This window comes from Mirounga leonina, unplaced genomic scaffold (genome assembly GCF_011800145.1).
Source record: "Mirounga leonina isolate KUSES-001 unplaced genomic scaffold, KU_Mleo_1.0 Mir_82, whole genome shotgun sequence".
NCBI classification, from domain to species: domain Eukaryota; kingdom Metazoa; phylum Chordata; class Mammalia; order Carnivora; family Phocidae; genus Mirounga; species Mirounga leonina.
This window is the reverse complement of record NW_023270825.1, coordinates 31,294,690-31,366,778: the sequence shown is the minus strand read 5'-3', so window position 1 is coordinate 31,366,778 and position 72,089 is coordinate 31,294,690. Positions and strand designations below refer to the sequence as shown.

Genomic DNA, 72,089 nt, shown 5'->3' with positions numbered 1-72,089 from the left:
TTATTGCCGTTTTTATCCATTTTCTATTTTGTTGATTTCTGCTTTTATCTTGATTATTTCCTTCTATTTCCCCTGGGCTTAATTTGCTCTTGTTTTCTAATTCCTCAAGGTGAAAATGTAGATTAACGCTTTCAGATGTTCTGTTCTAATATATATGTTTAAAGCTATAACTTTCCCTGTAAGCGCTGCTTTACCTGTATCCCACAAATATCAAAATGTTTTCATTATCATCCATTTAAAAATGTCTTCTAATGTCTCTTGATTTTTTGACTTGTGGATTATTTACAAGTATGTATACTGATTTCCAAATATTTTTAGTTTTCTTAGAATCTTATTATTGGGCCACCTGGGTGGCTCTGTCAGTTGAGCTTCAGCTCTTGGTTTCAGCTTAGGTCATGGTCTCAGGGTCGTGGGATCGAGCCCTGCATCAGATTCCCGACTCAGCATGGAATCTGCTTGTTCCACTCCCTCTGCTCCTACCCTAGCTCATGTATGTGCGCTCTCTCTCTCAAGTAAATAAATAAATAAATACGTTTAAAAAAAAAAATCTTGTTATTTATAATTTAATTCCAGTGCCAGAGAAATTTTCTTTAAAATTTTCAATGTTTTAAAATTTATCAATACTTGTTCTATGGCTTAACATATGGTCTATCCTGGTGAGTATACCATTTACACTTGAAAAGAATGGTATTTTGTAGTTGTTGGGCATAGAGTTCTATTAATGTCAATTAGCACAAAGTAGTTGATTGTGTTGTTCGGGTCTTAAATATCTCTGATGATTTTCTACCTAGTTGGACTATCAATTGCCTAGAAAGGGATGTTAAAATCTCCAACTATGAATGTGGAATTGTCTGTTTCCCTCTTAATTCTGTCAATTTTTGCTTTATATATTTGAAAGCTCTGTTATTAGGGATATACATATTTATGATTGTGATGTCTTCCAAATATTGACCCTTCTATTACTATAAAATGCCCCTTTTTGTGTCCTCTGGTACTTTTCATCTTGAAATCTGTTTTATCTAATATTAATACAACTACTCCACTTTCTTATGCTTACTGTCTGCATGTCTTCTCTCTACTTACTTTCAGACTCTCTGTATCTTTACATTGTATTTTATTTACAGTGTATGTTTTATAGGTAGTAAATGGTGGATTTTGCTTTTTTTATTAAGTGATTCTGCCAATCTCTGCCTGTCAGTTGAAGTGTTTAATCAATCAACATTTAATGCAATTATTAATATGGTTGGATTTAGGTCTTCTATTTTATTATTTGTTTTCTATTTGTCCCCTCTGATTTTTGTTCTTCCATTTTTCTGTTCCTGCCTTTTTAAGTATTTAAATATTTTTAAAATTTAATTTTAATTCATCTACTATCTTTTTAGCTATACTTCTTATATTCTTAGCAGTTGCTCTAGGTATTTCAATGTACATCCTTCACTTTTCACAACCTACTTAGAATTAATATTTTACCACTTTATGTAGAATGTAGAAACTTTACAAGTCTTCCGTTCCTTTATACTATAACTGTCTTAGATATTGCAACTACAAATATTGTAAACCTCACAAGGCAATTTTTACTTTAAACAGTCACGTGTGTTGTTGTTGTTTTTAATTATGAGAGAAAAAAAAAAAACCTCTTGTGTATTTACCCAGATATTTGCATTTCTAATGTTCCTCACTCCTTCCTGAAGATCTGATTTTCTAGCAGGTACCATTTCTTCTTAGCTCAAATAACTTCTTTCGGTATTTCTTGTAGTATACTCTTGCTGGGGATGAATTCTTACAGATTCGTGGGTTTTGTTTTGTTTTGTTTTATTTTGTTTTAAAGTAAGCTCTATGCCCAACATGGGGCTTGAACTCATGACCCTGAGATCAAGAGCAGCACATTCTACTGACTGAGCCAGCCAGGTGCCCCCTTTTGGTTCTTTTTTTTTTTTTTTAATCTAAGTTTTTCTTTTGCTGTCATTCTTAAGGATGTTCTCACTGGTAGAGAATTCTGGATTGTCAGTGTCTTTTAGCACTTTAAAAATGGTCATCCATGGTGCACCTGCCTTGACCAGTTGGTAGAGCATGCAACAATTGATCTGGGGGTTGTAAGTGCAAGCCCCAAGTTGGGTGCAGAGATTACTTAAAAATAAAATCTTTAAAAATGGTGTTCCACTGCTTTCTGTCCTCCATTTTTTTCTGATGAAAGTTAGTAAGTTTTTTTTATTCATTCTCCTGTATGTAATGAGTCATTTTTCTCTTGCTGCTGTTGAGACATGCTGTTTGTCTGGTTTTTAGCAGTCTGAATATGCTATGCCTAGGGATGGTTTTCTTTCAATCTGTGTAACTTGGGATCTGCTGCGATCTTTGAGCCTGTAAATGTATGTCTATCAACAAACTTGGGAATTTTTTGATCATTTGATCATTGTGTCTTCAAATTTTTTTCTGTCTCTTTTTCTCTTTCTCCTCTTCTTTTGGGACTCAGTTTGATATACATTAGATCTTTTGCTATTATCTGGGATTCTGAGGTTTTGTTCATTTCCTTTCCAATAATTTTTCATTTCTGTTTTTCATATTGGATCATTTCTATGCATCTATCTTGAAGCTAAGCTGACTCTTTCTTTTGTCATTTCTATTCTGTTATAATCTTATCCAGTGAATTTTTTATTTCATATATATATGTATATATTTGCTTTCATTCTTAAGGATGTTAAGAATGAAAGCATTCTCTTTTTTTTTTTAAGATTTTATTTATTTATTTGACAGAGAGAGACACAATGAGAGAGGGAACACAAGCAAGGGGAGTGGGAGAGGGAGAAGCAGGCTTCCCGCTGAGCAGGGAGCCCGATGCTGCGGGGCTCGATCCCAGGACCCTGGGATCATGACCTGAGCCTAAGGCAGACGCTTAATGACTGAGCCACCCAGTCACCCCAAGAATGAAAGCATTCTTAACATGCTTTCACACACACATGTACACATATATAATACATATACATATATGTCAGTTCTGGAATTTCATTTGGTTCTTTTCTATCATTTCAGTTTCTCTGAGATTTCCTGTTTACACATTATGAGCATTTTTCCTTTACATTATCAAATAGTTTAATATCAGCTTTAAAATCTTTGCTAATTGCAGCAACTGTATCATATTAGTGCCCATGTCTGTTGCTTGTCATTTCTCTTGAGAAGATGTGATACATAGCCTTGTTTCCTCATATGTCAAGTAGTTTTGAATTGTTTGTTGTGGAGAGTAGATTCTGTTATTTTCCTTAAAGAGGATTTATTGTGTTGTTCTCTGTTTGTTTCAGCATGCCATTAATTTGGGTGGACTCACACTCCAAACGCTGTCTCTGAGCTGTAGCACAAATCTCAGTTCAGTTGTTTTTCCTTTGGTTGGGCTCCTTACAGACTTCACTGAGCATATGTGGTTCGGGGGTTCGCTAGAACCTGAACAGTGTTTAAACACAAATTAAGGGGCTCTCTCTCTCTCTGCTTCTATCCTTTGTTGGATTCCCCTCTCATTGTCTGGCAGCTGTGGATCCCCCCAGCTCTCTCCTCCAGTTGTTCAGGCCACAAAGACTGTGGATTTTCTATCAGTATTTTCACATTCCAGGTAGCACTGGCTGAAGCCTAACCCTCAGGTTAAAAGAAAATTCACCCCATGCTGTTTCTTACAAGAGTTGACTCCCTGTCAGAATCTATCTGCTTTTGTTCACTCTCCAGTGCCTTCAGGGAATTGTTTTTTAGTGTCTTTTGTCCAGAGTTTATGTCTGATCCAACACAGGGGCTTACTAGGACATATCATAAGTGGATAACTCCAATAACATTTTATTAAGCTATCCATTTAACTTAGGACACAGGATCAATCACCCACTGACTAAGATTCTTGTGTATCAAAACTTTCTGAATACCACTTCATTTCTGCTACTCATTAAATTGTGCCCACATGGTTGTTTTTTTTTTTAAGATTTTATTTATTTATTTATTTATTTATTTATTTATTTATTTATTTGAGAGAGAGAGCATAAGCAGGTGGAGGGGTAGAGGGAGAGGGAGAAGCACACTTCCCATTGAGCTGGGAGTCTGACACGGGGCTTGATCCCAGGACCCTGAGATCATGAAGGCAGACACTTATCTGACTAAGTCACCCAGGCGCCCCTCACATTTTTTTTTTTTTACTTTTTAAATAAGCTTTTTATTTTTATTTTATTTAAAGATTTATTTATTTGTTTGAGAGAGAGAGAATGGGGGGAGGGGGAAGGCAGAAGGAGAGAGTCTTTAAGCAGACTCCATGCTAAGTTTGGAGCCTGACTTGGGGCTGGCTGGATCTCATGACCCTGAGATCATGTCCTGAGCTGAAACCAAGAACCAAGAGTTGGGTGCTTAACCAACTGTGCCACCCAGGCACCCCAATAAGCTTTTTGTTTTAGAGCAGATTTAGATTTGCAGACAACTTGTAAAGATAGAATAGAGTTCCAATATATCCCACACCCAATTACCCCTATTCTAACATCTTACCTTTGTATGGTACATTTATCATAATTAATGAACTAATATCATTACATTATTATTAACTAAAGTCTGTACTTTATTCAGATTACCTTAACTTTTACCTAATATCATTTCTGTGTTCCAGATCTCATCAGGGATCTTTACATTTAGTTGACATGTCTTCTTAGTTCCTCTTGGCTGGGACTTTTCCTTGTTTTTGATGACCTTAACAGTTTTGAAGAGTACTAATTAAGTATTTTGTAGAATGTTACTCAATTGGGATTTGTCTGATATTTATCTCATTAAACTGGGGTTATGTGTTTTGGGGAGGAAAGCCACAGAGGTAAAGTGCCATTTTCATCAAATTTTATTGGGGGGTTTTGCTATGGTCTGAACTGTGTCCTCCCTCAGCCCCACAAATTTGTATGTTGAGCCCTAAGCCCCAATTTGACTGTATTTAGAGATAGGGTCTTTAGAAGGTAATTAAGATTAAATGAAGCATTAATGTTGGGGCCCTAATCCAATAGGATTAGTGTCCTTATAAGAAGAGACACCAGAGACACCAGATCTCTCTCTCCCTCTCTCTCCCCCCCTCTCTTTCCAACACATGAGAACACAGTGAGAAAGCAGCCAACTATAAGCCAGGCAAAGAGCTCTCAACAGAAACAGAATTGTCCTGTCCCTTGGTCTTGGATTCCTCAGCCTCCAGAACTATGAGAAATAAAGTTCTTAAAGCCATCCAGTCCATGGCATTTTGTTATGGCAGTCCTAGTTTATGTAGGCAGGTATATGGTGTCAACATGACTTATAGCCTTGATAACCTGGCTGGGGTAATTTTGTCAGGTTTCTACGCTGTAAAGTCACTCTTTTCCCCCAGCCTCTTTTCATACTATACTCTTTGTTGTTGTTGTTTTAAAGATTTTATTTTTAAGTAATCTCTATACCCAACATGGGCCTTGAACTCACAACACCGAGATCAAGAGTCACATGCTCCACCAACTGAGCCAGCCAGGCACCTCCACACTATACTCTTTGGAAGGAAGTCCACATCTTGTCTCTTGACCCACATTGTCTTTGACCTCTGCTACTCCAGGATCCCCTCTCTCCATTGAAATCAGGGAACCCATCTCAACTGTAACTTCTTCCTTCATCAAATCTGTCCACAGGAAACAGCCACCACATAGGTTACGGGGATACTGGTGTCCATCCACTAACATATTTCTCAATGCCTTAGTGGATGGAGTGTCCTCTGGGATTTCTTAGGTGAAGTAGTGAGGGAGTGGCCATCCATACATGAAAGATCTATTCCAACATTTCTGTCTCCTTAAGACCTTGGGTTCCTTCTTCTAAGTTATACCAGAAAGTTCTTGCATCTCAACTTCATTGAATGTAGGCCACTACTTAAAGTTTCATTCAACCAACTTTTTTTTTTTAAGATTTTATTTATTTATTTGAGAGAGAGCGAGCACATGAGAGGGGGAAGGGTCAGAGGGTGAAGCAGACTCCCTGCCGAGCAGGGAACCTGATGCAGGACTCCATCCAGGGACTCCAGGACCATGACCTGAGCCAAAGGCAGTCGCTTAGCCAACTGAACCACCCAGGTGTCCTCATTCAACCAACTGTTAGAGCCATTTCCAGCTGCACAAGCTAGCACATTAAATCTAGAATCATGGTAAAAGTGCTCATCAATTGAATTGAATTAGTTAATAATTCAACCAAATCTGGTGTTAGATTCTGTCTTCCTTGTTTATTGCCTTCCTGGAAAAAAAAAAAAATCCATTCTTTTACATATTCTCCAAGTCTGAAAATATAAATGAGCAAAATATTGCAATAATAAGCACAAGTCATTTCTTCCCAGTCAGACTTGGAACATGTTGAGATCTGACCGTAGTTATAGATCTAGTGCAGTGGTCCTCTACTGGGGATGATTTTTTTTTCTCCCAGGGTACATGTAGAAATGTCTGAAAACACTTTTGGTTGTCACAACTTAGGCTTGGGGAGGTGTCACTGGAGCTAGTGGGTAATTCGTCAGGGATGCTGCTAAATATCTTACAATGCACAAGACATCTGCTCACAATAGCTATCCATAGCCCGGCATGTTGAGAAACTCTGATCTACAGGTACCAAAGAGTGGTTGGAGTGGAATTTGAGGAAAACAGACATCCCTCAGGTAATGTTGTTACAGGGCTTTTAAGCAAGGGATGGAAGGCTGTCTCCACTGATTTTGGAGGTTCAAAGAGGTTTGGGCACTCTAGAATCTCAACTTTGAGTTAACCCAAATGTCACCATTCCAGTTTCAGTGTCATACCCATCAATGCCCTATCTTTCACCAGAGAGTTCTGGCAAGGCTATGAAATCAACTTATATTGTAATTCTGAAATCTGCACAATTAAATTTTATGTTTGATTTTCAGCAAGATTCGTTTGCAGGTATAAAATATAAGGGATTCTTTAGGGCTGCCATAGAAACTTCCATTCTCTGTCATTGAACTGAATGTTTAGTGACTTGAACTTTCCATTTCTTAAGTAAGTTTTTTGATGGGTGCAAATGAAGCCACTCCCAACATAGAATTGTTACAGTTACCATTACCATCTGATAGTCATATGTGGCTCTAAAGCATTTGCTTTAGTGGATACTTCAACACAAACGACTAGAGGTGATAAGTTGATCACTTATGATGCTACTACATCACATTTCCCATTGACAACTTGCTTGACATTGAATTTGAGTTTAAGGGTATAAACCAGTCAACCCCAAATCCTGTATCTCAAAGTCTATTTCCTAGAACCACTCTTGTACCATTTTCTGTTTTAGTCAGTATTCAGTAAAGAAACAAACTATAGCAGTTATCTTCACTAAGAATTTATATAAAGAGTTATTGGAGGGGCACCTGGGTGGCTTAGTCGATTAAGTGTCCGACTCTTGATTTTGGCTCAGGTCATGATCTCAGGGTTATGAGATGGAGCCTCACATCTAGCTCTGCAATGGGTGTGGAGCCTGCTAGGCATTCTCTCTCTCCCTCTGCCCTTCCCCCCAACCTTGTGCATGCTCACGCGCTCTCTTGCTCTCTCTCTCAAAAATAAATAAATAAATAGGACAAAGCCCAGACCTTAAAAAAAAAAAAAGGTGTTGGAGATATCACAGGCATTGGAGAATTGAAAAGAGAAAGTAGAACAAGGAAGTAGTAATTGCAAGAAGTAGATGGGGAAATAAAGTGTCAGGGTTGGGATTATTGGGATTAAACACTTGAAGGAGGGGCCCTGGAGGGCTGGAAGCTCAGTAGCTTAGCCATGGGCCCCTGCAGTGTTGGGACCCAGACCTCCCAGGAGGGTTGCTCCCTAGCTGGTACTGGTATCTCTGAAGAGTGTGATGAGGCTAGTTCTGGGAACATGGAAAGGAGTCCAGAGCTGGAACCAACTGCTGCTGCTGGCACGAAGAACTGTTGCCTGGGTGACTCGGATAGAAACGGGAAGCAAACAGGAAGGAGCAGTCCCTTCTCCCTTCCTCCTGCCTCTGATCTCCCACTATAGGCAGAACCTGACAGAGAGCCAGGCTGGCAAAGGAAGAATGTGAAATGCAGAGACCCAGCCTCAGCACCATAAAACAGAGCATAGATGGGTGACTTTGAAGCTGAGGAACAGTTTCTTCATAACCAGCACAGTTAGACAAGCGTTGCTCAAATAACACACCAAAGGATGAGGGAGAAGCAGGAGTCTAGGACATTTCACAGATTTCTAGCGTTAGTAACTGAATGACTAGTGGAGAAAGAGGTAGAATAAATGTGGAGTGGGCAGTCAGAAGGGAGCTAGTTTGTAGCATGTGGAAAGATCTGCTGGGGTTGATAAATTTAGTTTGAGAAGCCTGGAGTCTAATATAGTACAATTCAAAATGTAGTCTTTGGACTAGCTGGTCTGCAATTAAAAAAAAATTGCAGTAAAATAAATATAAAATCTATCATTTTAATCACTTTTATAATTGTGATAAAAGATATATATAACTTAAAATTTACCATTTTAAGCATGTTTAAGTGTATAGTTCTGTGGCATTAAGTATATTTACATTGTTTTGTGACTATCACCACCATCCATCTCCAGATTTTTTCCATCATCCCAAACTGAAACTCTGTGCCCAATAAACAGTAACTTCACATGCCTCTCTCCCCCCAGCCCCTGGTCATCACTATTCCACTCCAGTCTCTATGAGTTTGACTCTTCTAGCAACCTCATATAAGTGGAATCATGCATTACTTGTCCTTTTGTGTCTGGCTTATGTCAGTCAGCATAAATACCTTCAAGGTTCACTCCTGTTGGAACCTGTATTATAATTTCATTCCTTTTTAAAGCTGAATAACATTTCATTTTGTGCAATTTGGTTTTTTAAATGCATTTTTGTTTTTATTCATTTTTCTTTTATTTATTAACTTTTTTTTTAAAGATTATATTTATTTATTTATTTGAGAGAGAGAGAATGAGAGACAGAGAGCACGAGAGGGAAGAGGGTCAGAGGGCGAAGCAGACTCCCTGCCAAGCAGGGAGCCCGATGCGGGACTCCATCCAGGGACTCCAGGATCATGACCTGAGCCGAAGGCAGTCGCTTAACCAACTGAGCCACCCAGGCGCCCCTATTTATTAACTTTTTAAAAGTAGGCTCCATGCTCAGCATGGAGCGTAATGCAGGGTTTGAACTCACGACCCTGGGATCAAGACCTGAACTGAGACCAAGAGTCAGAGGCTTAACTGACTGAGCCAACGAGGTTCCCCAATGCATTATTATTATTTTTTTTTTTTTTTAAGTAAACTACTCCCAGTGTGGGGCTGGACCTCATAACGCCAAGATCAAGAGTTACATGCTCTATCAACTGAGCCAGCCATGTGCCCCACAATTGTTTTTTATTAGTCCTCAGTAAGGTAAAAGTTTGGGCCAGGATGTAAAGTATCTATGTCAGCAAGCACATTTTTGTTGGTAGAAGTTTTCAGTGAAGGAAGCAGTATGCTGATTTACATTTTGGAGCAAGGTCCTTTTCTCATCAGGGCCCAGCACTCTGAGAGCACTGGGAGTAAGCATTTGGAGACACAGCTTTGGACTGGAGATTTGGGAATAATTCACATGTAAAAGAAAAAAAAATCCAAACCAGAACCAGGATGCACTTCTTTGTTCATCTTAGTGATGTAATTTATAGCCACCTTCTAGGAAGAAATTAGAACTTCTAATAAAATGTCTACACAAAATTCTAATAAAACTGAAGGGATTAAAACTTCCGAGAAGGCAGTTATCCACCCCCTCACCATTCAGTTCAGATTGTAGTGAATTTCACCACACATTCTTTTCTTTTTTTGTACCTAATTTAAAATACCTTTCTTTTTTCTTTTTTTTTTTTTTTAAGTAATCTCTACACCCAACATGGGGCTTGAACTTGCAACCCTGAGATCAAGAGTTGCATGCTCCACCGACTTAGTGAAACCAGGCGCCCCTAAACTGATTTTCTAACCAATCTCTTTTCCTCCCAAATATCCCTACCAAAAGTAAATCTTTGAATTGGACTTCTTAAAGGATAATAGTTAAAAAAAAAAAAAGGAAAATTATGACTCAGATGCAGATATGAAATAAATACATGTCAAAGATTTAACTCATGAATTAATGAGGGAACTGGAAAAGATGTTAGAATCAGTTTAAAGGAAAACCCAAAGACCAAATAAATATCTAAGCCCATCAAAAATGTTGAAATATGGGGCACCTGGGTGGCGCAATCTGTTAAGTGTTGGGACTCTTGGTTTCTGCTCAGGTTATGATCTCAGTGTCGTGAAGCCCTGCATGGGGCTCTGTACTCAGCGGGGAGTCTGCCTGAGACTCTCTCTCTCACTCTCCCTCTGCCCCGCCCCACCCTCTGTAAAATAAATAAATAAATCTTTAAAAAAATGTTGAAATAAATTTTCTCAATAGACACAAAGCTGGTTTATTGAGGGGTGTGTGGGGGCAGGGATGTCAATAGAAGCTACACCTAAGAGCATTTATTTGCACATCTAAAGACAATAATTGTTTGCATTACTATCAGTTTTCTACAAATTAACCTGTATCTCTTCAGCGTTGTAAAAGTGCTCAAAGACTATAAAAGGCACGAACCCTATAGAATCTGATAAGTGGGAAGGGTATGCTTAGAACAAAGCACTTTTCCATTTCCTGATAATCTTTTGGTCCATTTAGAAATATCCTACTATAGGCCTTCTCCCTTGCTGCAAGATAGTAAAGAAATTTTGATGTATACTCATAACAAAATTACCTGAAATTTTTTCAAAAATCTATTTATTTATTTTAAAGAATGAGAGCATGGAGGGGAGGGGCAGAAGGAGAGAGAGAATCTCAAGCAGATACCCCACTGAGCCCAGAGATAATGACCTGAGCCTAAATCAAGAATGGGATGCTTAACTGACTGAGCCACCCAGGCGCCCCTGAAAATTTTTCTTAAACACTTGGCTTCTAACACTGGTTGCTGATGTGGGAAAGTAAGGTGGAAATCTTAAAGTAAATAATTTTCACTGAATTCTTATATTTTTCGTATGGCTCCCCTATTTTTAACTAGACAAGGTATCTTCTACTTTGTTCTCTCTAGGGAATCAGTCCTAAACCTGCTGCAGAGGCTGGAGGAATAGTCACTTGGCAGCTAGGGAGGAAGTCTGGTGGTTTAACTGCTTTTGAAATAGACTTTTTACCAACTCTTCTTCTTTTAGTCCCAACTTTACTGCTGCTTCTTGAGGTACCCGGTGCTGCCAATCCTTGAGCCTTTTGGTGGTTCTCAAGGGCAACCAGGCTTGCTTCTGGCCTGTCTCTTGATACATGAGGAGTCTACAAGTCAGTTCCCACTATCCTTCTGTTTTCCAGCTTCCAAAATGTTAGTGATTTATCTCCTGTTCTCTAAGAGACTGACTATACAAACAGACACTAGCCAAACCATATATGACAATGGAACTCTGACCTATAACTTCTACTGCAACCAGCCTGGTAAGCCAAACCACAGCCTCTGAGGCAAACCGCCCAGAATGGTTAGAACTTGTTGATGAGTCAGCTTTTTTATATTTTGCCCCCACTTCCAACACAGGACCAACCGGAGAAAGCCAAACCAATCACATAAGAAGCCTGGTTTCTAGTGAGCCCATCTCCAGCTTCCCCACAATGATGACCGCCAATCAGAGCATATCTGAAGCTGTCCCTGTTTTCACCACAAAACTTTCCCACTCATCTCTCTGCCTTTGAGTCTTTGCCCAACACGAGAGATGGTGACTGACTTCCTGCTATGTTTGCTCTCATTTTGGTGGTCTTCTTTTTCTAATATCTTTTTTGCCTTGAGATTTTGTGTTTTTTCCTATTTTTAAAGAGAGATTTCAGTAGGAAATGGAGTTACATGTGACTCAATCCATCATCTTTAACTGGAGTTCTGTTCTTATGCTTCTTGCTCTGGTGACTTAGATGACAGCAATCCACGCTTTACCTTCCAGCTCTAGAAGGCTGGCAAATAACCTTTGCTTTTCCTCTTGCAATGATACAAAATTCAACACCTATTCATATTCCTCCAAAGAATTTACTGGAACAAAAACATTGGAGAATGGTACACACTTTGAGATAGAAGATGAGGTTACATATTATACGTACACAAATTCCCCAAACACTTTAAACCTCCCCCCTTCCTGCCCAAAGTCTCTCCTCCGAGATATCTTTCTCTTTCTCCCAGGAAGTTGGGAGCCTTGCTGACTCCTCCCTTTATCTCTGACTGGTCCCCTGAATCTTCTAATTTCTTACCCTTTTACCATACAAAGCAATTCAGCTCAACACCCATGCATACCACTCACTACATAACAAAAGGAATGCTGACTCACCAGCCTTTCAACCCCTACTGTTGGGTGAACTTGTGCCAGGGTAGGGAGAGTCTCACCCTCTTTCTGAGGGGCCTTCATGAATTTCTTCTTTTCCAAGAGGTAGTCTCAGTCCAGCTCTTTAGGAGAGAGAGAAAAGTTCCATATCTCTCTAAACCACAAAGAAAGGATATCTTTTCTCATTTGCTAACAAAGACTCTTTTGTCTTTCCAGATAGTTTATAAGCTTCTTGAATGCATAGAAACATAATTTTTATAATCTGTATGGTACCTAATAATATTACAAAAGCTTATAGAAGGGATCAGTGAGCAGAAAGGATGGATAGAATTATGATGGAAAGAAATAGGATTTTCAGAAAAAGCCTATTTAGTGGTTCCTCTAAGCTTTGACCTTTATCTTCAAGACACTAAACAAATCCAATAAAGTGTTTTCACTTTTCATTTGCTCGTTTGTTCATTTTTAATATTTTATTATTTTTTAAAATATTTATTTATGTTAGAGTGAGAGAGAGTGCACACATGGGGGGGGGGGAGTGGAAGGAGAGGGAAAGAAAATCTTAAGCAGATTCCCCGCTGAGCACAGAACCCAAGGTGGGGCTGGATCTCATGACCCTGAGCTGAAATCAAAAGTCAGACACTTAACTGACTGAGCCACCCAGGCGCCCCTTTAATATTTTATTTTTAAGTAATCTCTACATCCAACATGGGGCTCGAACTCACAACTCCAAAATCAACTGCTGAATGCTCCACTGACTGAGCCAGTCAGGTGCCCCGTGTATTTAACATGTTTTAGTTGACTTGTGTGGTATGCATTCATTATTAATACCTTTCATTTCGTGCATCAGTTAGGGATTGGGTTTCGCTGCTGATAACAAAGACTTCACTACAGTGGCTTAAAAAATTAGTTTATTTTCTAATATAGAGAAGTCCAGAGGTAGGTAGTTCGGGGTTGATATGGAAACCACAGAAGGTATCAAGGATCCAGGCTTCTATCTCTCTACTCCACCTTCCTAGACACCTGGCTTCCATCTTCAAGTACTGCTGTGGTGGAGAGCTGTTGGAGCTCTAGCCATCAAGTCCTAGTCTTAGCAAGAAATAAGTGGAAGGGTAACAACAAAAAGGCAAAAAAAAAAGGCTTGTGGCAGTGGTCTGCCCCCTTTTAAAGAACTACTGAGAGTCCAATGCAAAAACTTTTGTTTATACCTCTTTGGCTAGAACTTAATCACATGACCATACCTATTACCAATGGAGACAGGAAAAAAAAAAAACTTTGAATGCATTTTTAAATGTGCAATCTTAAATGTATTTTAAAAATGTCCCCTGACTTTTGTTACTAAGCAGAGGGGAGAATGGAGATATTGGGTAGGCCACTAGCACTTCCTGCCATAGTTCTTGAATTTTCTGTATATGACATCCCAGTGTTTGACATTAAGGTGTCCTCAAAATCAATGAATAAATGAATAAAGCATTTTTAGACAAATCAAGCAGTTCATGGTATAATATTTTAAAATGAATTGATTTTAATTCTAGAGCAGTTTTAGGTTTACAGGAAATTTGAACAGAAAGTAAAGAGAGTTCCCATATACTACTTCCTCCACCCCAACACACACACACACATACGATTTTCCCTACTATTAAATCTTGCACTGGTGTGGTACATTTGTTACAATTGATGAACCATTATTGATACATTATTACCAACTAAAGGGCATTGTTTATTTTAGGGTTTTCTCTTTGTGTTGCACAATTCTATGGGTTTTGTCACATGCATAATGTCATGCATCCACCATTACAGTATCATACAGAATATGTTCACTGCCCTAAAAAATCCTCTGTGCTCCATCTATGCACCTGTCCTTTCCTCCCCAGGAACCCTGGGCAAGCACTGATCTTTCTTTCTCCTTTCTTTCTTTCTTTCTTTCTTTCTTTCTTTCTTTCTTTCTTTCTTTCTTTCTTTCTTTCTTTCTTTCTTTCTTTCTTTCTTTCTTTTCTCTTTCTTTCTCTCTCAGAGAGAGAGAGTGTGCATACGAAGCGTGGGTGTAGGGGCAGAGGGAGAGGGAGAGAGAAAATCTCAAACAGGCTCCTCCACGCTCAGTGCTCAGCACAGAGCTTGATGCAGGGCTCGATCCCACAACCTGATCCTGACCTGAGCCAAAACCAAGAGTTAGAGACTTAACCGACTGAGCCACCCAGGTGCCCCACTGATCTTTTTACTGTTGCCTTTTCCTGAATATCATGTAGTTGGAAACATACAGTTTGTACCCTTCTCAGAATGGCTTCTTTCACTTAGCAATATGCATTTAAGATTTCTCTATGTCTTTTTATGGTTTGATAGCTCATTTCTTCCTATTGCTGAATAATATCCCATCATATGGATGTGCCACAGTTTGATTATACATTCACCTATTGAAGAACACTTTGGTTGCTTTCAATTTATGACTAAAGCTTCTATAACATTTGTGTGTAGGCTTTTTTAAAAATAGATTTTTATTTATTTGTGAGAGAGAGGGCGCACAAGCAGGGAGAGCAGTAGGTAGAGAGAGAAACAGGCTCCCTGCTGAGCAAGGAGCCCAATGCGGGACTGTATCCCAGGACCCTGAGATCATGATCTGAGCCGAAGGCAGCCTCTTAACTGACTGAGCCATCCAGGCATCCCTGAACATCTTTTCATATGCTTACTTGGATAGCCTATATCTTCTTCAGTGAGATGTCTCTCCACATCTTTTGCTCACTTCTTAATTGAGTGTTGAGTTTCAAAAGTTCCTTATATATTCTGCATAATAGTCCTTTATTAGATAAGTGCAGATATTTCCTCTCAATCTGGTGTGTCTTTTCATTCTCTTGTCTAGCCTTTTTTTTTTTTTTTGGCATAATGTTTTTCATCATATTTTTTAGTTTCTTAAATTTTTGCTTATTTTGTTATATCCCCCTTTTTTAGTCCTAATATTATTTATTTGTTGCTACTTCTCTTTTATCTATATCAATTTCACAGAAACTTGTTTTCTTTATTAGTCCTTTCAAAGACCTAACTTTAGTTTTTTGGTCATCTGTATTATATATTTTTCTATTTTATTAATCTTTATCTTCTTTATCTTTATCTTCTTCCTTCTACTGTTTTGGATTTTTGTTTCTTCTAATGTATTAGGATAATCACTTATATATTTAATTTTTAGTCTTATTTTCTACTGTAAATGCATATAAGGTTATTACTTTACCTGTGTCCTATAAACTTTCATATATAGTATTTTTATTACCTCTCAAATCTTATATTACCTCTCAAATCTTGTATTACTTCTCAAATCAAATATTATAACTTTGCATTGGGATTTCTTCTTTGACTTTTCTGTTATTAAGATGTTTTTTAAATCTCCAGAAGCACCTGAGTGGCTCAGTCAGTTAAGGGTCTGCCTTCAGCTCAGGTCATGATCTCAGGGTCCTGAGATTGAGGCCTGTGTCAGGCTCCCCACTGAGTGGGGAGTTTGCTTGTCCCTCTCCTTCTGCTCCTTCCCCCTGCTTGTGCTTTCTCTGTCTCTCTTTCAAATAAATAAATAAATAAAATATTTTTTTTAAAAAAATGTTTTTTAAATCTCTAAATATAGTTTTAAAAATAATCATTTTATTATTGACTTCTAACTTAATTGTAATATGACCAGAGAATGAGATCTGTGTGATAGCATTTTTTTTTGCAATTTGTAGAAAGTTGCTCAATGACCTAAATCAAAATTAATTTTCTTAAATCTTCCTTGTAAGTTTTTAAAGTATTTGTGTTCTCAAAATGCTGGGTGCAGAGTTCTATATCCATTCCTTAGAAAATCATGGGGTGCCTGGGTGGTTCAGTTGGTTAAGCATGACTCTTGATTTCAACTTAGGTCATGATCTCAGGGGTGTGAGATTGAGCCCTATATTGGGCTCTGTACTGAGTGTGGAGCCTGTTTAAGATTCTTTCTCTCCCTCTCCCTCGACCCCTTCCCCCTCGTGCACATGCTCTCGCTCTTAAAAAAAAAAAAAAGAAAATGTTAATTAATGGTGTTGGAGATATTCCTGTGATGGTTAGTGATTCTTGGATATCATTACCTATGTAGGTGTTATTGACTGAATGTTTTGTCTCTTCTCAAAATTCATATGTTGAAAACTAACCTCCAGTATATTGGTATCAGGAGGCGGGGGCTTTGGGAGGTGATTAGGTCATGTGAGTGGACCCTCATGAATGAGATTAATGCCTTATAAAAGAGGCCCATGAGAGCTCCTTATCCCTTGGCCACGTGAGGGCACAACAAAAAGACAGTGGTCTATAAAGTAGATAGCAGGCACTCACCAGACAGTAAATCTGCCAGCACCTTGATCATGGACTTTCCAGCCTCCAAAACTATGAGAAATCAATTTTTGTTGTTTATAAGCCACCTACTCAATGGTATTTTATTACAAGCACCTAAATAGACTAAGACAAAGAGTGAGGTACTAAAAAGCTGACTGGGAATCCTTTATGCACAGATGGGGCTTGTTGGATTGGATCTTTAATTTAGGGTGATTGCTTATGGACCCAGACAGTTTATTATGGTGTAGGGGAGAAAATATTTTTCCTCTACCCTTCTAGATTTTTGTGGCTGGTCTATTAATTAAATTGACATAAGACAGATGAACAGGAGAAAACAAATTTAATTATTTACATATGAGAGCCCTATAAGAATGAGACCCAAGGACAAGCCTGGCAATTGAGGCTTATATGCTATTCTAAGCTCAAGAATAGGATAGGGGCCTGGGGCTTCAATTGGGAGGAGGGGAATTCACAGGACAAGAGAGCAGATATTTGGTAATTAGATATTTGCCCTGCTATACATTAAAAGTTCTTAAAAGTTATCTCTGGTAATAGCTCTTTTTCTGTGCCAGACCCCCATTCTAAATTCTTTTAGGTAGTTAAGGGAGAGGTAAAACTTTTTCTTAAATATGCTGGGTCTTAATTGCCTTTAGCTCAGAATAATCCACATGCCAAAGTGGCATATGTTTGTACCATGTATTCTGTTCCTCCTCAATGGGGATCCCTCAAATGTCAATATTCTGTCATTCTAATCAAATTTCTATCTTATAAAATTACACCGAGATTTGTTTGTCTGCTGGTATCTCCATTCCTATTCTTTTTCTTCTTTGGGTTTATAAACTTTTCACTCCTTTACTTTCATTAAAAAAAAAGTTTCATTTAAGTATATATGCATTCAGGAAAGTGTCCACAAATATGCAACCTGCATACATATGTAAACCAGCACTCAGATTAATAGAACATTATCAGCACTTCATGAGCCTCCCCATGTTCTCTTCCAGAGTCATTACTCCACATTGACTTCTAACAGCATAGATATTTGGGTAGTTTCCAGTTTAGGGCTATTGCCAATTATAGGTATGGGCTTTTTTTATGTTTGTCCTTTCAGTGAACATATGTACACATTTCCGTTGGGCATATACCTTGGAGTGAAACTGTTGGGACAAAGGCTCTACATACATTCAGCTTTATTGATATTGCCAAACACTTTAACAAAGTGATTGTACCAATTTACATTCCCTCAGCAGCATATGAGAGTTCTGGTTGCTCCACAACCTTGTCAATACTTGGTGTTTTCTGTCTTTTTCATCTTAGCCTTTCTGGTTGGAATGGAATGGCATCTCATTGTGGTTCTAATTTGCATTTCCTCTTTACTCTTTTTTTTTTTAGGTGTTTCAGGATGGAGCGATTAAAATACAGGGGGTTAATCCTCTACATCTGCCATAAGTTTCTCCCTTATGGGTACTTACCTAATGGAACTTAGAACCTTTTTTCCTGTACAGGAGGCAATATAATACAGAGAATGAGGGCAACAAACTTCGCAAGAAGATATACTGAGGTTTGATTCCCAGCTCCAATGCTTACTTGCTACTACCTTGAGAAATTTATTTAACCTTTCTCCATTTTATGTAAAATGTCACTAATAATAGTACCGCTTCAGGAGGTTGTTTTGAGGATTAAATGAGATAAAATACGTAAAACAATTTCCTAGCACACTGTGTGTACATAGTGAACAAATGGCAGCTATTATTATACCTTATATTCTTTATGCTCATCTCATTTCTCCTTCTGTTACACTTTTTATGACAGGGAAACAATACATAGCACACATTAGCCTCTTCATATATTATAGTTGCTGATAAAGACTAGTTGAATGAATGATTTTAAATATAAACAAGGTATTGTGGTTATTGTTATAAAAGATGGCATAATTATTATAATGGCAATAGTATAAAATGCACTGCTAATCAGGAATACATTACTTAAACAGTGTCTCTCCTATTTACCTTTATCATTTAACAGTTAAGATAATTAGTGCTGTAGAGTAACATTACTTGAGCTAATTCGTAATAACAATTAGATGTTCCATATTACATTTGCGAGGGTTCCAGAGCTGCTTCTGTTAAAGCCCAAACCAAAACAAATAAAAAAATACCACCCCAGAAACAAAAACACCCCTTTTCTGAAGAGATGCTAAGCCTTTCCAATTTTAACAGATCCTTTGTTCAGCAGTGGAGAAACTGGGGAAGGAACAGCTGCCCCAGCAGCTTCCGTACAACATGGCGTCGCCCATTCGTATACCCCACCCGGGTTTCCGTCCTCCTAGCCGGTCGCAGGACCGGAAGTGGTTTCCGTCCTAGTGGATCCGGGTAGGTGCGCGCAGGTGGCCGAGGAGGGTTCCAGTTCCTCAGCGTGAAGTGCCGCAGGTGTTCGTTCGGGTTAGGTCCGGGGTCGCAGGTAAGGGAAAATAAGGGACCGCGGGACCTTTCACCCGCCTTGTGCGAGGGAAGGAAGGGGTTTTCAGTGCGGACTGAGGAGAGGCACAGATGTCACCGTGTGCGGGGGCGACATATGGCGGGGACCCCGCCGTCCCCGAGCGACTTGGCCCAGCCCTTCTTCCCCTCCTCCGCGGCGGTTTAGCGCCCACGTGTGCGATGAGGGCTCTCGCCCCGGCCGCGGCCCACCATGCTTCCCCCGGCCGCCCCCGCGGGCCCCTCCGTCTCTCTTGAGGAGCGCCTACCAAACCTTCATGGCTTCTAGACCCAGTCAGCTCAAAAGAAGGCACCGCCCCCAGCACCTGGCAACTCCTTGGGCGCTGCGTGCTGCCTCGGCCGCCGTTACGGTTCCCTCCCCTCCCCTCGTGGGGACCTGCCCCCGCCCCCCGTGGTACCACCCTTTCCCTCCCAGACCACATCCGCTGCTCTGGGCCTTGCAGGGAGCAGGTTTGTCTTTCCGCAACCCTAGTGAGGCCTACAAAATTGATACTTGCTCGTTAGCACAGAAGCAGACCCAGCCCTTTCTAAGCCTTTGATGCACGGATCGGACGCGAACTCTCTCAGATACCCACTCCTTGAAAACACTACATTATTTATACCGTTTTTAAGAAGATTAAAAAAAAATTCATTTTTAAGTGATCTCTGCACCCAGCGTGCGGCTCCACCTCACAACCCCAAGATCAAGAGTCGCACGCTGCACCGACTGAGCCAGCCAGGCGCCCCATACCGTATTTTTTTAGTTGTATTACATGGATAGAAGGACCTGCATGGGAATATTTTGTTAATTATCAGAATTAGGAAGTGTGGGAGAAAAGCGGCTTAATAGGGGAAAATAATGATTCGTTTTGGTCACGTTGAGCTCGTTCTAAAAATGTATTCTTTTATATTTAATTTTTAAAATTTATGTATTTATTTGAGAGAGAGAGGGAGAGCAGAAGCAGGGGGAACAACAGACGGGGAAGGAGAAGCTGACTCCCCGCTGAGGAGGGAGCCTGATGCGGGCTCAATCCCAGGACCCTGGAGTCATGACTTGAGCTGTAGGCAGCCGCTTAACTCACTGAGCCACCCAGGCGCCCCATCTTTTATATTTATTTTAGTTGTAGTTCATGCGTACAGCCTTTTATAAGAAATTTAAACAAAATGGATCCTCTTTGATCTCTCTCCATCTCCATCTTCTTTAATCTCTTAGACCTAAAGTCAGAACTGTTACCAGTTTGGGATGTGTTTTTCTATTTCTCTTTCTTTGCATTTATTGACAAGTATTCACATAAGTTACATGTATGTAAGATGTAAGATTTCGTGTTAAACTTTTACTAATACATATTATACAAATATGGTATATTGTACCTATTCAGCAACTTGACTTTTATACTTAAAAGTGGGTCTTGGAACATTTTCTTTGTCCATATGTATGTAGAGATTGACCTTATTCTTTCTACTTGCTCTGTAAATTCCATGGTATATTAAGTTTTCATAGTATTCGAGATTCCATAGATTGCTTACAGTTAGACACAGTGTGGCGGAAAACATCCTCCCACATGTGTCTGTGTGCCCATGTGGACATTTCAAACCTGCAGATTGAATTGCTGGGTGGGAGGGTGTGGACAGGTAATGGCAAACTGCCCACCAACAGTGTATAATAATATCTATTTCCCTAGCTCTTTTAAACATTTGATGCTATTCATCTTTTTCATTTTTGCCAATCTGATGGGTGAAAAATGATTCTGATTGGTGTTTTAATTTGTATTTCCCTAGTTACTAGTGAGATTGGGCATTGTGTCATGATTGTTGGCTGTTTGTATTTCCTCTTTTGAGAAATGTCTCCTTTTAATTGGACTGCTTTTAAATATATAGTAGTTTTTTTATGTATTCTGGATATTAATTTTTTGTCATTTTTGTTTTAAGTATTTATTCCCAACATAGTGCTTTTTTAAAGTTAATGCTTGTCTTTCAACTACATGGCGTCCTTGTCAAACCATAGTTTTAACTTTTACATTTAAATGTATCAGTTTTTTATTCTGTGTATTCTGTATTTTGTGGCCGTCATTCCCTACCAGAGTGGTTCTCCAGTGGGAGATATTTTGCCTTCCAGGGGCTATTTGGTAATGTGAGGACACATTTTTTGGTTGTCTAACTGGGGTTGTAGAATGATGGGCATCTACTGGGTGGAAACCAGGGATGCTGCTAAATATCCTAGAACGCATTGGAAAGCCCTCCACAACAAAGAATTTTTCTGGAGTAAAAAGTCAGTAGTGCTGATGTTGAAGAACACTGTTATACCCTAAGGCACAACACGGTTTTCTCTTATGACTATCCTTTCTCCTAAAAATTCTTACATGTTTGAGTTTTTCTTTAATTCCTCTGGATGTGTGTGTGTGAGTGAATGGTGTGTGCATAGTTACTGTTTTCCCAACAGTGTCACTCTGAATATTAAATGCATTCATGACGCATTAATCTGAATTGCCACATTTATCATTTACTACTTTCTCACACAGAGTCAGTTTCTGGACTGTTCTATTCTGTGACCTAATTTTCGGTTTTGCTGGACCAATACCACAATATCTGATGTTAAATATATGTTCTATTTTGATATTTAGTAGGATACTCACTTATGATTATTACTGTCATTACTTTATTGAAAATTGTATACTTTATCAGCTCACATACTCATTTAAAAAAACTATGGGGGCTAATCTTAGAATTTCTTTTCCAGATTTTTAGAATTAGCTTGTCAAATAGTTTTTTTAAGTGGCTTTATCTAGATGTAATTTACATAACTCATTGTTTAAAGTGTACAATTCAGTGGTTTTTTAGTGTATTCACAGTCGTGCAGCCATCACCACAATCTAATTTTAGAACATTTTCATCACCCCAAAAAGAAACCCATGCCAATTAGCAGTCATTCCCCATCCCATTCCCCAGTACCAGAGCCCTAGGCTAGCAATCTTTCTGCCTTTATAGATCTGAATATTTTATATAAATGGAATCATACAATTTGTGATATTTTGTGACAGGCTTCTTTCACTCAGCATAATGTTTTTAAGTTTCATCCATGTTGTAGAATGTATCAGTACTCCTCCTCTGTTTTTGTGGCTGAACAGAATTCCATCCTATGTTGTATTTGTTTCCTAGGGCTACAGTAACAAAGTAACACAAACTGGGTGGCTTAAAATAACAGAAATGTATTCTCTCACAGTTCTGGAGGCTATAAAGTCCAAAATCAAGGTGTCAGCAGGGCTTTGCTGTCTCTGATGGCTCTAGGGGAGAATCCTTTCTTGCCTCTTCTTAGCTTTTGGTGGTTGCTGGCAATCCTTGGCATTCCTTGGCTTGCAGCTGCCGAAACTCTAACCTCTGCCTCTGTCTTCACATGGCCTTCTTCCCTGAGGGTCTGTCTTTACGTGATAATTCTCTCTGTAGGAGCCTGTTTCTGTGTCTCTTCTCCCCTTCATGGAAGGACACCATTTCTATTGGATTAAAGGCCCACACTAGTTCAGTATGACCTCATTTTAACTTGATTATGTGTGCAAAGGCCTAAGTTTCAATAAGGTCACATTCGCAAGTACTGGGGGTTAGGACTTCAACATATCTTTTTTGAGGACACAGTTCAACCCATAACCTTATGGATATGGTACATTTTATGTATCCACTTGTCAGCTGAAGGACATATACATTGTTTCCACTTTTTGGCTATTTATGAATAATGCGGCTGTGAACTTTTGTTTGGACATATGTTTTCATTCCTCTTGGGTATATACTTAGCAGTGGAATTGCTGGGTCATATGGCAACCCTATGTTTAATCATTTGAGGAACTGCCAGTGTTTTTCAAAGCAGCCGCACCATTTTACATTCCCACCAGCAGTGTGTGAGAGTTCTAATTTCTCCATATTATTGCTAGCACTTATTATCTGTTTTTTTCATTAGAGCCATCCTAGTAGGTGTGAAGTGGTATCTCATTGTCATTTTGATTTGTATTTCCCTACTAGCTTTTCAGTGCTTATTGGCCATATGTATATCTTCTTTGAAGAAATGTCTATTCAGATCCTTGCCTGTTTTTAACCGGCTTGTCTTTTTTATATTGAATTGTAAGAGTTCTTTATATATTCTACATACATGCTCTTAGCAGATATATGCTTTGCAAATATTTTCTCCTATCCTGGGGTTGTCTTTTCCCTCTCTTGATGGTCAGTTCATTTTTTAAAAAGTTTTTTAAAATTAAGTTTGCATTACATTTATATGTTATTTTGACTATATTTGTAAAACAATCTCTTTATTAAAAAATAGAGTAATTATAGTACCTTTTGAAGAAGGTTGTTGAAAGGATTGAGTGAGTAATGTGTACATGATTGCATATAATGTGGCACATGCTGTGTGCTCTGTATTTGACAGCTGCGGTAATATCTCTCTGCTCTTCCAGGCTTCTGTGTCTTCAGTGAAGTTTTCTATTTTTCTTCATATCAGTCTTGCACATTTCTTGTTGAGTTTATACGTAGGTGTGTGTGTGTGTATGTGGTTGTTTCGTGTGTGGTTTTAAAAAAGTGTATGTTGCTATTATGAGTGGGTTTTTCTTCATATTTTTATAATGGTTTTGGAAAGCTATTGATTTTACATATTCATCAAACTTTCAAAATGATAAGTTGTAAAAGTTATGACTTATTTACTTACCCAGGTGATTCCAATGTGGTCATTCTGTTAGGAATCATGGTTCTTTTTTTCTTTTTCTTTTTTTAACGTAAGAGCTACACCCAAAGTTGGCATCTCATGATCCCAAGAGTCACATGCTCTAGTGACCAAGCCAGCCAGGTGACCTCCCCCGCCCCACCCACCTGCCTCATGATTCTTTTTCATTCTGCCTTCTTCTGCCCTGATTTGGATCTTCCTCCCTTCCAGGCTCTACTATGTGAGTCTTCCATCAGGTCTTCCTGTCTCTTGCCTTGCTCTCCTCCAGTCTAGCACCCACACAGCCGCCATGGTGTTTTTTGAAATCTGAGTCTGAGCCTGGCACTTCCTTCGTAAGTCTATTATTGGCTGTCCATTACCTATAAGGTTTTATCTTGTAAAGTACTTTAAGGCCCCTCACGACTCGCTCTGGATCTGCTCATTCCAGTACCATCTGTCTCTGTTTTCTTGTATGCACATTATGCTCTAGCACAGCACTGTCCTATGGAAATATAATGTGAGCCCCATAAATACAGTTTTCTAGTAGCCACATTAAGAATCTAAAGAGAGGGGCATGTGGGTGGCTCAGTTGGTTATCCAACTCTTGATTGAGCGTTAAGCGTCCAACTCTTGATTTCGGCTCAGGTCATGATCTCAGGGTTGTGAGATCAAGCCCCATGTTAGGCTCTGCACTCAGTGGGGAGTTTGCTTGAGGTTCTCTCTCTTCCTTTGCCTCTACTCCCTCTCCAAAATAAGTAAATAAATCTTTAATATAATTATATATATATATATGTCTGTATGTAAAGAAATAAGGTAAACTGAATTTTATTTATTTTTAAAGATTTTATTTATTTATTTGACAGAGACACAGTGAGAGAGGGAACACAAGCAGGGGGAGTGGGAGAGGGAGAAGCAGGCTCCCCGCTGAGCTGGGAGCCCGATGCGGGGCTCGATCCCAGGACCCTGGGATCATGACCTGAGCCGAAGGCAGGCGCTTAACGACTGAGCCACCCAGGGGCCCCGGTAAACTTAATTTTAATAACATTTTTTTTTTTTAACCCAGTATATCCAAATATTATTTCAACATAGATGGAAAAAAGCAATGTGGAATTCATATAAACAGAAAGTGTAATAGGAGTTACCAAGGATTGCACGGGATGGGATGGGAAGTTACTGTTTAACATGTCCAGAGTTTGTGTGTGATGAGGAAGTTCTGGAAATGAATAGTGGCGATGATGTACAATATTGTGAATGTAGTTAATGCCACCGAATCATACACTTAAAAATGGTTAAATGGTAAATTTTGCGTTTTGTATATTTTACTAAAATAAAAAAGGTCCTCCTTAAAAATCATTATGGAAATTATCAGTAAGATACTTTTACATTTTTTCATAGTAAGTCTGCAAAATTCTGTATTTTACACTTAGAGTACATGTTAAATTTGCTTGAACTTTTTCACCTCTACTGTGGTGCTTCCTGCCTTTTGTATCCTGTACGTGCTGTTCCCTCTTCCTGGTGTGCCCTTCTCCTCGGTGCCTGCACACCTGGACGGCTCACGCTCAGGTTTTAACCCCAGCGGCAGCGTCCCTTGCCCTCTCTCCCGAGCATTCCCGTTAGCGGTGCCTGCGCTCCTTCCTCTTTGTCAGCCCCGGGCCGTGCTGTGTTCTCCCCCAGTCCTGCAACCTGTTCACTACAGGTATTTCTCCTTTCCTGAATCCTACATTTTTGAGGGCAGATTGTGCCTTTTAACCCTTTTTACCCAGAGTCTGACACCACATCTGGCTTATTGAAAGTGCTACGTTCATGTTTGCTGGACGAACCCTTTGGCTGGAAAGACACCCACACAAAACCTCTCCATGTGAAAATGAATTAATATGTTTTTTAAATGTTGCCAAGCATTCCCTCATGTGGAGGTACCCTGCTTGCTCCTCCAGGTTCCCTGTGAGGCCTTTCTCTTACAGGGGCCACACGTGACAAAGAGTAAGTCAAGAACCTTACCATATGCTTGGGAACTCCGTATCTGAGGGAGCCCTTCTCACTGGAAGCAAATCAATAATATTTTATTTTTTAAGCCTTTTCTATTTTAATGTCACCTTATTTTAATGTTATGAAATATGGAGATAGTATGAAATGCAAAAATAAATGTAAAAAATGAATTAAAACACATGTGAGAAGATGTTATTTTCTTTGAAAACAAAAATTTGCTTATCTCTGCAAAATGATTTCTAAGTTGAGAGGGAATGCATAATCAAGATGCAGATTGGTCTCAAAGGATGAAACATTTGGCTGAAACAAGACGAAATTTAAAAGAAAGAAATGTAAAGCTTTGGATTTAAGTGCAAAATATAAATTATAATTATATAAAATGGGGGACTCGAGTTGGTATCAGTGAATTTCAGTTGACCACAAGCTTTATATGACCCACCATTGGGGTTCTTCTACTCAAAAACAGGTCATTTCATACAGCATTAATAAAGCCTAGGGTCCAGATACTAGGAAGTAGTAATACCAGTGTCGTCCACACCAATTGGACCCTGTCTCAAGTATTGAATACCGACTTGGGTGCCACATTTTAAGAGCTACATTGACAAACTTGGAGGTGTTCAGAAGGACCCGGCCACAATGGTGACCCTCCCAGGTCACAGGAAGACTGCTTGGATTGAGACGAATGTTCTAAGAGAAACTATAAAAGCTGCCTCTACATATCTCACAGGCTCTCAGGAAGGAACACTGTTGTCATTTCAGGGGTCAGACTGAACATCAAAGACATCAAAGAGAGCGATTTCTGGGGCAACAGGGTGGCTCAGTCAGTTAAGTGCCCAACTCTTGATTTCGGCTCAGGTCATGATCTCAGGATTGTGAGATCGAGCCCCACATTCGGCTCCATGCTGGTTGTGGAGCCTGCTTAAAATTCTCTCCCTTTGTTCTTCTCACCCTAAAAAAAACCTAAAAAGAGAACAATGTCTAAGTAGGGAACTTTTGCAGAATGCAAGGACTTTTCAATAAAAACTCCCTCTTAAGGTGATGAACTCTGTTCCTAGAAGTGTTCAGATAGAGACCAGGTCATGATCTGTCAGGATTACCACAGAAAGGATTCTTAACTTGTGCAGGAGCTGAATTTGGCTCCTGAATTTTCACTCTGTGATTCTTTGTTTTCCTTTAATAGGAGTTCTGTGGTTTATAGAGCCCAATAGCAGTAAGAACTGACATTTATGGAACCCTGATGTGCTAGCCAGTATGCTAAATCAGGTGTATTGATCACCTTACTTTTAAGTTTCACAGGAGTAAAAAAAAAAAAAAAAGTTTCACAGGAGTCCCACGGGGTGTAGGTACTATCTTTCCCATTTTACCAGTGAGGAAACAGAGACTTAGAGAAGTTCAGTGAATTGCCCAAGTTATATAGCTAGCAAGTGGCAGGGGCTGGATTTGAACCCAGGGTATTTGACTGTAGGGCCCTTGTCCTTATCCTCTACCTTAGGCTGCTCCCTGAACAGCTTAACATATTTGTTTAATTCATCCAAATGTGATTTATTTCAGGAATATAATCATGTCTTAAGTGTGATATTTACATTGCCTATCTGTAAAAAACATCAGTTTAAAATAACGAGTACTTCTCTAATTATCAAGAGATACACATACTTGCACAGAATTTGAAAAATCAAAATTATAATCCTACTACCATTAGGTAATCACTGTTGTCAGTTTGATATTCAATTACTGGTACAACTTTATTTTATTTTTTAAAAAGATTTTATTTATTCATTTGAGAGAGAGTGTGTGCACACAAGCAGGGGGAGCGGCAGAGGGAGAGGGAGAAGCAGACTCCCCGCTGAGCAGGGAGCCTGACACGGGGCTCATCCCAGGACCCCGAGATCATGACCTGAGCTGAAGGTAGACGCTTAACTGACTGAGCCACCCAGGTGCCCCTACTATGTACAATTTAAAAAAATAAATTAAAATGGCAGATTGTTTTCAGTCATGGAAGGTGGTAAGGCCCTGAAAGCTTTGGATCCCAGAGCAAGCCCTTAGAGAGGTATCTTAGTCTCTTGGGGCTGCTAAAGTAGAATACCACAGACTGGGTGGATCATAAAAAACAGAAACGTATTTCTCCCAGTTCTGGAGGCTGAAAGTCCAGGAGCAAGGTGCCAGCATGGGTAGGTCCTGGTGAGAGCCCTCTTTCACAAGGCGAACTGCTCACTTCTCATTGTATGCTCACATGACAGATCAGGGAGGCAAGCTTTTATAAGGGCACTAATCCCATTCCTCGGGGCTCCACCCTCATGACTTGACCTAACCCTACTCACCTTCCAGAGGCTCCACCTCCTAATACCATCACATTGGGGGATAGGATTTCAACATATGAATTTTAGAGGGACACAAACTTTCAGTTTGTAATGCAAAATTTGATTTTTCTCACTTCTGGCCCAGCGTCGAATCATGCTGTTTCTTTTTAGCATCAAGGCTCAGTAAGGGGAAAAATGCTTTTTTCATTGGAATAAACAGATTTTTGTAATTGGATGATTAAAGTAGAGACATTTATCATAAAATATAACACCTTGAATTGAGTTTTATTCATTCAATGAGTATTTATTATTATGAGCTCTGTGCTAGTTCCTGGGGATATATGTAGTGTTGAAGGAGCCAGGTAAGGTTGCTGTTTTCATGGAGTTTACAAGCTAGTGGGAAAGATAGACAGTGAATGAACCAGCAGTTATTCATCAGTCAGGCCACTGGGAAAACATCAGAAATATTGCTGAATTTTTTTTTTAATATTGCTGAATTTTGACAAATGTGTGTACCTGTGTAACCCAAGCTTCCATCAAGACTTGGAATGTTACATGCAATTCTAGAAAGTTCCCTCTTGCCTGAAATGCTCTTCCCTAGAATTTTTCGTGACCGGCTCTTTTTTTGATACTCAGTGCTCAGCTTAAATCTCTTCCCTGTAACCCCCTACCCCCACCCCAAGGCAACTACTGTTCAGATATTTTTCTTTTTCTTTTCTTTTTTTTTAAGATTTTTTATTTATTTGCGAGAGAGACAATGAGAGACAGAGAGCATGAGAGGGAGGAGGGTCAGAGGGAGAAGCAGACTCCCTGCCGAGCAGGGAGCCCGATGCGGGACTCGATCCCGGGACTCCAGGATCATGACCTGAGCCGAAGGCAGTCGCTCAACCAACTGAGCCACCCAGGCGCCCCAGATATTTTTCTACTATAGATTAATTTTAGTTATTCTAGAACTTTATGTAAATAGAACCATACAGTATCTCTTTTGTATCTGGCTTCTTTCACTCAGCCTAATATAATTTAAGATTCATACATGTATCTTTAGTCTTATGAATAAAGCTGTTACGAACATTCTTAAGTTTTTTTGTGGATAGATTTAATTTATCCAACTTGGGACTCAGAGAACTGTACTAAATCTGATGACCTCCGTCTTCCAACTCTTCACTACATGGATGTTGAGTTTCTCAATCTATCCTTCATGTCTCTGCTATGTTTTCTACATCTTTCTGTGCTACATTCTGAGTGAGTTCCTCAGATTTATCTTCAAGTCCCTAACTCTCTCTCTCTGTCTGATCTACTATTTAACCTGTCTATTGATTATTGAACTTTTATTTTTTTTATTTTTTTATTTTTTAAAGATTTTATTTATTTATTTATTTGAGAGAGAGAGAGAGAGAGAAACAGCATGAGAGGGGATAGGGTCAGAGGGAGAAGCAGGCTCCCCGCTGAGCCGGGAGCCTGATGTGGGACTCAATCCCAGGACTCCGGGATCATGACCTGAGCTGAAGGCAGTCGCTTAACCGACTGAGCCACCCAGGCGCCCAATTATTGAACTTTTAAAAAATTTTAACAAATATCTTTCGTGTCTAGAATTTCTACTTTTTGTTGTCTGCTGTTCATGTTTTAGCTTTTATTTTCCTTAATTTCCCCGAGTGTTGTTATTTTAAAGTTCCTTTCAGATCTCAGATATGGATATTTTTGTTTGGTTCTTCTGTGAACTGTTTTTTATTGGCTCTAGGGTTTTTTGATTTTTGTTTTGTTTTTATTCATTTATGATTGCTCTGCTAGGGACTGATCTTCTGTGGAAGTCCTACGTGTTTCCTGTGTGTTAGAAACAGACACACACACACACTCCAACAGAATGCACCAATTCTAACCATTTTAGTTTTAGGTTCTTGGCTTAGGGTTTTCTTTTGTGAGGATAATGTGAACTTGGCCCCTGTACTGCTTCATAGTGCAGGGTTGAGGGACTGTCTTCCTATGAGGAGCTCTGTTCATACTCTCAGCCTTGGGCAGGTGGCTTGCCTGCACCGTGGTGGGTGAGTACTTTCAGTTCCTGTTCATGGACAAGGTAGCACTCTCCAGGGTCCCAGCTGTACCCTGGCCTCGTGGCCTAGACTTCTGGTCATGGGCTGGTATGAGTTCTGGTCTCTGCCCAGCTATCTCTCCCACCTACTTCCATTTCTGGCACCTGATGATTTCCCTTTCCTCTTTTTGAATTTAACTCTGTATTATACTTTTATCTTTTTAATGTCTTCTCCGGCATTTTGTATTGTTTCCAGTGAGAAAGGGAGGGTTTTTTTTTAAACATCTTCTCAGAATATTTTAACTAGAAATTTGTGCAAATTCTTTAATCTCATTAAGCCTTAAGTAAAAGTACTGGAGAAAGTATACATGAGTACTTAGCACAGTTTCAGCAATAAAGTAAATCTTTTTAAAACAGCACAGCCATTTTATTGTTTTCATTAGCAGTGTTGTGATTTCATTTTTCATCTCCAATGCCAAATATTTCTGTAGGTATGATGATAGCCCAGCGTTGTTGTAAATATTAAGTTATTTAAAAAATAACTGTTACCGAAACTTTGAAAAATGATTAAAATAGTACACATTCAGTGGTAAACTCTCAGCCATAGAGAAGCATAGGCAGGGTCTAGCAGATCACTGTGTCTTTGGGCATTAGAGATTTTAGGCCAGAGCCCACAGATAGGTGGCACAGAGCCCAGAGTGTTTTTGTTTGGCTGGTACAGTGTTTTAAAAACTGTAAATTTGTTGCTGACACTTAAAAATAGTGACATTTCCCATAAAATTTAGATAACTGACTTCTCTTGAGTAATGGAGTTATCTGACTATACTGGGCCTGCTTCCCAAACAGGATCAATCACCTTGTGCTGAATGAAGTCTGTCCCATGATTTCTTTCCGTGACTGAGGCCAAGGGCCACTTACCCTTTATTGTTACACATTTTCTGTTGTCATTTAAATAGTACAGAAATAGTACTACATATCCATTTCTCTGTCAAAAATAGGAAAACAAAAGATAGATGGAGAAAACCACGTGTGATGAGAAAAATGGAAGAGAGACTATTGTGTGGGGTTTCCCTGACTAAAGCCATCTGCCATTCTTATTTTTTTTAATTGTATAAAATAATAGAACATCAAACTGATCACAGTAGTCACCTAAGGGCAGTAGGATTTTAATTAATTAATTAGTTAATAATTTTATAATTAATTCTGATTTTTCAAATTCTGTACAAGTGTGTCTATGTTCAGACGCCCTGTTGTTATATGATTAAGTGACCGCTGGGCAGCTGGTAGAGGGCAGGGGGCTTTCCTTGGGTGAGAATGAAGGTGGAGGTGGAATACAGAAGGTACAAAAGTGAGAAAAAGAAATACCGCTCTTTCCATGTGGAAATCTGTAGCATTTTGTTTTAGTTTGTGGACACATAGATTATAAGTGGAGCACTTTTTAGGGGAAAACATGTTTCCATCTAGGTTTAAATTCTGTATGTAAATACATTGTTGCCACTTGTTTTGCAGATTGTGGGATTAGCGATATGCTTTCCTAAACAGCAGAAAAAGTTGAAGATGTCTAGATACTTAATGGCTTTGACAGTGACCACCCTCGTCGGTGTGGCCGTGGGGGGGTTTGTCCTGTGGAAAGGCATCCGGCGGCGGCGGAGTAAAGCGAGCCCGGACAGAGGGCAGCGGTGGCAGCATCCGCAGCATCTGCAGCATCCGCAGCATCCGCAGCATCTGCAGCATCCGCAGCAGCAAGCACCAGGCGGGAGGGAGCTGCCTCCTCCAGAAGAGGTCCGGCTGCGCTCCAGGGCCCCCGGAGCCTCATGGGAGGAGAGGATCCTCGGAGCAAAGGTGGTGACTGTGTCTCAGGAGGCCGAGTGGGACCACATTGAGCCCTTGCTTAGGAGTGAGTTAGAAGATTTTCCAGTACTTGGAATTGACTGTGAGTGGGTAAGTTAAAAAGCAAAAACAAAACGTGTAAATCTTTGCTGCTTTTCTAACTAGGTAACTTGAATGGTCAAGTAGAGGATAAGATTAAAGGAGAATTAGCTTGTTCTCAGCTAGCTCACAAATAGAATTTAGCAGAAGGAGAAGCTGCTTCTCTTCTCAGGATAGGGGTGTGCTTATAATCATGGGTTCTAGAGTGAGACGTACCTGTACAAGCTCCATTTTGACCACTTATCATTCTTTGAACTTGGACGAGCTACTTATCCTCTCAGAGTCTCAGTGAACTTGTGTTCCACAGGGATGTAATGGTATCTCCCTCCCAGGACTTTTCAAAGGATTCAAATAGACAAGCCCTATAAAGGGGTTAGCATGATTTTCACATATAGTCAATGCTCATTAAGTATTAGCTACTATTAATATTTTTAATAGTATTTTCGTAAGGATGCCATGGAGAAGATAGTTAAGGAAGTCTACTTAAATGGGAATTATTACACAAAGTAGCATTTAAAGAGGTAACAGTTAAAATTTGAAATACTAATTACCCTCAGCCAGGTACTTTGCTGTTTTGTTTCCATTATCTCATTTAATTTCCACAGTAATCCATTGTAGGAAGATACTATTGTTACCTTCACTTTACAGCTAGGAAAGGAGGCATAAAAAGGTAACCACTTGAGCCCAGGGCTTTCTTAACCATCTGGTTAATCAATCTTTCTTTCTTTCTTTCCTTCTTTCTCTTTCTTTCTTTTTTTCTTTCATTCTCTCTCTTTCTTTCTTTCCTTGATTTTATTTATTTAGAGAGCTCACGAGTGGGGGGAGGGGCGGAGAGAGAGGGAGAAGGAGATCCCAAGCAGACTCCATGCCAAGTACACCAAAGCCCGACACGGGCTCATTCTCACAACCCTGAGATCACAACCTGAGCCTAAATCAAGAGTCAGGCAGTTAACCACCTGAGCCACCCAGGCACCTGACATCTGGTTTTTTCTCATAGGTCTTCCTTTGGGTGAGTTGTTACATAGTTGGGATGAGGATCATATGGTGCATCTATTCCTCTGTCATCCTGATTCACAGAGTGAACTTTAATCTCCTTGAAACAGAAGATATTATAAAAGTATAAATAAATCATAGTTATCATTTGTTACTAATTCAGTAGAATGCCTTGCCAAGATTCTCTGATGTATTTCTTCTGGATATTTAGGATATGGCCTAGAGCCAGGACCTGGAATCAGAAGAGGCTCTAAGCAGAAAAGCTGCCACAAAATCAGGTCAGAGCAGGGTGGGAGGCCTAGCAGATGCCAGGGCAGTGATGATCAAGGGTACACGTGGCAGCGTGGGCAAGGCTTAGTAGTCACACAAGACCTCATACCTTGGGTATTGGAGGCTATTTCATTGTATCAGCAATAATAGTAGTTGTTTCTGCCAATGACCTTGGGCAGTCAGGAAAGGATTGGATACTTTTGGTGTATTCTATATAAGAAATTATATCATTTTAGAAATATTTATACCAACAATAATAGAAGAAGCCATTGCTAAATAGTGAGCTTTAGTAGACGAGGAAAATTCACTTTTGCCAAACACCTTGATTTTCTAATTAAATGAAGTATCAGTGCAGCAACAGGGTAGTTTGAAGTGAATAGTTAGTGATAGTAATTCTTTAATTACTATCATGGATAGTTGGATAAGTTAAAGTTATCCATGGCATGGATAAGTTAAAGTGGCAAGTAATCCCAAACCTACTTTATTTTGGTTTTGGGTGAGTATTGAATGCCTGCTGGAGGCCACATCTCCTTCAGGTGTGATTGCATTTCCCTGATTATGGCTGCAGAAAAGCTTTAGGAAGAAAATCATTCATTCCTTGTTCTCTCCATTCTTCCATTTCTTTCTTTCTTTTTTTAGAGATGGGGGAGGGGCAAAGGGAGAGGGAGAGAGAGAATCCCAAGCCGACTCTGCACTTAGCGCAGAGCCTGATGCTCCATCTCACAAACCTGAGATCATGACCTGAGCTGAACTCAAGAGTTGGACACTTAACCAACTGCCCCACCCAGGCGCCCCTCCATTCTTCCATTTCTATTTCCCTTCCTCTTTTATTCACTTTTTGTTTTTTTTTTAGATTTTTATTTATTTTATTGGTCAGAGAGAGAGAGAGAGAGCACAAGCAGGGGGAAGCAGGCAGAGGGAGAAGCAGGCTCCCTGCTAAGCTGGGAGCCTGACTCGGGGCTCCATCCCAGGACCCTGGGATCATGACCTGAGCCGAAGGCAGACGCTTAACCGACTGAGCCACCCAGGCGTCCCCACTTTTTGTGTTTGTTTAGCTATGGTTTTTGCTCCTTTGAACACAGTGAGTGTTTGGATTTACTGAAGCGTTTACCTTTTTATCTGCTCATTTTCCCTTTATCTCTCAGACCTTCCTTTTGGGATAATTTTCTTCAAGGTTATCCTTTAGAAGTTTGTTTTTCTTCCTTCCTTCCTTCCTTCCTTCCTTCCTTCCTTCCTTCCTTCCTTCCTTCCTTCCTTCCTTCCTTTTTTTGAGGGAGAGAGAGAGAGAGCTTGAGAGCCATTTGGAGGGTGGTGCAGAGGGACAGGGAGAGAGAGAATCTTAAGCAGGCTCCACACCCAGCATGTCTCCATGCCCCATTATGGGGCTCCATCTCACGACCTTGAGATCATGACCTGAGCCAAAATCAAGAGTCAGTCACTCAATCGAGCAAGCCTCCCAGAAGCCCCTAGAAGTTTATTTCTTGAGGGCTCATTAAACTTATTGTCATTGTTATTGTTTGGAAAGTGTCTGTATTTTACTCTTGATCTGAAAAGATACTTTCACTGGATAGAAAACTCTAGCTTGGCAATTAATCATCATTCTCAAGACAGTATTCCATTGTCTTCTGGCTTCCATTGTTGCTGTTAACTGTCAGTCTAAATGTTGATTCCTCATAGTAATCTAACTTTCTGTAGCTCCTTCTAAGATCTTCACTTTGAGTTTGTGGTTCTAAAGATTCACTGTGATGAGGCTAGGTATTCTCTCTGTATTTCCAGCTTGGGATTCAGAGAGAGAGCTGGAAATGAGGATTGGTATCTTCTTTGAATTTTTAAATTCTCTTTGAATATTATCTTTACCTTGTTTGTTCTTCTCCTCCTCTTCCCCCCTTTCCTCCTCCTTTTCCTTCTCATCTTCCTCATCGTGTTCCTTCTTTCTTGCTGGAATTTGATCAGCTGTATTCTCAACTTTTTATGCTATCCTACATGTCTGGTAATCTCTTACAATATATCCTACATTACCAGACATGTAGGATAGCATATATATATATATACCCCCCTATAATTTTAAAGATTTTATTTATTTATTTGAGAGAGAGAGAGTGAGAGGGTACAAGCAGGGGGAGGAGCAGAGGGAGAGGGAGAAGCAGACTCCCTGCTGAGCAGGGAGCCCAATGTGGGGCTCGATCCCAGGACCCTGGGATCATGACCTAAGCCAAAGGCAGACGCTTAATGACTGAGCCACCCAGGCACCTCTCTCCTTTATAGTTAACATAATTGTCATCCCTCTGGATTCATTCTGCACAGTTTCTTTAGGTCTCTTTTACAGTCCCCTTTTTTCTTTATTTAGTTCATCTGTTTAACTTGCCCCTTAGGTCTTTTTTTCTTAACCTTTTTTTGTGAAATAAAACATATCAAGAAAAGTGCCTGAAACAAAAATAGCTAAATGATTTATCTGAACAGAACAGCTGCGTAACTAGAAACTAGGTCAGGAAATAGAAGATTGCTAATACCCCAGGAGCTCCCCTTATGACCCCTTGTAATCGTTATCCCCCAAGGGTTATCATTATCCTGATTTCATAGTATTCACATTCTTGTTTTTCTTTATACTTTTATTACTCAAGCATGTATCCCTAAGCACTATAATTTGGATATGCCTGCTTTTTAAATTTAATATATATGAAATGGTCAAGTATGTATTCTTCTGTATCTGTCTTCTTTTGCTCAACATTATGTTTGTGAGATTTGCCTATGGTGTGTGTGACTGTGATTCTTTGCCATATAGTAATCTATTGTATGAAAATATCACAATTTATTCATCTATTCTAATATTGATGGATATTTGGGTTTTGTGATTGGGAGCACTTACAAAGAATGTTGCAGTGAACAAATGCACTCATTATTATTGGGCATATGTATCTATGAGTGGAGTCCTGGATTGTGGAATTGTGTATATGTTTAACCTATATGGATAATGCCAAGTTGTTTGCCAAGGTGGTTTTCACTAATGTATCCTCCAATCAGTATTGTATGAGTGTAACCATTGTTCCAGTTGTTTTCAGAAGTGGTTCTACTGATTTACCAAGACTATATGAAAATTATCTTTGTCATATATCTTGTCAACCTTTGGTATTGTCAGATTTTTACTTATTTTTAATTTAATTTATTTTTTAGTACTGTCAGATTTTTAAATATTAACCATTCCCATGGGTGTGTAGTAATATTTCATTATGGTTTTAATTTTCACATTCCTGATTACTAGTGAGGTTAAGCCTCTTTTTAAAAAGATTTTTTTGGGGGGGCACCTGGGTGGCTCAGGCGTTAAGCGTCTGCCTTCGGCTCAGGTCATGATCCCAGGGTCCTGGGATCGAGCCCTGCATCAGGCTCTCTGCTCAGCGGGAAGCCTGCTTCTCCCCCTCCCTCACCCCCCCTGCTTGTGTTCCCTCTCTTGCTGTCTCTCTGTCAAATAAATAAATAAAAATCTTAAAAAAAAAAAATAAATAAAAAGGTTTTTTTAAATCCAATATATTTACTTAATTATACCATTTTGCATTAAAAAAATTTTTTTTGGAGTTTTTATTTAAACTCCAGTTAGTTAACATACAGTGTAATACTAGTTTTAGGAATATAATACAGTGATTTAACACTTCCATGCAACACCGATGCTCATCACAACAAGGGCACTTGTTAATACTTATCACCTGTTTAACCCATCCCCAACCTACCTCCCTGGTAACCATTTGATTCTGTATAGTTAAGAGTCTATTTCTTGGTTTGCCTCTCTCTCTCTTTTTCTTTCCCCCTTTGTGTTGTTTCTTAAACTACACATGAGTGAAATCATATGCTATTTGTCTTTCTCTGACTGACTTATTTTGCTTAGCTCCATCAATATTGTTGGAAATGGCAAGACTTTGTTCTTTTTTATGGCTGAGTAATATTCCTCTGTGTATATATACCACATCTTCTTTATCCATTCATCAGTCATTGGACCCTTGGGCTGTTTCCATAATTTGGTTATTGTAGATAATGCTGCTTAAACATTGGACTGCATGTATCCCTTTGGATTAGTATTTTTGTATTCTTTGAGTATTGTAATTGCTGGATCATAGGGTAGTTCTGTTTTTAACTTTTTGAGGAACCTCCATACTGTATTCCAGAATGGCTACACCAGTTTGTATTCCCATCCACAGTGCAAGAGGGTTCCCCTTTCTCCACATCCTCACCAACACCTCGTTTCTGGTGTTGTTGATATTAGCCATTCTGACAGGTGTGAGGTGGTATCTCATTGTAGTTTTGATTTGCATTTCCCTGATGATGAGTGATGTTGATCATCTTTTCATGTGTCTATTGGCCATCTGGATGTCTTCTTTGGAAGAATATCTATTCATGTCTTCTGCCCATTTTTTAATTGGATTATTCATTTTTTGGGTGTTGAGTTTTAGAAGTTCTTTATATATTTCAGATACTAACCCTTTTTCAGATATGTCACTTGCAGATATCTTCTCGGTTGCCTTTTAGTTTTGTTGATTGTTTCCTTCATTGTGCTAAAAAGTTTTTATTTATTTTATTTTTTGATTGAGCACCTTTTTACATTTTCTGGATCTTTTAGATATCTTCTTTTATGGAGTACCTGTTCAAGTGTCTTGCCCCTTAAAGTCTTTGAATTGTCTTTTTCTTACTGATTTATAGGATTTCTTTATATATTCTGGCTATGAATCCTTTGTGAGTTAAATGTATTCCTTAAATGTTTGCTCCCATTCTGTGAATTGCCTTTACATTATTTTTTTTTTAAGATTTTATTTTTAGGTAATCTCTACACCCAACATGGGGCTCAAACTCACAACCCCAAGATCAAGAGTTGCATGCTCTACTGACTGAGCCAGCCAAGCACCCCATCTTATTAACATATAATGTATTATTTTTTCAGGGGTACGGTCTTGTGATTTTATCAGTCTTACACAATTCACAGCACTCATCACAGCACATACCCTTCCTAATGTCCATCACCCAGCCTCCCCATCTCTCCCACCCCCCTCCACTCCAGCAGCCCTCAGTTTGTTTCCTGAGGTTAAGAGTCTCTGGTTTGTCTCCCTCTCTGGTTTCATCTTGTATCATTTTTCCCTCCCTTCCCATATGATCCTCTGTCTTGCTTCTCAAATTCCTCATATCAGTGAGATCATATGATAATTGTCTTTCTCTGATTGACTTATTTTGCTTAGCATAATACCCTCTAGTTCCATCCACATCATTGCAAATGGCAAGATTTCATTTTTTGATGGCTGCATAGTATTCCATTGTGTGTGTGTGTGTGTGTATATATATATATATATATATATATATATATATACCACATCTTCTTTATCCATTCATCTGTTAATGGACATCTAGGTTCTTTCCATAGTTTGGCTATTGTGGACATTGCTGCTATAAACATTGGGGTGCACCTGCCCCTTCGGATTACTACATTTGTATCTTTGGGGTAAATACCCAGTAGTGCAATTGCTGGGTGGTAGGGTAGCTCTATTTTCAACTTTTTGAGGAACCTCCATCCTGTTTTCCAGAGTGGCTGCACCAGCTTGCATTCCCACCAACAGTGTAGGAGGGTTCCCCTTTCTCTGCATCCTTGCCAACATCTGTCGTTTCCTGACTTGTTAATTTTAGCCATTCTGACTGGTGTGAGGTGGTATCTCATTGTGGTTTTGATTTGTATTTCCCTGATGTCGAGTGATGTGGAGCATTTTTTCATGTGTCTCTTGGCCATTTGGATGTCTTCTTTGCAGAAATGCCTGTTTATGTCTTCTGCCCATTTCTTGACTGGATTATTTGTTCCTTGGGTGTTGAGTTTGATAAGTTCTTTATAGATTTTGGATACTAGCCCTTTATCTTATATGTCATTTACAAATATCTTCTCCCATTCTGTCGGTTGTCTTTTGGTTTTGTTGACTGTTTCCTTTGCTGCAGGCGACCCCATCTTTACATTCTTTTAATGTTCTCTTTTGATAATCAGAAGCTCTATATGGTATATAAGAAGTCTTGTCCTACTCTTAGTCATAAAGATATTCTTCTGTATTATTTTCTTGGAGTTTTGTGGTTTTAACCTTGCACATTTAGATTTACAGTTCACCTGAAATTGATGTGTGTCCGTGCATGCGTGTGTGTGTGTGTGTGTGTGTGTGTGTTAGAGTCAAGTTTCATTTTTTCCCCATATGGATATCCAGTTGTTCTAGTACCATGAATTGAGAAGATAAACCTTTCTTCACTGCTCAGCAATGCCACTTTACCACAAAACAAGTGTCTGTATATAAAATCCGTTTCTGGGCTCTCTAGTAGTCTGTTTTTCTATTCTTGCACCTATGATTACAAACTATCTTAGTTACTATTGTTTTATGATGACTCTTGATATCTGGGACAGCAGTTCTTGCCATCTTGTTCTTTTTCCAGAATATCTTAGTCTTGGTCCTTTACATTTCCTTATTTATTTATTTTTGCTTTTCAGGTTCTACAGAATTTTTTTTTTTATATTTTGATTGAAATTGTATTGCATCAATAGATCAGTTTGTGGGGAGTAACTTTTTATAATATTGAGTTTTCTAATCTAAGAATATTTATTTAGATCTTTAATTTCTCCTAAAAATCTATTTATAGTTTTCTGTGATTTAAAAAATTCTATTGTAGGGGCACCTGGGTGGCTCGGTCGTTAAGTGTCTGCCTTCGGCTCAGGTCATGATCCCAGGGTCCTGGGATCGAGCCCTGCATCGGGCTCCCTGGTCAGAGGGAAGCCTGCTTCTCCTTCTCCCACTCCCCCTGTTTGTGTTCCCTCTCTCATTGTGTCTCTCTCTGTCAAATAAATAAATAAAATCTTTAAAAAAAAAATTCTATTATAAATGAAATCTTTAAAATTTTTTGTGTTTCTGGTATAAAGAAATGCAGTTGATTTTTATATATTTCTCTTTTGTTAAGGAACCTTACTAAACTCATTAATTCAAATTACTCACTTGTAGATTCTTTGGATTTCTGTGTACACTGTTACATCATTTGAGAAATGATGATTTTATTTCTTTCCAGTCCTTACACTTTTTGTTTCTTTTCCTATCTTACCATAGTGACTAGGATCACAGTGTCGTGCTTAGTAGAAGTGGTGATAGTAGGTATCCTTGACTCATTGCCTATCTCACAATGACAGCTTTCAACATTTTCATATTGAATATGATATCTGCCATAGGTTTGTTTATAGATCTCTTTACCAGATTAAATACATCGCATTCTTTTTTTGTTGTTGTTAAAGATTTGTTGTTGTTGTTGTTAAAGATTTTATTTATTTATTTGACAGAGAGACAAAGTGAGAGAAGGAACACAAGCAAGGGGAGTGAGAGAGGGAGAAGCAGGTTCCCTGCTGAGCAGGGAGCCCAATGTGGGGCTCAATCCCAGGACCCTGGGATCATGACCTGAGCCGAAGGCAGACGCTTAACAACTGAGCCACCCAGGGGCCCCTAAATACATTGCATTCTATTCTTTGTTTGTTAGGAGGGTTTTTAAAATTATTATTATTATGAATAATTGTTGAATTTTATCAAGTGCTTTTTCTGCATTTCTTTTTTTTATTATTTTTTTTAAACAATTTTTTAAGGGGGAAGGGGCAGAGGGAGAGAGAGAATCCTCAAGCAGGCTACCTGCTCAGTGCAGAGCCTGATGCAGGGCTCGATTTCACAACCCTGAGATCGTGACCTGAGCTGAAATCAAGAGTCTGATGCATAACCAACTGAGCTACCCAGGCGCCCTTTTCTGTGTCTTGAGCTGACTATGAAGTTTTTCTTCTTTATTCTGTGGTAATGGTGAAATACATTGATTTTTTAATTTCTGGAGTAAATTCAACTTGGTCATGATGTCTTATTCTTTTTATACATTGTTGAATTCATTTTGCTAATGCTTTTTAGAGGATTTTTTGTTTTATTTATTTTTTTATATATATTTATTTGACAGAGATACAGCGAGAGAGGGAACACAAGCAGGGGGAATGGGAGAGGGAGAATCAGGCTTCCCGCGGAGCAGGGAGCCCGATGCGGGGCTTGATCCCAGGACCCTGGGATCATGACCTGAGCCGAAGGCAGACACTTAACGACTGAGCCACCCAGGCGTTCCGGATTTTTTGTTTTACAACTATGTTCATGAGTGATACTGGCTTGTAATTTTTTTTTTCTAGAAATGACCCTGTCTGATTTTGATAAGAAGTCATGCTGGTCTCATAGAAAAAGTTAAGGCTTTCCTTATTTTTGCATTCTCTGGAAGAGTTTGTATAAGATTGCCATTCTTTTTTTCTTAAATATTTGACTAGAATCTGCTGGGGAAGCCATCTGGAGTTTTTTTGTTTTTGGTTTTTTAGGGAAGTATTTGAATTATGGATATCATTTCTTTAATAGTTTTGGAGTTAGTCAGATTTTCTATTTCTTCATGCCTTTTAAAAAAATTTTTTTTTTTTAATTTAGTTATAAGTAAGTAATCTCTACACCCAGCATGGAGCTTGAACTCCTGACCCTGAGATCACGAGTGGCATGCTATTCTGACTGAACCAGCCAGGCACCCCATCTTCATGTCTGTTTTGGTAAATTATATTTTTCATCGAAAGCTGCTTTCAAATTTTAAAATTATGGGCATATACTTGTTTTTTTTTTTTTTAAAGATTTTATTTATTTATTTGCTAGAGACAGATAGTGACAGAGATAGCAAGAAAGAGCACAAGCAGGGGGAGAGGCAAAGGGAGAGGGGGAAGCAGGCTCCCTGTGGAGCAGGGAACCGGACATGGGGCTCGATCCCAGGACCCTGGGAACATGACCTGAGCCGAAGGCAGATGCTTAACGACTGAGCCACCCAGGCACCACCCTTTTTTTTTTTTAATATGAGAGAGAGAGAGCACATGAGTGGAGGGAGAAGCAGGCTCCCCGCTGAGCAGGGAGCCTGATGCAGGACTTGATCCCAGGATCCTGAGATCATGACCTGAGCTGAAGGCAGGCACTTAACTGACCGAGCCACCCAGGCGTCCTCCCTTTTCATTCTTGACATCACTTATTTGTGCTTCTCTCTTTTTCTTGATTACTCCTTCTATGGGCTTATCAATTTTATTAGTCTTTTCAGAAAACCAACTACTCACTTTGTTGATCTTCGTTATTGTATGTGTGTGTTCTATTTCACTGGTATCTGCTCTCTCATTTTTTTCTTCTACTTGATTGGGTATAATTTGCTATTCTCTATTAGTTCTTCAAACTACTTTAATCTGACCTACTAGACTACCCTACTGGAATTGATCAAGTTGATGGCTTTCTTGTTTTCAATCCAGCAGACACTTATGTGGACTCGTGCTATTCTAGCTCTCAAAAGCATCTGCATAGTTCCTACATAAGACATTCTTCTTGGTTTTCATGTCTTCACACTCTCCTGCCTTCTATCATACTGTTCTTTACTCTTTTTTGTCTTCTGATCTCTCTTTTACTTCACATCTAAATACTGAGGTGGCTCAGGCTTGGTCTCTTCTCTGTCTACCCCAGGGATTGCAAACTCATGCCTACAAGTTCCAGATGGGAAATGTAAATGAAGATGTGGAGTGATTGTTTGCATTTTTTGAGCATATAGAGATATTCTTAAACTTCATAAAGAAATATGCTCCCTCCCTTTTTTCTTTAAATACAAGGCCTCTATGATCTTTTATTTTCCTAGCTTTAATAGAGACATGGATCCTGAGAAATATTTCTTTCTATTAGAAAAACAGTGGTGGGGTGCCTGGGAGGCTCAGTTAGTTTAAGGGTCCCACTTTGGCTCAGGTCATGATCTCAAGCAGGGGTGGGGAGGGGTGGTGGTGGTTGGGGTGGTGGGGAGGGTGGCAGGCTTCAGTGTTGAGAAGACATTATGGTGAATTAAAGAATTCATGCCTTAAAAAAATGAGGAAGCTGCCATATAGGTCAAGCCCAGTGTTGCCAGGTTGTCCAGTTCTTTCAGAGAAACTTGGAATATAAATTTTTTAAACATGTGAACTTCACTCATTTTTAAATTTTGGTGCAGGTTTTTAAATACGTGGAGACTAAAACAATAATATTAAATGTGTCTGTGGATCAGCAGATGTGTCCATGGACCACGAATTTATGTTCTCTATCTACATTCTTCTCTTAAGTGAGCTCATCTGTTTTATAGCTTTAAATATCATTGATACGCTGATGACTCTCAAAATTAGAACTCCAGCCTTTTAGATCCACCTACCTACTTGATGTCTTCCCTTCAGTGTCTAATAGTCATCTCAAACTTAACACGTTCCTAAAAGAACTCTTGAGTTTTCTTCCTAAATCTGTATTATCCTTAGTCTTCTCCACCTTTAAGATGAACATCAGGGAAACATCCAACCCCCAAAGGGCTAACTAACAGAAATGATAAGATTTAAAGTCAGACACATGGGCACCTGGGTGCCTCAGTTAAGCGTCTGCCTTCGGCTCAGGTCATCATTCCAGGATCCTGGGATTGAGCCCCATGTGGGGCTCCCTGCTCGGCGGGGAGCCTACTTCTCCCTCTCTCTCTGTCCCTACCCGCTGGTACTCTCTCTCTCCCTCTCTCTCTCAAATAACTAAACAAAATCTTAAAAGAAAAAAAGAAAAAGGAAAAAAAAAAGACACCAACAGGCGGTTATGGAATGCTGGGTTTCTTCAATGGCAAAATATATAGAAATTCAGAGAAGTAGTTGCAGAAACAGGAAATAACACAGCATGCTACCAGATAGAGGTAGAGGTATGGGTTTCCAGACCCCGCTGAATTACCCATGGTAATGTACAATTATGCATAAATCACTTGTACAGAATGAGGTTTCTGCTGTGTTTAGAAGGTAAAACATGCCTTTCTCTTGGGAAGGTGGGGATGGAGGTGTTAAATATCTTTCTGGCCCCTGTCTCCTGCCTGATATTTTCTAGAGTCTCTGGCTACAGATATCCTTGATCAACAGGTGCAAATAACTGGTGCAACAAAGATTGAATGAAGTGAAGGTTATTTTCCGAAGAGCATTGTTCTGCAGGCCCAGGCTTCAGGCCTACTGGAGGTCTATTTCCATTTCCTTACCATTAACCCCTTTCTAGTAATAGTACCTAGTGCTATCTCCAAAACAGACATAGCTTCCATCTAGTTCTCTACATCTTCTCTGCTTCCTCCCTAGCCCAAGCCTCACGTGACTCTCATCTGGACCTGTGTAGAACCTTCCTGACTGTCCTCCCTGCTTGGACCCCTGTGCACCTACAATCCCTCCTCCATTTAGTAACCAGAGTGAACTTTTAAAAATGAAAGTCAGACCATGTCAGTCCTCTGCTTAAAACCCTTTCATTGCTTTGCATAAAACCGACGTGTCTTAATTACTTATCTGTACTTAAGGACTTAGGTGCTCTGGCTTCTCTCAGCATCTCTGATTTGTCTCCTGTTCTCTTTCCATCCTCCTATTTTTTTTTTTCTCATCCTCTTATTATTACTTGCCAGGCTTATTAAGCCTTTATTCTGTCACTTGAAAAGGACAAGCTCATTTGTATCTCAAAGACATGGTCTAAATTTAACTGATACCATAAATTCTATAGACTAAGGTTGCTCATTAATCTGTTCAAAGCCCAGAAGATGGTCCCAAATCATTCTTTACTCTCTGCTGCCATCGTGGGGTCATTTAAAGAATTGTGGGCTTTTCCAGAAAGTTTTATCAGCTCTAGACTTCCTGAAGCCAAAATGGATGATCCACTGGCCCTCAGAAAGGAGATTCTAAATCATCGCTGTCTAAGTGAATCACTGAAATACGGAAAAAGTGTTAGAAATTTTGTCTATGATTTTTGATGGCATCATTCATTAAAAGTTTTTACTTTTGTGTATGTTTAATAATGTCTATAACATGTTAACATAGTACTACAAATAGTACTACATGTTTATAATATATAAATACATATTTATATATGTATGTATGTCCCAGACATTTTTTTATGAGTTCGTAAAGTAGAAGTCAAAGACGAGGGCTCTCTGAGTTTTGTTTCTAACAGCAGCTCTGTGACTATCTCCTCTCTGTGGTTTTGGTCATCTCAGCTATGAAATATCCTACCTCAGGTTACTTGTAACACTTTGTTTGAACCACTCCTTTGGTATTTACCGTGTCATTTCTGATGGTGTGAGCTTGTGTGTATTGTACTCTACCAATAAGGCTGTAATCCCTGAGTCACATTCCATCTCTTGCGTAAGTTTATAGCCACAGTGGCGCGTGGCACAGGGCCTGGCATGATGATCCGTGGTAGTGAGAGCACCACACTGCCCAGAGTGGGGTTCCCCACTGTATATAGCTGGGGCAGGTGATTCGTTGTGAGCGGCTATCCCGTACGTTGTAGGATGTTTATTGGCAGTCTGACCTCTACCAGTTAGATACTTGTGCACCCCATCCCCCAACTTGTGACAACCAAAAATTTCTATAGATGTTGCCATATTCCCTGGGGTAGTGGAAGGGGTGCAAATGAATCTCGATTGAGAACTGCCCTTCTAGATCAGGGATTTTTTTTTTTTTTGAAGATTTTATTTATTTATTTATTTGAGAGAAAGAGAGAGAGACAGAGAAACAGCATGAGAGGGGAGAGGGTCAGAGGGAGAAGCAGGCTCCCCGCTGAGCCAGGAACCCAATGTGGGACTCAATCCCAGGACTCCGGGATCATGACCTGAGCCGAAGGCAGCTGCTCAACCAACTGAGCCACCCAGGCGCCCTAGATCAGGGAATTTTGGTCCTAGTCCTCACTTTGTCATTATGCCTGCATGTGTAGGCAAACTGCTTCACATGTAGGTCCTAAATTTCTTCTCCCGAAAAATGAGGATTGGGATTTCTTGGATGTTTAACTTGGGTTCCGTGGGATAGCTTTAGAGGATCTTTCATTAATGTGAACTTTGCAAGTAAATTTTTCTGGGAATAATTTCTTAGCTTTCAGCTTTTTTCTCCAACTTACCTGTTACCTCAAAAAGATTAAGTCAGTTTGAGAGAGAGATAGCGACAGAGATAGCGAGAGAGAGCACGATCAGGGAGGAGAGGGAGAAGCAGGCTCCCCACTGAGCAGGGAGCCCCATGTGGGACTTGATCTCAGGACCCTGGCATCATGACCTGAGCTGAAGATGCTTAACCAACTGAGCCACCCAAGCGCCCTAAAACTAAATCAGTTAATATATGAAGTGATTTTCTTCTCAAGATATAAGGATCCTAGCTTATGCTCAATATACCTTTTTTTTCCTTAGTGAACACCATTTGTGATCATAAAATGCTGAGAAAGCATTTTGTGCTACCAGGATTTATTTTATTGGCAGGTACCACTTACTTATAGTACTGTATTTTCTACCTGTTGTCAAATATTGGATCTTGAGGCAGTAACGACATGGTAAATGAGTAGCATTCCTAGCGCGCATGTTTGAGAGTCTGGATAATGAAAAGTATGTATTTATCATTTGGCACTCTACTCCTTAGCCTTTTTTCACTTAGACTTTTATTTTTAAATTTTTTAAATTTTTTAAAAGAATTTTATTTATTTATTTGACAGAGAGAGACAAAGCAAGAGAAGGAACACAGCAGGGGGAGTGGGAGAGGGAGAAGCAGGCTTCCTGCCGAGCAGGGAGCCCGATGCGGGGCTCGATCCCAGGACCCTGGGATCGTGACCTGAGCCGAAGGCAGACGCTTAACGACTGAGCCACCCAGGCGCCCCTTCACTTAGACTTTTAAAACCAGCACATTTCACATGACTCAGCCAGCTCTCCTCTGTGTCACTCTTTCTGGACTGCTCACATTTCAGGCTCACATTTGTTTAGGTTGCTGCTTCAGAGTCCATTGCATTTGTTAGCATAGGCTCATCCTTCTATTTGAACCAAAATTTGGTCAGCCGCTTCCTTTGGGAAGTTAAGGATGTCCCTCTTAGACTTTTTTGCCAGTTTCATGTTGTACTTGGTGCTGTGGTAGGGCATGACCTGTTTCCCTATTTTCCTCTGTTGCAGGTGAATTCGGAAGGCAAAGCCAGCCCTCTGTCACTCCTTCAAATGGCCTCCCCAAGTGGCTTCTGTGTCTTAGTTCGCTTGCCAAAGCTGATCTGTGGAGGAAAAACACTACCAAAAACTTTGTTGGACATTCTGGCAGATGGCACTATTTTAAAAGTTGGAGTAGGATGTTCAGAAGATGCCAGCAAGCTTCTGCAGGACTACGGCCTTGTGGTTAAGGGGTGCCTGGACCTCCGGTACCTAGCCATGAGGCAGAGGTAGGGTTGTATGAATGCTGGGGTTCCTGGAGCTGTGGGGCAAATATCTTAGCAAGATTTGTGGAGTACTGAGAACAGTAAGGAAGCATCCAAAATTTTTTAGAAGCCTAGAGGCTTCTGAGATGCATATAAATTTGTGAGGAAATATTCCAGCTTCTGAGAAAACTTTAGTTACCTAGGATTGGTCTTCTTAGATGAAACATCGATAAGGTGTCTCCATAAGCTACAGGTTGTAAACTGATGGCACCACTGGCTAAATTAGGGCTTCACATTTTGCTTTTGCTTTTATTTATTTTTTCCCCATATGATATATATATATTTTTAAAGATTTTATTTTTATTTATTTGACAGAGAGGTAGTGAGAAAGGGAACACAAGCAGGGGGAGTGGGAGAGGGAGAAGCAGGCTTCCCGCGGAGCAGGGAGCCCGAGGTGGGGCTCCATCCCAGGACTCTGGGATCATGACCTGAGCTGAAGGCAGACGCTTCACCCAGGCACCGCTCCCCATATGATATTTTTGGGAATTTTTAGTTTAAATCCAGAAGATTTGATGTAAAAGTCTGTATTTGGGGCATCTGAAAAATCAGATGATTTGACTAAGCAAAGTCAGGGGTTCTAGATGGTAACAATTGCTGGGGAGAGGTATGTGTCTTTAGATGCCCATGCTCTGTTCAATCGCCAGAGTCCCCACCTCTCCCATCCACTGTAACCCCAACTCCTCCTGATAAACATTTGAGTCTGCAAACCCTGCTTTAGGCCAAAAGTAGTGGGAGAAAGTTACTGGGAGAAAGAGAGATTTCCCTTTTCCTTGGAATTCTATTCTTACGGAAATTCTATTCTAACTTGTTTTTCAGGGAGTGGCAATGACCTTGTCATGTGTGCCTGTGTGTGTGTGTGTGTGTGTGTCCTCATCTTAATAATGTGGAGTGAGGTAGCCTCTCTCCCTACCTCAAATGACACTGACATTAAAAGTTCAGAGGATTTGATAAACTAAGAGAAGGCCTGATTAAAATCTCTTCTTACCAGGGCGCCTGGGTAGCTCAGCCGGTTAAGTGTCTGCCTTCGGCTCAGGTCATGATCCTGGGGCGCCTGGGTGGCTCCGCCGGTTAAGCGTCTGCCTTCGGCTCAGGTCGTGATCCCAAGGTCCTGGGATCGAGCCCCGCATCGGGCTCCCTGCTCAGCGGTCAGCCTGCTTCTCCCTCTCCCTCTGCCTGTCTCTGCCTACTTGCTCTCTCTCGCTGTCAGATAAATAAATAAAATCTTTAAAAAAAAAACCACAAAAAACTTAAAAAAAATCTCTTCTTACCATTTTTTAGTATAAAATGGAATTTTATTTTAGCTTAGTAGTTTGTCTTATGTAAATACAACGCTTGTAAATTATCAAGCGTATTCAAGAAATACATTGACATATTTACTGTAAGAAAAATTTAAATCTGTGAAAGTATTTGGAGTGTCACCCCAACAGGCACCTCTCACCAGGCCTCCCCCCCCCACTCCCCCACTGGGCACCACCTCCCCAGAGGTGTCCGCTGTCACTCTCCTCTGTTAGAGGCGGTGGGTGTAGGAGCTAAGAGTTGACCCTGGAATGGGCTGTGCGGTGGCTGTCCCTCACTTCCCTAATCTGCAGCAATAATTAGGTTCCCGCCTCCCAGGATTGGTGTGAGGATTGCAAGAGTTAAACTGCGTGAAGAATTTGGAAAGAGTGTGTCACCCAGAGACAGTGCGGTATACTGCTGTGTTTGGCTCTTATTAATGTCCTCGTCATTGTTGTCATTGTCACTACCTCCCTCAGAGCCCTCATCGATCAGTGCGTCCTTCCAAATCTCTTCTGTGCAATTACAGTCCTCTCCATGAATAGATAGAAATGAGAGGTGCATGAATTCTCCATTTCACTAAGCGCAGAATGACCACGCATCAAAATAAGAATTTGGCCAAAGCTGAATATTACCATGAACTTCTCTAGAAATAAGAATGAAGTATTTATTCGGCCTTTCCGTGTTTAATGAGATTTTTAAAAACATTTTAAAAATTATTATTATTTTATTGTTGAACACTTTAGTAGTAAAATTAGAAGCTTTAGCCATTATAGTTTAAGAGATTTGACATTATAGTGCAAAGATTATACTTCGCTCTATTAGCTGTAGGTTGCTCCTGACGTTTGCCATAAGTAGTTGTTACTTTCAATTGACGTTGGGAGGAGCACATTTTTTGGTAATGCTTTTCTTCTTACTCTTTATATTTTGTGTTATATGTTAACCAGAGGTAATTTATTATAGAGATTGTTGTATATGACTTTGGAATCTTTCCTGTTGAATTGAAACGGCAAAGATGGCATCTTGTTTTTAATTAATTCTCAAGAAACGTGCAACCTTTCCAAATATGACGTTTAAAAAAAGACTAATGACCTAAATGGAATCAAGTAGCTTAAAAATTAAGTACTGTCCTTCAACGGGGGTAATGATTTCAAGAATTAAAGAATAGCCGTGCTTGAAAAATTATACAGCTATTAAAAAGAATGAAATAGGGGTGCCTGGGTGGCTCAGTCGTTAAGCGTCTGCCTTTGGCTCAGGTCATGATCCTGGGGTCCTGGGATTGAGCCCCACATTGGGCTCCCTGCTCGGCGGGAAGCCTGTTTCTCCCTCTCCCACTTCCCCTACTTGTGTTCCTTCTCTCGCTGTGTCTGTCTCTGTCAAATAAATAAATAAAATCTTAAAAAAAAAAAAAAAGAATGAAATAAGTACATTTATACTTATCATGAATGGAAGTATCTGATCTATTAAGTAATACAGCACATTGCAGAGCAAAAACCAGAACAGATACCAAAAACATGTAATCTCCTCCTCCGCTTAACCATTAGTTTATCTATTTGTGCATAGAAAAGGTCTGGAGAGGGGGGTGGGGGGATGGGTTAGCCCGGTGATGGGTATTAAGGAGGGCATGTACTGCATGGAGCACTGGGTGTTATACGAAGACAGTGAATCATGGAACACTACATCAAAAACCAATGATGTTGGGGCGCCTGGGTGGCTCAGTCGTTAAGCGTCTGCCTTCGGCTCAGGCCGTGATCCCAGTGTCCTGGGATTGAGCCCCGCATCGGGCTCCAGCCCCGCATCGGGCTCCAGCCCCGCATCGGGCTCCCTGCTTGGCGGGAGGCCTGCTTCTCCCTCTCCTGCTCCCCCTGCTTGTGTTCCCTCTCTCGCTGTGTCTCTCTCTGTCAAATAAATAAATAAAATCTTCAAAAACAAAAAACAAAAAGCAAATGATGTACTGTATGGTGACTAACATAACACAATAAAATTAAATTAAATTAAAAAAAAAAAAAAGAAAAGGTCTGGAGGGGCCACAGCCTACTGTTAGGAGTCATTATTCCTTAGGAGTGGAAGTATGGGGCGGTAGACATTTACTTTTCACCTGTGATGCTTTCCTGTTGTCTGAACTTTTAATAATAAGCATTCATTACTTTTATAATTTCCAACAAAACAGAAGAGAGTTTTTTGTCTCCCAAAGCCTTAATTTTCATTAATTGAACCAAGACATTATGTATTTTTCCCTCAGTATGTCTGGACCTGTTTTTACTTTTTAGTCAGTACTGCCTTTTGGGGGTAATGAAATCCATCAATTACTGCTGGTTTTTGTAGGGAAAGACTTCCTTTTCTTCATCATTATAATGATTTCATTTCCTACAGTACCTGAGGGAGTCCTGCTTGCAGTAACCCTGATGTGAACCCCCACCTCTAAGCTTCCTGTTCTAAAACTTCTAGTCTCTCACTTGGTAGCCAGGAAGTCAGCTCCACTTGTGTAGACCAATGTGTTCTTAATTTCACATTTATTTCTTGTTTGGAATCTCTGAACCTTGGACAAATTAATTTTTTCCGCCACCCTGCAGGTATTTTAATCAGAAAGTGTTTGAAGGGCAGAAAGGTTGTTGTCTTTTGTACCTTCAGTTTTCAAATTTGAAAAGTAATTACATGAATACTAGCCAATGCAAATGTAGAAACATATAAAGATAGATAATCACCACAAATCCCATACCCAGAGATAATATCACTAACATGTGATTGATATCTTTCTAGTTATCTCTTTGTGCTTTGTCTCTCTCATAACTAGACTCATACACATACATCTGGAATGTGGTATATATATTAACATAAAGGGACCACAACATATGTTTTCTCCCACAGTCTCTTTTTACTTAACTAATATGTCATGGACATCTTTTCACATCAATATAGATCCACATCCTTATTTTTTTTTTAAGATTTATTTATTTATTTTAGAGAGCAAAAGAGGGAGCATTCATATGAGTAGGGGGCAGGGGCAGAGGGAGAGAATCATTAAGTGGACTGCTGGCTGAACATGGAGCCCAGCAGGGCAGCAGAGGTGTGGGACTCCATCCCAGGACCCAGGAGATCATGACCTGAGCCAAAACCAAGAGTCAGATGCTTAACCGACTCAGCCACCCAGGTGCCCCATCCACATCCTTATTTTTAATAGCTGTATGGAATTTAATTGCATAAATATTTAACCAGCCTTTTGTTGATGGGCATTTAGGTTGTTTCTAATTCTTTGCTCCTATAAATGGTACTGCAGTGAAGATCATTTTATGTGCATTTGTCCTTAGGATAAATTCCTAGAAGTGGAATTCTTGAATCAGAGAATTTTCGTGTTCAAAATTTTGAAAGCTCTTTATTGTTAAACTATTTTCAATAAAGCTTATAAAAATGGACTGTTCACGAATTTTAAGATTATTTATTTATTTATTTATTTGAGACAGAGAGAATGAGAGAGACAGAGAGCACATGAGAGGGGGGAGGGTCAGAAGGAGAAGCAGGCTCCCCGCCGAGCAGGGAGCCCGATGCGGGACTCGATCCCGGGACTCCAGGATCATGACCTGAGCCGAAGACAGTCGCTTAACCAACTGAGCCACCCAGGCGCCCTGTTCACGAATTTTAGATTAGACTGATTCTTCATGCTCCACCAATAGTAGATAGTTATTTTTTTTAAATCTTTGCAATCTTATAGATAAATTATTTATAATTTTCATTTTATTTCGTTTGATGTCTAGTGAGTTTAAGTGTCTGCCATCTGTGTATTGGCCGTTTAAATGTCTTTTTTGATTTGCCTGTTCTTCTTTTGCCCATTTTTGATACATCACTTACTTATTTCTTATAGAAACAATTTGCTCTGTAATGGGCTCAGCCTGAAATCACTTGCTGAGACGGTTTTGAACTTTCCACTTGACAAGTCCCTTCTGCTTCGTTGTAGCAACTGGGATGCTGAGAATCTTACTGAGGACCAGGTACTTCTTATCAGAGTAGTTGAAGAATGGAAGAGCCATTGCTTATGAAGTATAGTTCTTGTAATTGTAATCTTCAAATATAAGTATTGGGGGGAAATACTTGAAAAGAGACTCACTGAAGATAACTGGTTTGTAAATGGTACTTAAGTAACAGTAAGAGTCCCTACTGTGTTTTATATTTTGAGCATTTACTATATGCCAGGTATTTCAGAAAATGTAATTGTTTAATTATGAATACAAATGCATAATTAGAAAACCAAAGTGTTATAAGACATTGTAAGAAACAGTGTCTTCCTCCCACTCAGTGGCAACCAATTTCATTTCTTCCTGGTAATTACCATTATATATTTAAATTACATGCATATATTACTCTTTCTTATTTTTTAAATTATCTTTCGACTTCTTACAGTGGAAGACATGATTTAATATTCTTGTAACTCCTCTGTCCCCAAATACTTTTTCCCTTCCCCATCTTCCCAGTATAGCTAAATCATCATTTTTATCAGATTAATATCTACTTATATTGATATTATTTTAGCTGAGCCACATAGTAAGCTACAGTTAAGTTTTTTTTTTATACAACTTTTTGTTTTCCTAGGAGTAATAATTTGTACTTTTGTTTGCTTTGTTTTCTATATACCTATTAACTGTTTCAAGCCTGGACTCTTTAATGGAACCCTACATCTTTTCTTGGCCGGTTCTGACACATGAGGTGACTTACGCCTTTTGTTTTCCCTTGGAGCTGTCCCTTCCAGACAGAACCCTTTGTCATCCTGCTTCTTTCCAAGAGCCCTGCTGCCCATCTCTGACCCTGGAATCTGCATTTACCCTCAGCCTAGGGAGTCCCTTCACCTTTCTTCTGGAGTAGATCCTCTGTCTTTCAAATTCCATGTCTTTTCCCTTCCTTTTCTTGGAGTACATTCAGAAAGGGAGCATAGGAAATTAATTTATGATACCCTACATGTCTGAAAAGATATTGGCTTCACTGTCTATGAACTGATACTTTCACTGAGTACAGCAGTTTAGGGTGAAAATCATTTTCCTTCAGAATTTCAAAGGTAATGTTCCCTGTCTTAGAGCTTCCAGTATTGATACTGAGCATGTCACTTGTTTTCCTTTCTGGAGAATCTTCATTTTATTCTTAGTTCTTTCTTTTTTTAAAGATTTTATTTATTTATTTATTTGACAGAGAGAGACACAGCAAGAGAGGGAACACAAGTAGGGGGAGTGGGAGAGGGAGAAGCAGGCTCCCCACCGAGCAGGGAGCCCGATGCAGGGCTCAATCCCAGGACCCTGGGATCATGACCTGAGCTGAAGGCAGACACTTAACGACTGAGCCACCCAGGCGCCCCTATTCTTAGTTCCTAAAATTCAAGATGATATACGTTAGTGTGGGCTATTTTTCATTTTAGTATTAGAAGCCAGTGGGCCCTTTCAATCTGGAAGCTCATGTCTTTTAGTTCAGATTATTATTCTCATAATATTTCTTTGAAAATTTCCCTCCCTTTTTTCTCTAGAACTCATATTATTTGGATATTGGACCCCCTTGAATTGATCCTCTGATTTCCTAGGAAAAATATTTTCTCCCTGATTTTTCTATCTCTATATGTTTTGTTTTACCTTCTGGGAAATTTCCTTAAGTTTATCTTCTAACATTTCTATTGAATTTTTAATTATTCCTGTCATAATTTTAAGTGACAAGAGATTCTTGGTCTCCTCTGAATATTCACTTTTAAAATTACTTTGTTTTTGTGTAATAGATACAGTATCTTCTGTTATCTTAGAGTATTAAAGATTTCTGAGGTTTTCTTCTTCCTGTATTGCTTCATTTTCCTCTGAGTTCCTTATTTGTTGATTGGGTCCATCAACTGTTGAATGAATAAGTAAAATGTGGTATAGCCTTATAATGGAATATTATTCAGAAATAAAAAGGACACATGGTACAACATGGATGCATCTTGAAAACATTATGCTAAGTGAAAGAAGCTAGTTGTAAAATATCATATCAGATTCTATTTTTATGAAATGTTCAGAATATATAAATCTGTAGAGACAACAGAAATTAATGGTTGCCTAGGGCTGAAAGAAGTAGAGGATGACTGCTAAAGGGAATAAGGTTTCTTTTTGAGGTGGTGGAAGTGTTTTAATATTGATTGTGGTGATGGGCTATGCAATTCTATAAGCTTACTAAAAATCCAGAATCTTGCACCATCTGAAAAGACATGTTTGGAACAATTGAAGACATTCCAGTAGAACTGTGTATTATTGTACTTTGTCACTTTTAAAGTTCTTGGGTGTGGTAATGGTGAGGTCATGTAGAAGAATGTCCTTGTTCTTAAGAAGTACATGCTGATGCATTTAGAGATGAAGTATCATAATAGCTGCAACTTAATTTTGAAATGTGTTCAGGTACAAAAAAGTGTGTGGTGTCCATATTATAAAGAGATAAAGCAAGTATTGACAGTTGTGAATGTCAGTTGGCATTATTATTCTTTTAACTTTTCTGTAGGTTTGAAAACTTTTAAAATAAAAAGTTGGGGAGGAGAAGTTAATTGCTACCAAATTTGAAGCCAAATTTGTGATCCTTATTATTGTGAGAATTCAGAATTTCCAAAGACTCTTATTCATTCTTTTTTTAAAAATTTTTTAAGTTTATTTATTTTCTTTAGTAACCTCTACACCCACATGCGACTCGAACTCGCAATCCCAAGATCAAGGGTTGCACGCTCTTCCTACTGAGCCATCTAGGCGCCCCTGTTCATTCTTTATTTCAATATTTTGTTCTAATTATAAACATAAAGCTTAATGAGATTTTAGAAGATACAGAAAATGATATTTAAATTTGAATTTTAAGAAATGGATTGAGAACATAGCAAATATAGCCAGGGCTTTTGGACCAGTGGGCTTTATTATCAGTACCTATAGATCATAGTCACATGTCAGTAACTGAAACTCTTTTTTCTCAGGCTACTCAGTTTCTCCAGAGATGAATCTTCTAGTTTTCTGCCCAAGAGGTATAAGCCCCTTTGCTTATATTCTGGTTGCTGAGTGGGGAAAGGTATTGGTAGTTTCACCAATCCATATGTACACTTTCCCATAGTCCCTTTCTCAGGTGACACTTTGCCCCGCCATGCCAGGCCTGGTGTTATTAGATCCAGATCCTCTGTGAGTTAGCCATTATATGACTTAAACTTTTACTTTTTGGGGGGTTAGAGAAGGAGTTATTGCCAGCCCTGTGGTATAAAGGAGAAGGTCTAGGGTTCTAAGTGTTCTTTATGAAGGCTTTCACCTTATCTTCTTGTTTTCACCCCTACTTGTACTTATTTCACAGATACCTGGTGCTTCCCATTCCTAATGCTTTGCCATTCTCTGTGGCTCAAATTAACTTGATTCTTGGATTTTTGGCTTACCGCCCCCGTAGGCCTAGATTTTAGCCTTCTCTTGTTCTTCCTTCCAAAATGTTGTTATTGGAAAGATTTAGCTGATATCTTCAGGTTAACATTATCCTGTGAGAGAGTTTGGGAGTCAAATTATCTGAATTTGTTTTCTGCAGCTATTTCTGACTTTCTGTGACCCTAAGTAAGTCACTTTGTGCCTTGGTTCCTTTCTTTCTTTTTTTAACAGTTTTATTGCAGTATCACTTACATACGATATAATTCAGGCATTTAAAGTATACAAATTGGGGCACCTGGCTGGCCCATTCTGTAGAGCATGTGACTCATAATCTCAGGGTTGTGAGTTCAAGCCCCATGTTGGACATGGAGCCTACTTAAAAAAAATAATAAAGTGTAAAAATCAGTGGATTTTAGTATTTTTATAGAGTTGTGCAACCATCACCACTATCTAATTTTAGAACATTTTTATTACCCCAAAAAGAAACTCCATACTGATTAGCAGTCACTTCCCATCCTACAGTCACATTCCATCCCCCCCACAACACCCTAACACTAGGCAACCACTAATCTACCTTTTTGTCTTTATACATTTGTCTATTTTGGACATTTCATATAAATGGAATCATACAATATATGGTCTTTTGTGATTGGCTTCTTAATTTTGCATGTTTTTGTGGTTCATTCATGTTATAACATTTATTGGGACTTAATTTCTTCTTATTGCTATGCAATACTCCATTATATGGTTATACTACATTTTGTTTATCCATTCATCAGTTGGTAGAGATTTGGATGGCTTTCATTTTTTGGCTGTTATGAAGAATGCCACTATGAATATTTGTGTATAAAATTTTGTGTGGACATATGTCATATGTTTTTACTTATCTTGGGTATATACCTAGGAGTGGAATTGCTGGGTCATAAACTTTATGTTTAATTGTTTAAGGAACTGCCAGACTGTTTGCAGAGTAGCTGTACCATTTTATATTCTTACCGGCAAAGTATGAAGGTTCCAATTTTCCACATCCTCACCAACACTTGTTACTGTCTATCTTTTTGATTAGAGCCATACCAGTAGGTATGAAATGGTATTTCATTGTGGTTTTGATTTACATTTCCCTGGTGGCTAATGATGCTGAACATCTTTTCATGTGCTTGTTGGCTATTTGTATATTTTCTTTGGAGAGGCATCTATTCAAATCCTTTGCTCGTATTTTAATTGAGTTGTTTTTATATTGTTGACTTTTAAGAGTTCTTTATATATTTTGGATACTAGTCCCTTATTAGATATATAATGTGTAAATATTTCCTCCCATTCTTCAGGTGGTCTTTTCACTTACTTGGTTGAGGTCACCATTTGAAGCAAAAAGGGTTTTAATTTTGATGATGCCCAGTTAATATATTTTTTTGCTTATCACTTATGCTTTTGGTGTTGTATCCAAGAAATCATTGCCTACTCCAAGGTCATGAACATTTACTGCGATGTTTTCCTTTACAAGTCTTAGGTTTTAGCTCTTACATTTATGTTTATGATCCATTTTGAGTTAATTTTTGTGTGTGATGTGAGGTAGGGGTCCAATTTTATTCTTTTACATGTGGTCATCCAGTTGTCTCAACAGTATCTGTTGAAAGTGCCTTGGTTTCCTTAACAGTTTGTTAAAAAGCACTTTATTTTTTTTTAAAGATTTTATTTATTTATTTGAGAGAGAGTGAGAGAGAGAATGAGTGGGAGGAGGGGCAGAGGGAGAAGGAGAAGCAGACTCCCCACTGAGCAGGGAGCCTGACACAGGGCTCGATCCCAGGACCCGGGGATCACGACCTGAGCTGAAGGCAGACATTTAACCAACTGAACCACCCAGGCGCCCCTAAAAAGCACTTTAAACTCTTAACATTCAAGCACACTTTTCCTGTGGGAGACAACCTGCTGGTAGATGTATAGATTGTTGAGTCTAGGAAGATTTTATCCAAACCTATTCTATTCTAAAAAGCATAAAAAATCCTTCCTAATAGTATTACTTACCAGGCTTGGTTACTACAGATAAATTAAAGGAATTTTAAAGTCTTTACTTCCTTTGTTGGGAAAAGCTATTAATGATAGTTTTGGCTACTTTTATTTATGACCAGCTTTTCCATCACCAGTGGCTTGGGAGGGTGGCTTACCATTATTAAATAAATAAATTCCAGAAATGAGCCCTTGTGACTTTTGATTTGAGGCCCATGCTTGAAACCCATGCTTGTTTTCCACATCTTAATGGCAGGTTGTTTCTGATTGAAAGTCACACAGCCCTCTCAGTAAATCTTGTTTTCAGGTGTTCTAGATCATGGCCACCTCCAAAGTGAATTTCATGTACTAGTTGTCAAACTTGTGGTGACTACACTCACCCAAACTTGAGAAAAATCTGTCTATCAGGTTTGGTAACAGATAGAAAGAAACTTCACTGGGTTTATATAGGTTAGGATTTTTGAGTATTCAGAGTAAGTCATTATTTTAACATAGACAAGAAACATGAAGATTGATTATACTATTCAGTTTACTTTTGTATAGTGTGAAATAGTTCATCATAAAAGGCTTTTAAGAAGTACGTGGTGCACGGGGCACCTTGGTGGCTCAGTCGTTGAGCGTCTGCCTTCGGCTCGGGTCGTGATCCCGGGGTCCTGGGATCGAGCCCTGCATGGGGCTCCCTGCTCCGCGGGAGGCCTGCTTCTCCCCCTCCCACTCTCCCTGCTTGTGTTCCCTCTCTTGCTGTGTCTCTCTCTGTCAAATGAATAAATAAAATCTTTAAAAAAAAAAAAAAAAGAAGTACATGGTGCTTAGGGTATTGTACATCTTGAATTAGAATCCTGAAAGTTGTCTGCATCTTTGTGATTGACTTGGAAATTGCACTTTCTGGTTTGCCTTCCAGATTCCACTGATCTCTGACTTTTCTCTTCAGGTGATTTATGCTGCCAGGGATGCCCAGATTTCAGTGGCTCTCTTTCTCCGTCTTCTTGGATACCCTTTCTCTAGGAATTCAACTCTAGATGAAAACGATGACCACATGGGCTGGAGAAAAGTCTTGGAAAATTGCCAGGATGTGGTAGACATCCCATTCCGAAGCAAAGGATTCAGCCGACTTGGGGAAGAGGTTAATGGGGAAGCAGCAGAAGCTCAGCAGAAGCCAAGACATAAGAAGTCTAAGACAGATGGAATGATGGCAGGCAACCACCAAGGGAGAGATCCCAGAAAGCATAAAAGAAAGCCCCTGGGGGTGGGCTATTCGGCCAGGTAACTGAGTTGTTCTCTGTCTGGTAGAGAGGCTCAGAGGCCCAGCCTCCAGCAAAAGGCATGATGCTTCATCTTGGGTCTGGGGAGAAGGTTGTGTGGTAGGGTAGCAGGTGCTCCAGGGGTTAAATTTTTTTTCCCCAGAGGTTAATTTTATTTTTTCCTTTCCTTCAAGGACATTTGGAGCTATCCTTTGATCTATTTGTGTATTTTCCTCCTTTTCCCCTTCTTTTACTTTGTAATTTTTAGAATTGAGTGGATATAAGGAGAGCTTACCCTAGCTTTGTCACTGATCCTGATATGACCTGAGCCTTGTAACTTCTCTAGTTATAAATGAGGGTATAATTATTACTCCTTGCTTGCTCAGGATAGCTGCGAAAATGAATAACATGAATTTTCCTCATACATTTCAGGAGAAATGCATCATCTGATTTCCTGCTCATTTGGTATTTGATTATTTAGAAAGGCATCCAGCTCTAAGCCAGTATCATTCTCTAACCAGTGAGAGTTTTTCTGTACGACTTATGCCTCTGTTGCAAAAAGATGACTAATAAGTACTTTGGAGTGGAAGTTTGGTCCCCGTAGCAGAGTGCCTTTAGGAATTGGATGATTAAATTGAAGCAAGTATTGCGTATGAGCCAGAAATAAACCCATGTGGCCCTCATTACTTTAGCTTGAAGTTCTTTAATTTTGATTGACTTTGTTTAACCCAATGATTACTCTGTAGAGCAGTTTTCTTAGTGCTTTGCTCCTGTTCGCTTTCACATCAGAGCTGTGTGTATATACTACCCAACTCACTCCTTGTTCCATAAATACAAGAACTAGATACATGAATTCATTTTTAGTTCCTAGCCCATGCAGTTGGAGAAACAGACATGATTTTTTTTTTTTGCCCTATTTGTTTTTTCCCATAAATATAATGTTTGACCCTAGTGTTGAGAATAGCTGGAGTCACTCAGAAGACAACATGGGAGGGGCGACTGGGTGGCTGTCAGTTAAGCGTCTGCCTTCGGCTCAGGTCATGTGGGATCGAGCCCCGCATTGGGCTCCCTGCTCAGCAGAGAGCCTACTTCTCCGTCTCCCTCTGCTACTCTCCCTGCTTGTGTGCTCTTTCTCAATCTCTCTCTGCCAAATAAATAAATAAAATCTTAAAAAAAAAAAAAAAGACAACATGGGAGGCAACGGATACCTTGGCCCAGAGCTAGCTTCCAGTTTTAGATTAATCTCTCCTTTCCCTGCAGAAAATCACCCCTTTATGATAACTGCTTCCTCCATGCTCCTGATGGACAGCCCCTCTGCACTTGTGACCGAAGGAAAGCTCAGTGGTACCTGGACAAAGGCATTGGAGGTGTGAGACTTACCTGTCCTGTTTCATCTACATTTAGGTGCACGTGGGTACTGGCAGGAGTGGAGAGAGAGACAAGGGACAGGGAGGGATAGAAGAAGGCAGAACGACCTTGACACAAGTGGGACGTGGCTATTCAGAAGCAAGAAATCATGATCTCTGCCAGGACACTGCAGAGAACATTTCAGGTGGGGCTTCTTTCCTGAGGGACAGGTGGGCAAACACTGACCTCTTATCTTTTCTCTAAGAGCTGGTGAGTGAGGAGCCTTTTGTGGTCAAGCTACAGTTTGAACCTGCAGGAAGACCCGAATCTCCAGGAGACTATTACTTGATGGTTAAAGAGAACCTGTGTGTAGTCTGTGGCAAGAAAGACTCGTACATTCGGTGAGTGTGGGGTTGGGCCACCCAGACTCTGCCTCTGATGGAAACTGCCTTTGTAGCCACATGTGGAGCTCTCAGGTCTTGGTTGAATCTGCCAACTTTGGCTGAGACTTGTCTGTAGGGGTCATCCCAGTTTTCCTGAGAACTTCTCCCCTCTGTGTGGTCCTGCTGTCGTGCTCTCCTGCCTATCCTGAGCCCTGTTCTTGGTTTTAAGAATGCAGTACTCTTCTTAGTAAGTTTGCCATAAAGAGAGTGGTTCCCCTTTGCTCATAAAAGACTGGGGACCCATTTCCTTCAGAAGCTGCCTTTCTCTTTGTGTCCTTATAATCTTCCCATGAGTGGCTCACAACTTTCTGAGCCTTGATACTGTTCATGGAGTGCAGGCATACCTAGGCATATCTCAGAGGTATTGCAGGTCTGTTCCCAGCACACCATCATAAAGCAAATACCGCAATAAAGTGAGTGAGTCGGGGTGCCTGGCCGGCTTAGTTGGTGGGGCGTGCGATTCTTGATCTTGGGGTTGTAAGTTCGAGGCCCACGTTGGATGTTGAGATTACTTAAAAATAAAATCTTTAGGGGTGCCTGGGTGGCTCAGTCAGTTAAATGGCCAACTCTTGATTTCAGCTCAGGACATGATCTTAGGGTCATGAGATCAAGCCGCATTGGGGTCCATGCTGGGCATGGAGCCTGCTTAAGATTCTCTCTCTCCCTCTGCTCCTACCCACCCCACTCACACCCTGTCTCTTTCTGAATAAATAAATAAATAAATAAAATCTTAAAAAAACCAATGTGAGTCAAATGAATTTTCTGGTTTTCCCAGTCATTTAAAAATTACGTTTACACTATACTGTAGATTGTTAGTTATGCAGTAATGTTATATCTAAAAAAACAAATGTATATACTTTCTTTTTTTTTTTTTTAAGATTTTATTTATTTATTTGACAGAGACATGGCGAGAGAGGGAACACAAGCAGGGGGTGTGGGAGAGGGAGAAGCAGGCTTCCCACTGAGCAGGGAGCCCGATGCGGGGCTCGATCCCAGGACCCTGGGATCATGACCTGAGCCGAAGGCAGACGCTTAACGACTGAGCCACCCAGGCGCCCTGCAATGTATATACTTTCATTTAAAAATACTTTATTGCTGGGGTGCCTGGCTGGCTCAATTGGTTAAGCATCCGACTCTTGATTTTGGCTCAAGTCATGATCTCAAGGTCGTGAGATCCAGCCCTGCGTCAGGCTCTGTGCTGAGTGTGGAGCCTGCTTGAGCTTCTCTCTCTCCATCTCCTTCTGCCCCTCCCCCCCGCTCACTCTCTCTATATAAAACACAAAACAAAAACCTTTATTGCTGGAGCACCTGTCTGGCTCAGCCAGTAGAGGATGTGACTCTTGATTCTTGGGGTCATGAATTCGAGCCACATGTTGGGTGTAGAGATTACTTTAAAAATAAATAATTAATGAATAAAAATACTCTATTGCTAAAAAATGCTCACCACATCTGAGCTTTTAGTGAGCCGTAATCTTTTTTCTGGGGGAGGTTATTGCCATGATGTTGACAGTTGCTGACTGATCAGGGTGGTGGCTGTGGCAGTTTCTTAAAATAAGACAACAGTGAAGTTTGCTGCAGTCGATTAACTCTTCATGAATGATTACTCTGTAGCATGTGATGTTTGATAGCATTTCGCCCATAGCAGAACTTCTTCCAAAATGGAGTTAGTCCTCTCAAATTTTACCATGGCCTAGTCAACTAAGTTTATGTAGTATTTTAAATCCATTGTTGTCATTTCAACAAGCTTCACAGCCTCTTCACCAGGAGTAGATCCCATCTCAAGAAACCTCTTTCTTTGCTCATTCAACAAGAAGCAACTCCTCATCCTTTTAAGTTTTATCATGAGATAAAACAATGGCTGCAATTCAGTCCCATCTTCAGGCTCCACTTCTAATTCCGATTCTCTTGCTGTTTCCCACCACATCTGCAGTTACTTCCTCCACCAAAGTCTTAAACCCCTCAAAGTCATCCATGAGGGCTAGAGACTCCTGTTAATTAATGTTGGTATTTTGACCTCTTCCCATGAATCATGAATGTTCTTCATGGCGTCTAGAATGGTGAATCCTTTCCGGAAGGTTTTCAGTTTACTTTGCCCAGATCCATTAGAGGAATCTCTATTTATGGTAGCTATAGCCTTATGAAATGTATTTCTTAAATAATAAGACTTAAAAATCAAAATTACTGCTTGATCCACAGGCTGCAGAATAGATGTCGTGTTAGCAGACCTGAAAAGAACATTAATCTCGTATATCTATCAGAGTTCTTGGGTGACCAGTTACACTATCAATGAGCAGTAATATTTTATTTTTTAAAGATTTTATTTTTATTTATTTGAGAAAGAGCACAGAAGCATGAGCGGGGGCTGAGGGACACAGGGAGAGGGACAAGCAGACTCTCCACTGAGGAGGGAGCCTGATGTGGGGCTCAGTCCCAGGACCCTGGGATCATGACCTGAGCCAAAGGTAGACCCTCAGCTGACTGAGCCACCCAGGCACCCCCAGCAGTAATATTTTAAAAGGAATTTTGTGTGTTTTTTTTCCTGCCTAGTAGTCCCAACAGTGGGATTAAAATACTCAGTAAACCATGTGGTAAACAGATATGCTCTCATCCAGGCTTTGTCGTTCCATTTAGAGAGCACAGGCAGAGTAGATTTAGCATAATTCTGAAGGGCTCTGGGATTTTTGGAATGGTCCATGAGCATTGGCTTCCACTGAAAGTCACCAGCTGCATTAGTCCCAAATAAGAGAGTCAGCCTGGCTTTTGAAGTTTTGAAGCCAGGCATTGACTTCTCCTCTTTAGCTATGAAAATCCTAGATGGCATCTTCTTGCAGTCGAAGGCTGTTTCATCCACAGTGAAAATCTGCTGTTAAGTGTAGCCACCTTCGTTAATGATCTTAGCTAGATCTTCTGCATAACTCACTGCAGCTTCTACATCAGCCCTTGGGGCTTCATCTTGTACTTTGATGTTTAGGGAGATGGTTTCTTCCCTTAAACTTCATGAACCAACTCAGCTAGCTTCAGACTTTTCTTCTGCAGCTTCCTCACCTGTTTCAGCCTTCACAGAATTGAAGAGAGTTAGGGCCTTGCTCTGGATTAGGCTTTGGCTTAAGATAACCGAATGGCTGGTTTGGTCTTCTGTCCAGACCACTAACCTTTCTCCATGTCAGCAGTAAGACTGTTTGGTTTGCATAGCATTTATGTGTTCACTGGAGCAGCACTTTTAATTGCCTTCAAGGACTTCTCCTGTGCAGTCACAACTTAGCTAACTGCAGCAGGAGGCCTAGCTTTTGGTCTGTCTTGGCTTTCGACCTGCCTTCCTCACTAAATGTAATCATTTCTAGCTTTTGATTTAAAGTGGGAGACATGCCTCTCTTCTTTTCACCTGAACACTTAGAGGTCATTGTAGTAGGTTATTAACTGGCCTGATATCAATATCATTGCATCTCAAGGAGTAAGGAGGCCCGAGGAAAGGGAGAGCGACACGGGAATGGCCGGTTGGTGAGGCAGTCAGAACACACACATTTATCTATTGAGTGCGCGGTCTTATGTGGGCGTGGTTCATGGCCTCCCAAAACAATTACTATAGTGACACCTAGGATAGTGATCACAGATCAGCATAACAAATATAGTAATAATGAAAAAGTTTGAAATGTTGGGAGAATTATCAAAATGTGACACAGAGACACAAAGTGAACAAATGCTGTTGGAAAAAAAAACGGGGCCAATAGACTTGCTTGATGCAGAGTTGCCACAGACTTTCAATTTGTAAAAAATGCAATATCTGCAAAGTGCGGTAAAATGAGGTATGCCTGTATTCGGAGACCTGAAGGCACACTTTGGCCCTACTCCCTGGCTTCAGTGGAGTAACTCACTTTCCTGCTCTCCTCTTACAAAGTGAAACAAATAGTTGTGAATGCCAAGAGTTTTTCCTGAGAGCTCAGTTCTCCTTAGAAAAGAACGATGGGCCTTGATGAGCCACGGACATAGTCTGAGTAAGGGGTTCCTCAGATGAGGAAATTTGCTTTTTTTAGGTCACCAGGCTTCCAAAATTTCAGGAGTAGAGGGACCCGCTACATGCTTTGAGAGAGTTATCTTCCAGATGTTAAAGGTCATTAGAATTTTTTTTTAATTCTCTGATACTTTTCCTTCTGGGAGCACAGTTGTTATTAGCCTTCCCCTGCCTTGGCCCTCCGCTGACTCTTGCTAGCAGGTGGTATGAACTGGCTCCTCGGAGAGGGGAAACTAAGGCACAGCTAGGTAGGTAGGCCGAGAGTGGAAGAGGCAGTATTGCCTTTATGTAATCTCTCTTGGGTTGTGGTGCCCAAGGCTTCTCAGTCCTGTGTAGGCCCAGATGAGAATCCCAGTGGCCTGCCTTCTAGCTCCACCTGCGTTCTGTGTCCTTTGCTAACGAGCACTGCCTTCTGGGTGGGCTTGGCAGGAAGAACGTGATTCCGCATGAGTACCGGAAGCACTTCCCCATTGAGATGAAGGACCACAACTCGCACGATGTGCTTCTGCTCTGCACCTCCTGCCACGCCATCTCTAACTACTATGACAACCACCTGAAGCAGCAGCTGGCCAGGGAGTTCCAGGCCCCCATTGGCTCCGAGGAGGGTCTGCGCCTGCTGGAAGACCCCGAGCGCCGGCAGGTACGCTCTGGGGCCAGGGCCCTGCTCAACGCAGAGAGCCTGCCTGCTCATCGAAAGGAGGAGCTTTTGCAAGCACTCAGAGAGTTTTACAACACAGACACAGTCACGGATGAGATGCTTCAGGAGGCTGCCAGCCTGGAGACAAGGTACAGTGGACAGTTCTGGTCTGAGAAAGGATTGAGGAATAACGCAGTGGCATTAACCCTGACTACTTAGTGAGGGTGCTTGCCAGGAAGGGGGTAGGGCATTAGCCATTTAGGTGCAGAGCATAGCCTCTCTTCTCCCATTGAGTGTCTTAAAAGACCTTAAAATACCATAGGGCTGGGAGAGAAGAATCTGTTTGAGAATTTCCTTTCCATAGGAGACTTGCCTTCTGTCCTTGACCCTTTAGGGACATCTACGTCCAGTCGTTTTCATGATTAGCAGATGAGTTCAAATGCAGTGGAGCTGTGCCTTAGACATTCTATGCAGAAGTAAATCCTAAAGTCAGCACAGGAGATGAAAATAATACTCAAAAAATACCCTCGAGTCTCTGAAGTTGCTCATGAGTATGACATATGTGGCTTTGTGTCTTATCTTACCCAGGTCTGTGGGAACTGAGACCAATGATTGGATTCATGTTCGCTGTCTCACCTGCACTCAGGGTCCTGGCCCACCGAATAGAATATTGGCCAGAATTGCTCTTACCGTTCATATGATTTTTCTCCTTTTTCCTTCCTTCTTTGCTTTCTCTCCTTCCCCATGAGCACAGAGTTGAACTCGTGACTTAATTCAGTGTTCCTCAATGAGAAGCTGATGGTCCTGAGAAATGAATGGGTACACGGCTGAGTGAAAGAGACTGGGCCACCTGCTCTAGTTTCACTTCCCATGATCACTTTTCTAGTAGTACTAGGGCCTGATAAGTTCACAAAACTGTGAGAGTGATGCTGGTGGCCTGTACAGTTTCAAGACCCAAAAACCTTAAAGGTAGCGGCAAACATTTATCAAACAAATAGTTATAGATATCCTCATCTACTTAACCAAGCTAATAAACTTTCTATAAATTACCTTAACTGGTTCTTCTAACAACCCTATGAAATAGGATTTAGATTTCTTACTGGTAACTGCTAGCATTATGTCTTGCATTTTTTAAATATTTTGAAGTTAAAAAAACATCATCAATGAGTTTTATCCTTATAACTATTTTACGAGGTTGTAGAATAGATGTTATTTTCCAAGTTTTATGTTCGCTACCCTGAGGTTAAAGTTAAGTAACTTGCGAAGGTCTGATGAAAAATTAATGAGACTGGTTCCTTTGGCCAATTCCCAGATGTATTTGCTAAAACAACTAAACTTTCCCCTTTCAGCCACAGGCCTTTCTAACCAATCGCCTTGCTGACTTGGATAGAGGGATGCTGGACTTGGATGTCTGGGGCCGAGAAGAGTAGCTGTTTGGGGGGAGCTAGGCACATTAGTGGCACACTTGGGAGCTAAGCAGTGAAGTGGCTGCAGATCCCGAGAGGGCACTAGCACTGCTAGAATGGGGAGAGGGTATTGAGAGGGAGGAACTGAGAGTGGGGTATGGATGCAAGGAGGGGAACTGAGTCCATAGGGTAGGGGCTTCCTCAAGAAAAGTAGTCGTTACTCACAGGAGGTGAAAACACTGTTGGCAGGGCATCAGAGCACTTTTTAAGGTCTCTCTGCTTAGTTAGGAAGAAGGCAGGGATTCATCTTCCATTGAACAGCACCGGCTGCACAACTGACTATTTCATAGGACCAAAACATGTCTCTCATGGATGTGGTTTGGCATTCTTTTTTATTTTTTTTTAAAGACTGTAATTTTGAGTAATCTCTGCACCCAACATGGGGCTTGAACTCACAACCCCAAGATCAAGAGCTGCATGCTCCACTGACTGAGCCAGCCAGGCGCCCCAAGATTTTTATTTGTTGAATTTTTTTTTTTTAAGTAATCTCGAGGCCCAACGTGGGGCTCGAACTCATGACTGTATGATGAAGAGTCGCATGTTCTACTGACTGAGCCAGCCAGGCGCCCCCATCTTTTTTTATTTATATTTTTTTTAAATTGAAGCGTCGTTGACACAGTCACAGAATGTTACATTAGTTTCAGGTGTACAACAGGGATCCACCAAGTCCACGTGATGTGCTGTGCTCACCACGGGTGGAGCTCCCGTCTGTCACCACAGAATGCTATCACCATACCACTGACTGGACTGCCTGTGCCGGCCGGCTTGGCATTCTTTCTGGGAGGAAGGAGGCACTAAAGAAATGTCCCACCTTGCATTTTACGTGTAAGTGTTCCAGTGTTTGAGACATTGGAACATGTGGGGTGATGTAACAGCCCCATATAGGTACTAAGTATGGTTGAGAATGAATACCTTAAAAGAAGGGCGGGCTGGAACCTGAGTAACCCTGGAGGAAATAAAAGACCAACGACATTCTTCACTCATTGTCAGCCAGACAGTATGGCCCCTGGAGTGGGGGCTGAGCAGCCTGCAGCGGCCTTCCCACAAATACAGCTCAGAATCCCCAAACACCTTTCTGTTGGACTGTGTGCAGTATGTCCAAACTACTTCTTTAAAAAGGCAGATGTAGGAAAGATGCTTTAAAAACAAAGTAGGGGGCGCCTGGGTGGCTCAGTCCGTTAAGCGTCTGCCTTCGGCTCAGGTCATAGTCTCAGGGTCCTGGGAGCGAGCCCCTGCTCAGCGGGGAGTCCGCTTCTCCCTCTGCCCCTCCCCCCTCCTGCCCGTGCTCTCTCTCTCTCTCTCAAGTAAATAAATAAAATATATATATTTTTTAAGCATTAATGTAATCAACCCTTTAGAAGTCTAGCCACCTCCTCATCTGCCCTGTGGAAGCCCCGTGGCCCGTAGCATTTAGAGCCATCTGCGCCACCATGCCGTGCTTGCCCCCCTCAGACCCCTGTACTTTGTGTCTTGCCAGGATTTCCAACGAAAACTACGTCCCCCACGGGCTGAGGGTGGTGCGGTGCCACAGCCGGGGCGGGCTGCGCTCCCTCATGCAGCTGGAGAGCCGCTGGCGTCAGCACTTCCTGGACTCCATGCAGCCCAGGCACCTGCCCCAGCAGTGGTCCGTGGACCACAACCATCAGAAGCTGCTGCGGAGATACGGGGAAGACCTTCCCATCAAGCTGTCGTGACAGCCGCTCTCTTCCCAGGTGAGGACGGCCAGGAAGCTGAGCCAAGGCGGGAAAGTCACCTCTTCCCGTGTCATTGATTGTCAGAGCCCAGTGTCACAGCGTGGAATGCTAACCCACGCAGATCCCAGGATGCTTCTGGTGGAGCCAGGCTGTTGCTCCAAGGGGAGCGTATGGTTGTGGATTTTAGTTGGGCAGGGTGAGAATTCTTTTTGCCTCCCTCTTATTTTATTTTCGTGGACAAAAGGGCCTTGGCCTTTATTTTGCTTTCCTTCTTTTGCTTTCCCTGTGCAGACAGCAAATGAAGGATTCTCCCCTGAGGTGACTTGTCAAGGTGCTCAGGTTTTTAATACATTTCTTCCCTGCCCAGTATGTTGGTTTTTCTCAAACAGGGGCAGCCAAGTATTTTAATCCCATTGGGTGAGGACGGGAGAAAACTTACTTGCAGAGGTTGGAGAGGTGAACAAGGAGTCAGATTCATTTTCCCGGTTCAAGCTCATAATTGTAAATTCCTTGGCTTCATGCTCTCCCACAACTCACCTGGTTGAGATCCATCCCATCTAGGTCACTTCAGTTTATTTCCATACTTGAGAATGTCCCCCTTTACACGTCCAGGACCAAAGCAGCGACTTCCTGCCATATGCTTCCACCCTAACACTGGAGGAAATCCTTTTCTGGAAATAGGCCTTCTAACTGGGTGGGGCCGAGAGAAGTACAAGCACCATCTCTCAAGAAAACTTTGATATTTGCTCCGCGTTCCCTTTCATTGTCTGTTCGTTGCAATCCTCCTGTCCAGAAGTGCAGGGTTTTTAGCTGAATCCCTTTCTGAGAGGAAGATTCTTTTCTTTCAGAATCAGTGTCAGGTCCCTTCCGGGTTCTGTGTTCCTTCAGATTTGTAATACTGACCTGGTTTCAACACTTCATTGTCTCTTGGAGTCCTTTGGTTAGATTGCATTGTGAGGATTTCTCCACCTGCTCTCATGCCTGGGACTCTGAGATTAATTCATATATTTAGATGTTCAAAACGGTGATGTTTCATCTCTTTATGTGAAGCCACCACTTTGAGCATGAAAGCAAGTTATTAGTGATTAGTATTTTTTCTCAAGTATGAGGAGAGCTTTTTTACAAGATGGCTAACAAACAATTTTATGGCCAGAATCCAACAGGAGCTGTTTTGAAATTGTGCCCAAGTTGGTGATGGTTTGCTCTAACACTGATAAATAAAACTTCTTCTAAGCACAAAGTTCACTGATTGTAAATGTAACACTTTTTTCTTCACAGCTTTATAAAATCAGTAACTGTTCTTGGGGGAGGAGATAGTCATCCCTCAGGTCCCTGCCGTGTGGCAGTGGCGTGACGTGCGTGCAGACATACCATGCACAGCGCAGCTTCAGCCCATCAGCGAATGGTCCGGAAACGAAGGTGCATTTTGTTCTTACGCCCCTTCATTCCCTCTTGTCCTCAAACAGGCATTTCTGGGCCCTAAACTTAGAGATCCTTGAAAATGAATAGTACCAGCCGCCTTAGGGACCATATGTTCAGTGGGGTAGGTTATTGTGGGCGTGTGCCTCAGTGACTGGACCCCATGCTCTGGAGTCCAGGGGTGAACCTTGGAGACTGAAGGGTGGTCGTTAGAGTAGTCAGGCTTGCCACAAGGTGGCACTCACAGATTTTGTTTTATATTCATTCTTGAGAAATAGGGCTTTTATATATGGTTCCTGAACATAACTGGTGACTTATATTTCCAAATCTGTGTAGCTGATTTTGGGTCATTTGGATAGGGTTACAAGAAAACTTCCTCTGAAACAGGGAGTAGGGTGCTTTCATTCTCTTTCCCCGTGATCCTCATGCTAAGAGGGGAGAAGCACGTACGAGCTTATGTAAAGGTGCAGTGGGTTACTGTGGGAAGAAGGAATGGATTCCCCAACAGAGCTTCCTGCAAGGCCCAGTAACAGAGCCAGCAGCCACCGTAGAGAAAGAAGCTAGACTGGCACATGAGATTTCTCACCCTTCTCAGAAGTTACTGTGTAGATTTGACTTTCTCTGAGTCAGCCTTTAGCACCCTTTCCTCAAGACTGACAATGGTGACCTCAAATGAGATATTTTAGGGAAGGCATATTATAAAAGAGCTAATTATTGTGTTTTGCCGATAGGAAAAAAAAAAAGAAAAGCAATGTATGTTCATTAGAAACGAGTCTAAAGAAGGAATAAAAACCATCCATCTTCCCTCTGTTTAGAAAAGAGCTAACTTTGCTGGTATGTCCATGAATTTCCTTTCACTATTTAAAAATGCATAAAATACAAATAAAATTCAGAGTCATATATAAATACAGGTTGGCATCCTCTATTTTTTCCTCCTCACTTAACATGGTACCACACCACAAGTAATTAATTTCCTGTGCCCCTAATCTTTGAAAGTAGATTTCTAGTGGCTCTGCCATATTTTAGGTGTCCATTCCCACACTGTTGAAAATTCTGGTTGTTTCAGATCCTTTGTTAATGTCAGTGGTGCTGTGATGAACTGTCTTTTATATAAATCTTTGACTGTATCTTTGATAATTTACTTAGGATAGAATCCTAGAAGTTGGATGGGGCGGAGGGGTCTCACATTGCTGGAGTGAGTATCAATTGATACCACCTTTTATTTCAAGGCAACGGTTCTCTCTAACCCTTAAGCTCGTATCCCAGTACATTTGCTGAGCCTCCATGTGAGCAGTAGTGAGAGGACAGGGTCATGGCAAGGGCCTCGCTGAATGTGCCCCCGTCATTGTGTTTCTAGGAGTAGAGTCTTCTCTCTGCTTCCCCTTTGTCTCCCATCCTTTATTGACTCATTTCCCCTTGTAGTCAATGTTTTTTGGAAACACTGTTTATTTTAAAATAAAAACGTAAAATAAAAGTTACAGACAGATCTTTTTTGTGTGTACGATACACAAGCAATCAGTGATTTGCTATCCTAAAGTGAACAAGGCACACTATTCAGGGATTTGTT

General features: G+C 40.4%; 1 protein-coding gene across 2 annotated transcripts; it reads left to right on the top strand.

Moving 5' to 3' along the window:
- The first annotated feature begins 18,987 nt into the window (after positions 1–18,987).
- EXD2 (exonuclease 3'-5' domain containing 2) lies at positions 18,988–71,265 on the top strand. 2 transcript variants are annotated; one of them, XM_034993336.1, is made up of 9 exons: positions 18,988–19,112; positions 31,626–32,057; positions 47,316–47,572; positions 52,743–52,869; positions 59,198–59,529; positions 60,768–60,874; positions 61,120–61,255; positions 65,736–66,092; positions 68,887–71,265. In XM_034993336.1, the coding sequence occupies exons 2-9, from the start codon at positions 31,674–31,676 to the stop codon at positions 69,101–69,103; spliced, it is 1,917 nt and encodes a 638-aa protein (XP_034849227.1). In that variant the 5' UTR covers positions 18,988–19,112; positions 31,626–31,673; the 3' UTR covers positions 69,104–71,265. The 2 variants fall into 2 exon arrangements, with proteins under 2 accessions (XP_034849227.1, XP_034849228.1); XM_034993337.1 differs by having other exon boundaries at positions 18,989–19,112; positions 65,736–65,946.
- Positions 71,266–72,089: the final 824 nt, after the last annotated feature.

Bases quoted from the DNA above. Each gene is read 5' to 3' on its own strand.
- EXD2 (XM_034993336.1), top strand. From the start codon at position 31,674: ATGTCTAGATACTTAATGGCTTTGACAGTGACCACCCTCGTCGGTGTG. The intron at 52,870-59,197 runs GTACTTCTTATC...TTTTCTCTTCAG, and splicing joins AGAATCTTACTGAGGACCAG to GTGATTTATGCTGCCAGGGA. The intron at 59,530-60,767 runs GTAACTGAGTTG...CTTTCCCTGCAG, and splicing joins GGGGTGGGCTATTCGGCCAG to AAAATCACCCCTTTATGATA.